General features: G+C 36.0%; 3 protein-coding genes across 3 annotated transcripts; 1 reads left to right on the top strand and 2 right to left on the bottom strand.

Moving 5' to 3' along the window:
• Positions 1 to 54: 54 nt before the first annotated feature.
• Positions 55 to 9,280, top strand: LOTGIDRAFT_160263 (hypothetical protein; the record flags this gene model as incomplete). The annotated part of the gene is made up of 2 exons (XM_009055316.1): positions 55 to 1,218; positions 9,248 to 9,280. 2 exons carry the CDS (start codon positions 55 to 57, stop codon positions 9,278 to 9,280), a joined length of 1,197 nt encoding a protein of 398 aa, XP_009053564.1.
• Positions 9,281 to 16,679: 7,399 nt separating this feature from the next.
• Positions 16,680 to 16,949, bottom strand: LOTGIDRAFT_116718 (hypothetical protein; the record flags this gene model as incomplete). The annotated part of the gene is made up of 1 exon (XM_009055317.1): positions 16,680 to 16,949. A coding segment is annotated over one exon (270 nt), but the record flags the coding sequence as incomplete, so codon positions are not given.
• Positions 16,950 to 27,160: 10,211 nt separating this feature from the next.
• On the bottom strand, positions 27,161 to 34,124 carry LOTGIDRAFT_160264 (hypothetical protein; the record flags this gene model as incomplete). Its single annotated transcript, XM_009055318.1, has 3 exons — positions 27,161 to 28,369; positions 33,007 to 33,239; positions 34,100 to 34,124. The coding sequence occupies 3 exons, from the start codon at positions 34,122 to 34,124 to the stop codon at positions 27,161 to 27,163; spliced, it is 1,467 nt and encodes a 488-aa protein (XP_009053566.1).
• Positions 34,125 to 72,089: the final 37,965 nt, after the last annotated feature.

Genomic DNA, 72,089 nt, shown 5'->3' on the forward strand with positions numbered 1-72,089 from the left:
ATAACTTATGTAAATATTCTATTTTTATGCTTTCAGGTATGATATATCCCAGCAATGGCCACAGTTAATGATACCGTACCGGAAGACGGACCGATAGACGCAGCACAGTTGCATGCCGTAATCGGAATCCTATCCATTTTCGCCGTTTTCGGAACCATAGGAAATGCTCTTGCTTTTTACGTCTTTTACAATCTGAAGCAGAAGCTTACGTCAACTATCTTTATACTGACTCTCGCTGGAACGGACTTCATTACCTGTCTTGTGACCATACCGTTTACGATTACCTTAGAATCCGTTGAGTTTGTCGTGGACGATGCCGTTTGTAAAATATATCATTTCCTCATTACGACAACGATTCCGTTTTCGGCATTTGTCATGGTTGCTATAGCATTCGATCGATATTTATGCATTTGTCATCCGTTTTTACACGTGATGACCATCCGACGGGCGAAAATTATCGTAGCTTCTCTGAGTGTTCTGTCTCTATCTTTGGGCATCATTGCTTGTATACATTATACCACATGGGTCTTGCAGGATTTGGAAGTTGACGATCTCCTAACCACTTCGAAACCGTTTCTGGATCCAGACGTAACCGTAGAGGATTTTAGTGATAGTAGTAGTGTGGTACATTACTCGTCGTATCCGACTGGTTACACGCATCGCCAGAATTCATCAGCTGCTGCTAGTACGTTAACGTTGTCCGTGAACGTATCAACGACGCCTACGCCAGTGAAAACCATTAAAGCATTCATAGATAAGGGACAATGTCGAACCAACGAGCATGTTATTAACTCCGTGTTCTTTATGGTATATCAGAAGATTTATTCGGCTCTATTTTTAGTCTGTTGTCTCATTGTTTTAGCGCTGTACAGTCTAATTTATCGCTTCGTTATCTCACAACGGGAAAAACGATTACAAATCAAATCCAATAACTGCTGTTGGCCTGTGACAAACACAGAGAACTCTAGTATCGAGTGTGAGCAATCTGAGGCCACGGTGGCTTTGGAACTCAGTCAAACTAACGGTGATAAATTGAAAAATAAATGTGAGAGCACACACGTGGAAAACAACACAGCTAATGGAATCAATTCCAATATGTCCAGAACGCGCTTGGAGAAAATGCGTATGGCGAATATTAAAACGGCTTTTATGTTGTTTATAGTGACTCTTGTTTTTATTATTGCCTTTTTACCCGCCTGGTTAATGGCTCACAAACTGGTAACCTTGAACTTGGTGGTGTTTTATATGTATTTTATATACAACGTGGCAAATCCCTTTATATATGCTTTTTTAAACAACAATTTTAGAGTGGAACTTAAGACCATATTCAAATCCTGTTAAAAATTATTGAGTGACATTTTTTGATACGGCACACGAAGTTTATGGAAGGTAAAGCTACTTTCAGTGTTCGTGTTGGACGGAAAATTTGAGTTACTCACTGATACAGTTCACCAAGTAAATTCGAGTAACTCTCTGATACAGGTCATCATGAGAACAGAAAATTCGAGTAACTCACTGATACAGGTCATCATGTGAACAGAAAATTCGAGTAACTCACTGATACAGGTCATCAAGTGAACAGAAAATTCGAGTTACTCACTGATACAGCTCATCAATTGGACAGAAAATTTGAGTTACTCACTGATACAGCTCAACAAGTTAACAGAAAATTCGAGTTACTCACTGATACAGGTCATCAAGTGAACATAAAATTCGAGTTACTCACTAATACGACACATTCGAGATTTGGACGATAACGCAGTGTTTTCACTGATACAGCTCACCATGTTTATGAATTTGAAAGCAATTTTCCGAAAATTCAAGTTACCCACTAATTCAGTTCACCGTGTTTAAAGAAGTTACAAGACAGTATCACAAGTAGAAAAGATATGCATCTCGGTGTTCGACAAAGAGAGTTAGTTCCAACGCAAGACGTTGAACCGAGCAGAGATCGTCCTTATTAGTGCACTACAACTCAAGCAGTAGAAAAAAACTTACAAAAACACTTATTGCAACCTGAACGCAAGGCAAAATCCATGCGCTCAGGTAGCAAAAGTTCAGCTGGCAAAAATATGATTTGTAGTTTGAACAAGATTTATCAAGGTGTGTCAAATGGACCTCGAAGCAGGGCAGTACAGTAGAGAGCGTGACAAAATCATCAAAACGTTCGTAATGTGTGCAAACTAGAATATTTAACGCCAGAAACTATCCCCTGTTAACAAAATTAGCTTTTTAACATACAAACCTAAAGTTTTGAATAGTGAATTTTTTTTGTATCCTTGCACATCAAAAAACGTTTTCTATTTAGAGTGAACCTAACTATTATCTGCTGGTGTACAAGATACATATAATATTGTGTATTTCATATATATAACAGCTGGCATGTGAATAGATTGTGTTTTTTTTAACTTTCCCCCCAAAAGGGACATAGACATTAATAGAGACATAAACCACCATAGAGACAAAGACCACAAAAGAGACATAGCCAACAATAGAGACATAAACCACAATAGAGACATAGACCACAAAAGAGACATAGCCAACAATAGAGACATAAACGACAATAGAGACAAAGACCACAAAAGAGACATAGCCAACAATAGAGACATAAACGACAATAGAGACATAGACCACAAAAGAGACATAGCCAACAATAGAGACATAAACCACAATAGAGACATAAACCACAATAGAGACAAAGACCACAAAAGAGACATAGCCAACAATAGAGACATAAACCACAATAGAGACATAGACCACAAAAGAGACATAGCCAACAATAGAGACATAAACGACAATAGAGACATAGATCACAAAAGAGACCAATAGAGACATAAACGACAATAGAGACATAGACCACAATAGAAACATACACCATAATAGAGACATAGACCACAATTGAGATATAGACCACAATGGAGAAATAAACCACAATAGAGACACAGACCACAATAGAGACATAGACCACAAGAGAGGCGACAAAGGAGACATACACCACAATTCAGACATACACCACGATAGAAACATACACCACAATAGAAACATACACCACAATGGAGACATGCACCACAATAGAAACATGCACCACAATAGAAACATGCACCACAATAGAAACATGCACCACAATAGAACATGCACCACAATAGAGACATAGCCAACAATAGAGACATAAACCACAATAGAGTCATAGACCACAATAGAAACATGCACCACAATAGAGACATGCACCACAATAGAAACATGCACCACAATAGAAACATAGCCAACAATAGAAACATAAACGCTAATAGAGACATAGACCACAATTGAGACATAAACCACAATGGAGACATGCACCACAATAGAGACATGGACCACAATAGAGACATAGACCACAATAGAGACATACACCACAATAGAGACATAGCCAACAATAGAGACATAAACCACAATAGAGACACAGACCACAATAGAGACACAGACCACAATAGAGACACAGACCACAATAGAGACACAGACCACAATAGAGACATAGACCACAAGAGAGGCGACAAAGGAGACATACACCACAATTCAGACATACACCACGACAGAAACATACACCACAATAGAAACATACACCACAATGGAGACATGCACCACAATAGAGACATGCACCACAATGGAGACATAGCCAACAATAGAAACATAAACGCTAATAGAGACATAGACCACAATTGAGACATAGACCACAATGGAGACATGCACCACAATAGAGACATAGACCACAATAGAGACATACACCATAATAGAGACATAGAACACAATTGAGACATAGACCACAATGGAGACATGCACCACAATAGAGACATAGACCACAATAGAGACATACACCACAATAGAGACATACACCATAATAGAGACATAGACCACAATGGAGACATAGACCACAATAGAAACATAGATATTGAGCCGATCTTTAACAGAATCGTCTAGGCCCATATCGGGATGGGACACTCAAAAATAAGGGAACATAAAGTGTCGAACTTACATGTCCAAGGAATAATATACTCTAAAAAAAGTACGACAACTAACTGCTTTGACATTAATAAATAAAGTCTCAATTCATCTATTATTTCTAATGGAATTATTAAAATTCATGAGACACTGACTGAAGACAGAGAATATTTATATAATAAATTCATTTCCCGTCATTTCCAAGACAACTTTGACGAAGCAGTCTCGACGTGATGGACACTTAACATGGGTGACCACATCTTCACAATGTCAAGGTATAATACGGAGTACGTAACACATTTGGATAATTGGCAAATACAGACAATAAGACGTTTTCGATGGAAATTATACTTTGGTTACCGCATCTTCACAATGTCCAGGTATCACGATCTCCCTCTTATACCGTGACATCATGAGACACTTTTCGTGTATCATTGAAGCTGGTGATTTGATTGGATTATAGATTGTACCTGGGTAAACACATCTTCACAATGTTAAGGTATTACGAACTCCGTCTTATACCTTGACATCATAAGGCATTTGTCTTTTGACCCTAGTTTGCAAACGCAGCGATTTGATTTGAATGTACGCTTCTGCGCGTGTAACTACCAGTTCTTGTCTACTTTGTGAACTCGTGTTTTAATTTACAAAAGAAACTTCATTTAGGTGCTAAATGATGGCAAGGTATAAGACGGAGTTCGTAATAGCTTGGTGTAATGAAGATGAGGTAACCAGTGCTTTATAATCTGTAAATAATGGCAAAGTTTTCAGTAATCATCTGAAAATAATCAAATTTTCTCCAACAGTGTGCTGTCTGACCTCATATGCTACTATTAATCTTTTAATGGCAGTTTTTACTTTATTATACATAGCATTATGTGACTCTTGGAATTATTAAGTAAAAAACTAGCTGATAAAGAACTTGAGTTAAGTAATTTCTACTTAACTTCGCTTGTGTCACTTGGGGACTGGCACAGAAAGTAGGTAACTGCATTTGACACTGAAATTGAAGGAATTGTAAAGAGGTTTTGTGAAATTTAATGTGAATCGAAGGCATTGATAGCATCAAGATTTACCATTCTATTTCTTGTAATTCCACGATAACTAAGCAATTAAAGACGGTACTATCGCAAAATGCTGCTTATAATGGTTTCTGAGGGCAATTGCAATAGTGATATTATCAAATGTTTATAAAAGTACCCAAGCCTTCATTCAATATTTTGAAGACTTTGGCATAGAATTTACAATTGTTAACTTTCGCCGCTACATTGCAAACACACCACGGCTACCGTGTTGGGAATGTACGGTTCGATCGATCCGACTAATCAACTCCAATCAGTGTCAGAACGAATTAAAGTCATTGGCTAAAGAGCAAAAACCAATAGGATAATGACTTTTTTTGAAAAATGGGACGACCTTTGAGTACCGACTTTGAGCAAATGAATGGAATTATCTGATTGGTGAATTTTTATATTTGAATGTGAACTGATTTTAAATTTGGACGAATAGGAAAGGAGGAGCATTACCAGCTTTAAATCCGGTTTAACTAGTAGGCTTAGCACGTTAAAGATCTCTCAACAGTTGAAAACCTAAAAAGAGTAGGCTTATGCCGCTTTCATGGCAATTTTAAAGAACCACAGACGTCCGACTGAAAAATGGGATAGCTGAAAACGATGCTATCAGTGTCCCTGATATACATAAAAACCATTTTACAATCCCTTTAAATGCATCCATCCATGCAGGCATTGCTCTGTGACAAACCAAGCTACAGAATGGCAAATATGCTAGGTCAACGTGACATGAACATTATATGTATAGGCCTACCTTTATTCAAATGTCCACGGGGAGAATCATTATATACTAAAATATATATTCAAGAGTAATTCTATATTGAAAGATAAGAAAATTATACGTAAATCTTCTCTTGGGAATTGATAGCCCCGGAAGATATATCAATCATAAGATAATATGATATATTACACAGTGGCTGACTGCCATAGGGACTGGTTGAACCAAGTCTACAAGCCCCGACCTCTTAGTGGGCCCAAACCCCAGTAAAAGCATTAGCCACAGACTGGAAATCTTGAAAACTTCCAGTAAGTTGAATAACAGGAGGATAGCGGCGTTAGTCTACTCGTTTTCGTTTTAGTACCGGCGAGGATCTTTAACGCGCTCATCCTCTAGGGCACGGAACCTCGGTTTATTGCTCCTTCCGAACGATTATTCCTTATTTCACGTCAGGCCCTTAGTTAGTAAGACGTTACATGACTGACAAGGTAACCCGGGATGAACATTCTTTTGCCATTTGTACACTACAATTAATAGTAAAATTGTCGATGGATCTTTATCGTGCACAGCTGTCCCATCTGAACGATTAGACGTTTTCTTCATCAAGCCAGTTTCTCCGAGCTGGATGACTGCCAAGGGACACACGGGATGATTAATCCATTGCTGAACCTCCAGGCTACCGGTGACTTATTGGTTAATAGTAAAAACAAAACATCTCAAACGTTTTCTTGATTTCAAATTAACATTGAAAAGATAACGAAAGCTTGTGAAAAATCGATACTTGAAGATTTCTAATAAAATAAATTCGGCCCATTTGTTAAAGGATATTAAACCAAATGTTCAAACACGTTTTTAATGTTGCTCAAATACAGCGGAGGAGCCAGGTTTACGTCCGAGGGGGGCGAACTATCTGGAGGTTGCCCGAATTTCTAACCAGGTAATGATATTTTTGCCGGAAAACATGCCTTTGAGGCTGCAAGAGTGGAATCTTGATAAAATGATGAATTGTGGGATATTGAATCCTAAAATAGAGCAATATGACAGTCTTTTTGGTTGCGCTATCCCACAATTCTTTATTGTATAACGATTCGGGTTTTACATGACACGCTTTGATTGGTTTAAAATACTACCATTGGGACATGGCTTTGGTAGAAAACTTGTTAGATTACAATGTAGAAGACAAAAACGATACGTAATTGTAATCTGAATTCAATTAGATTGCGTCTGTCCACACCCTCATTCGCCGTGCAGTGGCGTTTCTGCGGGGGAAAGAAAAGAGGTTACCCGACTTTGGCCCCGTTTTTCAAATTTTGTATTATATTACATAGTGAAAGAATGGCCTGTGCCCCAACCCCCCCACCACCTCCCTTCTCGGGCCCTTAGTTTCCTAGAAATTCCACTTTCTCAACTCCAAACAAAGCGACGACCATTCATTCACTTTACTTTTTTGATAACCTAATGCCCAAATGCGTTTCCCTACAAAAAGTCCACTATATAACGTTCCCCAGACTCGTTAATTATGTCTACAGCGGATATGATTTGCTATTATTCTTAAACTAAAATCTAATTTTCTTTGAAAAAAATCCTAATGTGTTACATTTGTTCATGTTTTTTTTATCTAAAAGTCTAAGAGTTAAAAAAAGCTATTCACAGTTGAAGTTTAACAGTCCATTAGATTAGAATCACAGATTTCTTTTCATCTATCCAAAGGTTTTGCTTTCAATTCAAATCTTCAAAACGTAACAGGCTTGTGTCGCCTGTAGAAAACATATTTACATCTCTTTTAAGAAGGCCGTCTTTCCAGATATCAAATCAGAATTTGTGAAAAGCCAAAGGGTAATAGCCAAGTGATAGAACTCCAATGAAACGGCTTCTATTGACTTGAGTTATTGAACGTACAATGTGAAAGATGATGGAACAATGTTGCATTAAACTTGCCACACTAGAAACGTTAATAGCATCAAGAGCATATATTCATCCGTTGTACTTACCAGGTGCCACTAAAGAATAGAATCTTTATATAAGACGATATAATCATTAAACTAAATGAATATTGAAACATTTTTCAAAAAATATAATAGCCTAAAAAAATGATTTTATTTATATAAGTAGAGTAAAGGCAAGAACGATCAGGGTTGAGGGCCCGGGGAACTAAGGAAGCCCAATGGTACGAGGACCTTGAGGTGTTCAGTCCGCTTCTGAAATGGGGTGCGATTTGTTCGGTTGAATTTATGAACGCGACTAGGTTTTCTATAGGATTTCATTCATTGATATGATTATTGACAAATACTTAATGAAATACGTGATTGATACAATAGCACGATATCAGTATGTCTTGGAGCCTTAGGATAATCTTTTATGCTGCGGGCACACGAACAGTCTTTGTCGCCTATTTTTGTCGCCGATGCGAATTATGAGTAAAATCTCACGTGTGCCCGATAAGAGTACCGCATTGCCTACAGGATATATAATATTAAACCAGTTTGATATTTGTCGCCGATTGTTGCATCGTCTGCAAGAGAGTATCATCATCCAATCAGATTGATTTTCCTTTCAATTGCATGATCCACACGTGATTATCGACAAAGTGGAAAACGGCCGACTGAAGATTTGTTGTCTCCTCGTGTGGTTTTAGCCAGTCGGTCGGTCGAACTCTTGACAAGACTTTAGTCTGTGACAAAATATCGTCCACAATATGACTGTTCGCTTGCCCGCAGATTTAGGACCATGATCTTCAAATAAAAATTTAAGGGTACTACTTTCACAGAATAAGGTTTAAGCTTTTGACGCAAGCCATTCTGAATTTATTTCAAAAATATGGTTTTCGTTTGTAAATGCTACAATGTCTCTGCTGTGGTTTTGAAATATCTTGGATAATTTTTTAAAAATCACTCTATTTCGAGTTATTAAAATATAATAAAAATATTATGTAAATAATCTTCAGAAGTACTAAAAATGTACGAAAACCATATAATTACCAAACGAGGAATTTCACTATTATTTATTTCGTTCACACGTTTATCCCATTCCTGAAAATTGGGGTATCCGAAAGTTGTACGTCACCATCCAGAAAATACGCGGCGCAATAATTTTATATTCAGTCCTTAACTGTTCTTCAAAAAGGAGAGTCTCTTAAAAACATTTGGATTTGAAGGCTGTGATCACTATTACTGATTAGCTTAGATAAAACGTCCCCGTTTCCGATACCAAAGTACTATTGGCAGCAGAAAGTGCCACATTTCGAATTTGCATAATATGGAACTTAGATTTCAATCAAGGGGAAATAACTTTAAATGAGTGTACATTTTCAGACAACATCCATTATACCAATCGCAGAAGCAACGTGAAGCACTTCTTCTATCTTCAAAACGACAGGATATAATACTTGTCTGAACGTTAGTGATTTACAAAAGCTAAACTTATCTTTCCTTGAAGTTCGGTTCCCTTATTTTCATTTACATCTATATATATTCCATTATTATAGGTGTACAAGTTTGTCTCAGAAGTCAATAATTAGCTCTTAAATAGCTAATTACGAGGGGAATCCAATGATCGAGCGGTCACTTAATAAAGATTATCAGGTCTCACAATTTCCATAAGGGAGGTAACTCTATGTGTGCCTTTTCAAAGCCGAATATTACCAAAACAGCCAAATACCAACCGAACATTTTAAAATTTCAATGGTTATGTTTCCAAAAAGACGATGTTTTTTTTATTTTTCTAAATACACAGTGTATTTAGATACATTATTTCAAACTTTGTTAAGTGTTTTAGAGAGTTATATTAGGTTCATTCTTAGCCTAAGATTATATTCTTGCAGTAGGTCAAGATAGCAAAAAAAATACATGGTCTTTTCTTCTTTCTAAATAGTTTTAATAAAGATGTGATGTAAGGGAGATAATTCTTATTGTTCTTATAGCGCTCGGTAACGTACAGGGTCATTTAATGAAAGTTCCTGTTTACCAGTACTATTTCCTGATTCTGATAGTTCAAACATCATACAGATTGTTACAATGCCGCGTGATTCTGATAGTTCAAACATCAATGGCTGGTCGTTTGGGACTACAAAAGTTTGTTAACAAAGCCGATTAAATCTTCGTACAGAATGGATTTTCCAATATTGTTTGTGGTCAAAGTTTTTAATGATCTGCCAGGAATTAGGATTGCTTCCCTTGAATCACCAATTCTGTATTGTTGATTTTGCGCAAAATGGGTTAATGCAGAGCAGTGTGCAACAAGGGAAATTTTGCTAAGTCATAATAAAGAACAAAGAAAAAAAGGACCTGAATTTTTTTGAGTACCACATACAATATAATACAAAAAATACTTCGATGAGTATGGACGTGTTTAAATAAAAATAGTTTGATAAAACTAGGAAATACGGTCTTGGTTCTTAGAAGACCCCAATTATTCTAAATATCGATATAGGTAGATTTTTAATGAAAGGCTGCAACACACTTCAAAAGACCATAGTCTAGTCAACGTAATAATAGAAATAGATAATTTCGTTGTATATCATCAAAATATGCAGTGCGAAGCAACGATGAACAAAATTAACAATGGAAATTTCTGAAAACAAGGGCGAAAAACCTGTGCAATTAGATATTTTAAGTGCGAAAAGGAACGATGCTTTTTGCTGACGAAGGGCATTGTAAAATCGGCATGTTGAATTAGTGCAAGCGTTTTATGCCTATATCACGTCGTTAAGGCACTTGACGGCAGGTTTTGAAAATTATAAAACGCTTAATGTTAGTGGAATTGCAAGAACAAAAGACGTTTGACTGAAAATTGAATGATTTATACCAATGCTATCAGTGATACAGATACACATAATTTTTTTTTAGAAAACATCTTCACAAGAGCTTCGCAAGTATCTTTCAGCCCAATAGCAACCGAGAGCACAATCCTAGACTGATATATCTGTGAACTAAAGGTCCTGTTATTTTGAAGCTTGTACACACATCCACTTTAAGAGCACCCCGACATATGAGCATGTACCAGATATATATAAAACATAACAAATATTATGCCATTCGACTACCAATCAACAAGAATTACCATGTTCAGAACGAGTTTGGAAGAATGAAGGAGATCGAGTAACTCACGCCACACCATCCAGGGCCGAGTTTAACCGCCATGTCATTCGACCTGACCAGATCTAAAGAATTATCAGCGACCAGACCAACAACACAGAATCATCCAATTTAAACCAATCCAACTACCAACTACTTCGGCTACCAAAAACTACCTGGTCTGCGATATCAGCATCCGCCAACCATGCATACCAGCCAAGAGCACTCTCCTAGACAGGTATACTTGGAATTAAAGGAGACATGATAATCTTCTTGTTATCTGAAGCTTGTACACACATCCACAGTTTAAAAGCACGTCGACAGAGGAGCACGTTTCAGCTTTATAAAGTATCTACAGAACATAATCAAATAACAACCAAGAGCACGAAAAAAAGTTCCATACATCAAAGATAAGATTATTTGATAACATTGAAAAGACAACGTTATAAGTAAGTTTTATTTACATTTCTCACAAAGTAATCAAATGAAACAGAAATATATCTGAGTTAATTTTTCTAATACCATTAGATCGTGACAATGGAAAGATCAAGAGTCACGCTGCAACAAGATGACGTTACCATTAATTCGAACCAAACTTGATTTGGTCTTTGTTAATTCAACAAATGATAGTAATCCTAACTCGGGCTTGTATTTTAGATATAACTACTATGGAGAGGTTATGGTAATACAGATATCACATATTTCTTCTTCCGTTTTAGATCTGGCAGTGGCGTTTCTGTTAATCATTGGCGGTTGAGGGAGAATATGGGGGAAGGGGTGGCGGAGAATGGGATTAATGCCCTAGGTTAAATGATAAGGAATTTGAATGTAGGGTGCAGTCAGACCAGCTGCAAATCCACCCTCTTCCGTTGGGGTTGCTCGGGGTTGACGTTGAAAAGCCTTTGGTTGGGGCAATGACCGAAACCCTGTGTGCTACAGATGTCCGAATTAAAGAACCGTTGGAAGTTGGATCCAGATCCGTAGCTACAGGAGGCCTTCAAGGGGGGGGGGGGGGGACCTTAGTCTTTGACTTTTCCAAACATAAAATATAAAGTCGACTTTCTCGAAACTCTGAAAAAAGAGACAAATTCCATCACTGCAACTTAACACCATACATCATTGCCCCCCAAGATATATAACTTGCCCCTCCAAAATCTGGCTACATGCATGTCCTGGAAAAAACAAACAGTAGTCATTCGTTCTTCAAGTGCAGAAATGTAAGTCATAAGAATCTATTTTATTTCATTTCGAATAAACCAGTAACACCATCAAGAGCTTAAGATGACAAAATATTGACAACATCATTAAATTTTGTCTTCATCACAATTAGATAATGTGCTGCTTGAACGGTGCATTAAAATTCCTCCAATTTGCCAATGAATAAAACCGAAACGAATTGCAATATTTGACACTAATAACAAGTGAAGCTCATTCAATGACAAGACATCAAATCGGGTTTGGCGACACACGCAATAGGATTGACAGGAGTTAAATTGGTGACAGAATGTTCCATTCCTTATTTTGGAAATTTTCCGGAACGCATTAAACTGTTTTTTTGTCCTCTGAATAAAAAATCAAAATCAGGATTAATTTGTGTTTATAAGTACACGAAACATGAACGTCAATGGTTAAAATAGAATCGAAGCATCTGACCTCATTTAAAAGTGTAATGTTTATAGTAAGTGCAGTTAGACGAATGCGAATGCTTTACTAACTGCGATGGAATGTAACGCCATACTTTTGGCAACTAATGATCTTGTGTAAATGTAGTGCACAATTGCGAATTGCAATCTGATTGAGTGTACCACTTCTATGGTTCCTGTAATTCCAGATTATTCCACTATTTCTGATAATGCTGGGTATCGCCAATCATGCAACGATACACTACGTATCGCGATACAAGGGTCACGATACAATACATATCGCGATATGGGGTAATGGAATAGAAATTAACATTTTATCTTCAATTTCTATATATATTAATTTATAACTTTATAACTGTAATTCCAACAACGCAGGATTACAGATTACTATCAGGGACCATCGACATCGGGTGTCATAATGCAAAAAGGTATGTCTTCACGATACAAGAAAAGCTCATGGAAATTCATTCCAGAAATACTTTACCAGATGACAACTTCCAAGTCTATTTTAGTCAAATGGCTTTTACGATGTGGGCGATCACAGAAATACGTGCACGACAGGCATCGGATGTAAAACCATCAGCAAAGAACCTTTTGGCATTGATCTTTCCCGAATTATCCGTAACCGACATGACTTAATTAAGGTTACAAGAATTTCACACGTCGACCAAGATTAGAACTCACGACTACCATTTGATCGACGTAACTTAAGCAAATGACATCATGTAAAGTTTCAATGCTCTAACCGACTGTGCCATAAGACCCCTCCGAAAGCTGTAAGAGCCCCTGGTGAACACGCGACATCCAGATTAGCTCGTGAGAATTCTTTCAGATTTTCCGAGCGAATATTGACGACATTCTGTAAAAATTTTAATGTGGAGAGATCAAAGGAAGAAGAAATAAGTTAGAGAAGATGATTGAAATTAAATGAGAATTTTACTGGTAGTTTATTTCCTATGAAAATGAAGTATCGTGTACTATTTGTTTAACATAAAGAATCCAATACGGTGAATGACTTCTAATACGGAATTGAAGCAATGATATTGATTAAAAGAGACGAAACAAGACGCATTAAGTCAGAATTTTATTGGCAAAAATATCAAATTATCATTGAAGGTGATTCGATAGCAGTGAACAAAGTTGGTCAAACGGTGCACACGATTTAAGCAATATCCTACAACCTTTATTCACGACATGTTTCGGCTTACACTTTCTTTAGATTGGGGTTACAAATCTATAATCTTTTTGTTCTTCTCCGGAATTTCATCAATACGTTCTGTTTTCTCCCAGTCGCCGATAATCTAATGAACAATACTCTTAACTTTAAAGATAAATACAATTGATCGGACAAATCAGGAGGTAAAAGTCAAATGTCCGCCCACAATCATCTATTTTTAACCTGGTTTCCTCTTGTCAGTGATGCAAGTTTCGGGTGGGGGTTGGTGACAGGGGAGTAGTGAACAGTAGTTTGAATTTGACAATAAACTGAGGTCACGTGTGCTACAGGCTGTGCACGTACAAGATCTTATAACAGTTGGGAAATCAAAGAAGAGTTGGCTTACGTCAGTGGCGTTTTACAGGGGTATGTTCTTACGGGGGTCACTCCCCTCCCCAATAAAAAGGGCTGGTCCGGGGTTGCCCCCCCCCCCGCCCCCTTGTTTTACCGTTTTGAGCTTCCCTTGATAAATCTGTGACTCCTACTGGACACCCTCATCTAAAAATTTCAGATTCAATACTTATCGTAGGGTTCATAGTGTTAATGAACACACGTTCCGTGCAGGATGCAATATGAATTTCTTAATGGTATTGACGATATCATGCCTACGAACAATTTAAGGGATTGAACAGAGGTGTATCGGGGACATTGACATCAATTTACAACATTCCAATTTTCAATCAGACGTCTGTTGTTCCTGCAATTCCAATAGAATTCAGTGTTTGATGACTTCGCTAATCGCAAAATCGAACATTTAGTTTTTTAGAATTGCAAGAACCTCAGATGTCTGACATAAAATTGGAATGGTTCAAATTGATGCTATAAGTGTTCCAGAAAAGTATATAAAAGATTTAGAAAATCCCTTACATTCCCTCTAACTTAGAGGAGGTGAAATGGAGTTTTACACCAAATTATATGCTCTGTTTGTGATCTAGATGGACTTGAAAAAGCAGAATACGCCATAGATTTATTTCCTGGCCACCGACATTGGCCTACTCGATTTCGATTTTCAACTGTCAAGTGATCTTTAGAAATAAAATGAATGGAGTTTTACGTCCTATCTTCTGCACTTTATTAGGCTAATGAAGGCGGGCAACGCCATGTCGTGTGCAATGAAGGAATGTGTTCAAGGACATCAGTAATTTAAGAATGCACGCAGATGAGATCTTGGTTTGCTGCCTTATTTTAGCGACTAAGATCATGTGATTCAGATTTTGAAATTCTACTAGTATGATGTAACTATTAGAAAGGTAACACCAGGAAGTTAAAATAAGTCTGACACAATATACCGATTACATGAAAAAAAAAATTTTTCTTATCAAAATTTGGATATAAATAGAATTTCCGTAATGGAGTCTAAGACAAATCTAAAAAAAAAAAAATATTGAACAAAAGGGCGTAATTCAGCCAGAACTACATTAAAAGTTAGACTGCAATAGCTTTCCAATTTTCTTTAATATGATTTCTTTTGATAAACCCTGAACATTTTAAATAATTTGTCGAACCCATGAGATATTTTGTGACCATTTTATGATAAATGCCTTGATCTTATCTTTAAAAATTATGTTACATTTAATAATGCACTATAATAAATGTGGTTTTTAGATTCTACTAAGGTTTTCACAACGACGAGTGAATGAATGAATATTTTTAAAGTATGCTTTTCCTTTTAATGAGATTGTGAGGGATTTTCTAAATGTTTTATGTGTATCAGGGACATTAATAGCATCAATTTGCGCCATTCCAATTTTAAATCATACGTCTGTGGTTCCTTAAATTCCATTTAAACTAAGTGTTTGATAAAACACTTAGGGCCGTATGCTGCGGTCGAACTTTAGCCGTACTTTAGTCAAAGTCGAGCTTAAGTCAGACTTTAGGTATGCTGCGCTCGATCTTTGATGTAAGTCATGCTTTACCCGAGCGTTTTTTGGACAAAACTAAAGTAAAGTCTAAGATAGGGTGGTAGCAGACTTTAGACGTACTTTATATACGTTTGCGATTGAAATTGAGACAATGGAAGATTATTTCAACAAATTACACCAAATTATAGATATTTACCATGAGGAGAGGAGATTTAAAGACCGCTCAAATCCAATGGAAGATCTAGACGAGTGTGAATTTACGAAACGCTTCAGATTTTCAAAGGATGGCGTTCTGAATATTTTTGAAATGATTTCAATCATCGATGTGACCAAACTGTACATATCCCACCATTACTACAGTTATTGGTATGTCTTCGTTGGTATGCTAGTGGCTTTTTCCAAATAAACGTGAGGGACATAATGGGCGTTCATCAATCCAGTGTCTCCCGAATAGTGAAATTGGTATCAAGGGCTATAGCTATTCATAGACCTGAGGTAATTACGTTTCCAGATGAAAATGAAATAAAAAAAAATACGAGGTTTTTACATTACGCAGTTTTCAGGGATAATTGGAACAGTTGGCTATACACATGGAACACGTGATGATTTCTGTGTTGGAACTGTATTTGTATCTGGACACGATGTTCCACTGGTAACAGTGGCTAAAGCTGATGTGGATCGCGTAAATACGGGAGAACCTGTGTTGAATATAGAAATGAAAATTAAATTAGCTACGTAAAATATAATCATATATTTATGAAAAATTCAGTACCAATGCAAAAGGGGTTGTTTAAAGTAAGGTGCTACGTAACAGTTCGAATCATTCATATGCAACTCATTTCGAAACGTGGAATCAGTCTCGTAATTTATCTTCTTTCGAAATTTCCATAGCACTTGTCAAAATCGAAGTGACATATTAATATCTACTTTTTATTGAAAATGGATTTGCGGATTTAAGAAGTTCAAATTATGTATAATCAGAGGACTGTATCCCTTTAACTAACCTGACGTCGGTTGAGCCAAAGTGAAGCTAACTTGATGGAAATCCATATCGTTATCAAAGTCATTCTGCAGAGGGTGCATTTGTGCCGGTATCATAGCACACATCTTCTGATTTGAGTTACTAGAATCCATTGTCTCCAGTATACCACCACCAGTTTTCTTTCTCTCTTTTTTTCATCGCTTCAGACTTTTTTGCCTTCATTTTTAAATTATTCCAGCATTTCTTTAACTGCTTGTGATCTCGTTTAAAGAAAGTGGGCATGGAACAAAAATTCGCCTCTATTTCTTTCCACGCCTTTTCCTTCCTTTGTATGGGCCGAATATCATTTTGTTTCGACTCCAATACACCCTTAAACTCATCCACTACATCGATAAGGAATTTCTGTTCAATTACAGTAAGTTGAGATGTATTCCTCTTGGTTTTTCTGAGGCAACGACAAATTATCTGAAATCTTGAATAATCAATCAAATTATAATTTGTAATGACCCTGATGCGTATTTATGGCAAACCCCGCGGAAAAGCACATGAGAAACTTGCCAAATTCTTGCTGTCCGTAAGTGTCCGATCAAAATTTTAGTTAAAATATGTATCAATCACTTCTTCTATTAACAAATATATTAGAAATTAGATTATAATTCTTTGAGTTATCGTTGGTTTTCCGTACATACACAGAAGAAGTTAAACTTAGCAAAGATAAGTTTTAGTTGAAGCCGTGCATACCGAAATGAAATAGTTACAAAGTCGAGCTCAGGCGAAACTTTTCAAAGTCTGACTTAGCGTTAAGTTCGAGCGCAGCATACGGCCCTAAGTTTTAGTAGAATTGCAGGAACCACAGACGTCGGACTGAAAGATTTGCAAGGCAATCAGAAGTAGGTTGTAAATACCCAAATTTGCAGATTTTATCTGTTGTCTGACAAAAATCTCGTCATTGCCCACTGCGTGGCGTTGGAATTCTTCATTGAGAGTAAAAGTGAACCATGTCAATCTATTTTACCTATTTAATGACAAGGCGATAAGAATTAAGGTAAACGACAAGAAAGTCATTCTTTTCACACAAGAGCCTACACTATAAATAAATATAAATATTTAACCCCATTGCATACTTCATGTCTTCACATTTCAATCTCACCCAAATAATGACAGGGTGATAAGAATTAGGGTAAACGAATAAGGAAGTCCATTCTTTTCAAACAAGATCTTTAAGTGTCGTTTTAAAAAGAAAATCAATTCGTTTCCAATCCACTTCAATGTAAGAGTATTTTTAAGTGGATCGAAGATCAATTCTAAATCAAGTAAAACCAGGAATATATCTCTTAATTTACTTGGAACTACGTTGATCTACAAAAACTTTTATAATCAAATGCAATGTATTTAGTAGTGACGCAACCATATATAGAAAGGTTTGCACCCTCAATTGTACCCCCACTATTATTTTCATATGTTTTTTCGCCAGAATGCACCAGATCAATTCAATTTTTCGAAAATTTAATGAGAAAACCATTTCAGACTCGCTATGAGAGGTTTGCGACAAGACGTATCCGCAGAGTTGCTACGTTTTGAATTCAGCCTCAGCATTGTGTCAGTCTGCCTTCTGTCTGTATACCCAGTCTATAAGGGATTGCGCCGCCACTGTTATGTTTCGAAAGGTCCAACACAAAACCAAAAAACAAAAACATTGAAATGAAATGAAACGTTATATTTCGAAGGGTCCAACACAAAACAAAACAAAAACATTATATGAAATGAGTCGTTATTTTTCGAAAGGTCCAACACAAAACCAAAATAAAAACATTGAAATGAAATTAGACGTTATGTTTCGAAAGACCCAACACAAAACAAAACAAAAACATTGAAATGAAATGAGAGGTTATTTTTCCAAAGGTCTAACACAAAACCAAAATAAAAACATTGAAATGAAATTAGACGTTATGTTTCGAAAGACCCAACACAAAACAAAACAAAAACATTGAAATGAAATGAGAGGTTATTTTTCCAAAGGTCTAACACAAAACCAAAAAAACAAAAACATTAAATGAAATTAGACGTTATGTTTCGAAAGGTCAAAGACAAAACCAAAAAACAAACACATTTTAATGAATTGAAAATGTATAGTCTTATAGACGTCTTATATACAATTTATACATTACGAACGGACCAAAAACAAAACTTTAAATAAAGAGGAATTATACGTCGCGATAGATATTTTACTGAAATTATATAAATTACGAACGGGTCCAAGATTGATTTTTAAGTATTAAAAAGATCTAGTTTATGTCTCGTAGCAAAGTGATTTTTCGAGTTCTTTACAGTCTAGAAGTCTGCTGGAACGGTTATCAAATTAGTTTACGACCATTGGCGATCATAATTTTCCCATTTCGCTATTGATTTTGAAAGGAATTCTACTTAATTTCACAGCGTACAGTATATTAATTGCTTGACTTTCAATAAATCCGTAAGCAAATCATACTTATGTCATGCTACATTACAAATTTTAGAAAAAGTCACTGATTTCATTAAGTTTTGAGTTCACCTACGTGCGTTTTGATCTCCTTTTCGGAGAGTCTTCCAGTCCCGCGTTCGTTTTGTTTTTTCATTAAAAGGATTGTAAAGATGTGTTCCAATTTTTTTATGTGTATTGATATCACTGATAGCATCAATTTACACTATTCTAAGTTTTAATCAGATGTCTGTGGTTCCTGCAATGTTGGCCAATGGGCTGAACATGGCTCTGTATAGTCACTCACCAGTAACTGAATGCCCTCATTCTGTAGGCGTACATCACTATGGCTAATCTTATGACATCTTCATTATGATAATATTTCATGTTTGTTGTCTAAGCAAATATCATGGTAATTCGCAAGTAGCGAGTCATTTTTTTAAACACTGAGAACTGAACAAATATTCTGTTATTAACGTGTGTTGTTTTAAGACACCTACTCATATAGTGAATGATCGTAAGAATTATTCCACTTAATGTCTGTTAGCAAATATGCCAGATTCGGGTTGTAATGTATAAAATGGTTTCCCTGTTTAAAAACTGCAAAAAGACGACGTACAGATACGATGCGTGATAATCGATGCTATGACGAGGTTGGCGAATTTTTGTGCGGACAAATAGAACTTCCATTCTGTTTACAGATTGTGCCGAATACAGATGGCTTATTTATTATTTTTTTTTTTTGCATACGACTGTTTTCGATACGGTGCGTGATAATCGATGCAATGACGAGGTTGGCCAAATTTTGTGCGGACAAATTGAACTTCCATTCTGTTTACAGATTGTGCCGAATACAGATGGTTTATTTATTTTTTTTTTGCATACGACTGTTTTCGATACAGTGTGTGATTCTCGATGCAAAGACGAGGTTGACCGATTTTTGTGCGGACAAATTGAACTTCCATTCTGTTTACGGATTGCGTCGATTACAGATGGTTTATGTTTTTTTACATACGACTGTTTTCGGTTCTTTCCTTGGCCAATGTTCATTATTGTATCGATTATTATACATACAGAATTGTACGAAGAAGGACTAAATTGTGAAACTGGGTAGAATATCATTGTCGTAATGTCTGATTGAACTCATTATTGGCAAAGCTTTGTACAAAAGGTTATGCCAATTTCAACTTTGGTCACGATTGTTCATTATTGTAGGTACTCCTGTTACTTCATTACCCTGAGCCATGGGTCATCAATATAATCGCCTCTTTTCGGATTTATATTAAGGCATGGCGGTTCATTAATGAACCTATGCATGTTTGCATTTTTGGCCAAAGAGGTATTCCATTAGGCCTAAATTGCGTACACCTGTGCCTAATCCAGAGCGACCCACTTTTGCACCTACGTCTATTTGCCGACCCCAGCCCCTCATTGTACGTACGTTAGTGGGCCAATTATACCAAATTGAATGGTATTTCGACAGCTATATGTCTGATTTCCCCAACTGATTATGAATTAAGGAGATTAGACGATGAATAATGGTATTATTTACCAGCGATTTCAAGCCTTTTTTTCTGTTATTATTACGTAATGATATGTTTTGTTCCTCGATTCATTCATTGTATAATGCCCCGTAGAAAATATATCAATCAAACGCTGATAATGCCTTCTCATTTAGATTATAACTTTGTTTTTTGATCAAGATTTATTGCCCCATTTACCGCCTTATTGATTTTTTTCCCGCGTACAGATATACCATTAAAGGAAGGAGCCTAGACGATTTAATATTACTGAAGTGCATCAGATATTCAAATTATAAAATGAAATTGAAAGATCATTGAAAGCCGAAGATTGCTTGCGATTTCGGAAAGCCAAGGTTCGACGTCTCCTAAATGTTGACGTGGACGGCAGCACATCCTTTAAAAAGAGCGGGAATAAAAAAGCGGGAAATTGCAGGAAAGGCAATGATTGAAATGACACGACAGCTGGATCAGACCTCTTTATCAATTTGTACCCAGAGAACCCAACATAGCATCTACCCTAAATTGTAAACGATTGTAAGCTCCGTACAGTGTGCAATGTGGAAAATAATGGTCAACAGCATTAGACTACATGTACTATCTTAAATAAAGTGTACAGCCTGTAGCATATGGGCTCTCGGGTTTATTGTCCAATCTGAATTTCTTGACGCTTTTTTTTATGTCAGCCTCCCCGACCTGCATCACTGTAGCGTTAGACCCCATGCAGTGTGGAATGCGGAAATGAATTGCAAGGAGGAACAGCCTGAGGAACTTAACAACCATAAATTTAGCAGAAACATACCTTGAAACCGAGAGGAAATACCTGTCATCTTAGTCCAATATCATTTATACATTTATAGTGGAATAAAAGACACCCGGGGCTTTCTCGGGTCGTTAATCGCGTCTGAGAAGCTGAAAAACAATTTGTTATTCTGAAGAGAAGATTTTTCAAATAATGTGATTCTGAAAGATAATAAGTCATTTCAAATTTATTAACGCAACCTGAATGAGTTTTTAAATGAAAATGAAAATGAAATGAATGGAGCCTTACGTCCTACTTTTCTGCACCATGCGGGCTAATGAAGACTAGCAACGCCATTCAGGGTACAATGAGGGAAATTTTGCCAGGACAGCGGCATTAGCTTGCTCATTTTCAACTGACGAGAGATCTGAGCTACTCCAGCGCCCAATTGCCTTTACATAAGCAGTGTTACTATTACCCTGAACACCCCTACATCAGTTGAAAATACCGAAATCGAGCTCATGACAACAAGGCTACAGATTCTTACTCGCTGAGCTACCAAAGCACCCAATCGCCTTTACATAAGCAGTGTTACCCTAACCTTGAACACACCGTGTCTTCAACCTATATCAGTGGAAAATGCTGAAATCCAACCCATAACCACTAGTCTTACTCGCTGAGCTGTACCCAAGCACCCAATCGCCTACTCATAAGAGTAAGGCCAAGGGCATTGCAATTTTTGTTCCCTGAACAAACGCCTCCTTCTTCCACCTACAGCAAAAGATCATCTATTTTGAGATCAAATCCATGTATCAAAACTAAGCCGCCGNCCAATCGAGATCAAATCCATCATCCAAAGGGCATCGTGACATTTCTGTTATTCATTTCTTTACCAAATGAAACTAGAGCGGTTTTTTTAATCGGATTAATCTATAATTTGATAAAAATACAGGAAGAGAAACGACTTCAAAAATCCAATAACAAGCGCAAATGTCGTGTTTGATATAGATTACAATACGAAAAAAAACCTCCTTTAGTCAAAGTAAACGGTATTAATGTTCCATCAGAGCGGCGTGATCATCCTCACCCAGGTGCACCATTGTTTTCGACCTAACATGCCTTAGTCTCAGAAACGGAATTTTTTTAAAGCTAAACCAATGAGTAATAGTGTTCGAAATTTGAGCCTTCAAATCAATGTGTGTCCACAATTACCAGCGTTTGAAAGTTTAAAAGAAGATATATAAAAAAGACATCTATAGAAATATAGGTATTCAAGACTAAAATCATACCTCCCCCCTCGCCCAATGGTGCATCTGTCATTTTAAACTATATTTATCTCGAGAAAACATTATGAAAGTTCAATCAGAGCGATGTTCTCGCTGAGGGCGAGGGCCTAAGTTTAAAGATTCAAATTTGAGAAGGCGAAATCATTCTAATCTTACTAAATGAAACTGAGATATAGTTGGCTTTTTTTATTTGGATCAAAGCCTAAACAAACACAAGTTTCATTGTTGTTCACGTCGACAGATAAAACTGGCAAGCGAAACCAGGTTTTCTAAACTTTTTATGTGTATCGGGAATTTATAGCATCAATTTGTAACATTTCAATTTTCAATCAGACATCAGTGATTCTTGCAATTCTACTAAAACTATCAGTGTTCCCATTATACATGAAGGGTTTAGACAATCTTTTTACAACCCTTTTATTTGAAAGTTTGGCAGCGACAGATGATAGTCTGCTGTAGTACAAATTGGGCGAGCCAACCAGATTCGACCTCAATCAATTAATAGATCACTTTACAATGTGGAAGAAATTGCTGGTGTGTGTCGAGCTTAAGGAAGTGGGGCAACATACCATTAAGGGTTCAATGGACGAGATCAGCCACCCACCTGTATTCCATTTTAACCAGTAGGATGTTTTTTCCAGTCTGTTTCTTGATTTTAATCACCCACACGGGTGACGATCCCAAGTTTGAAATTCTTACCAATTCCATTACATGTATTTGTAACCATGCGCAACTGGTTATAGCTAAGGTATGAACCCGAAGCTAATGCCGCTCTCCTTATTGCGCATCGTATGCCAGTGCCCAATCTCCTTAGTCCAATCAGGTGCTTTGGGAAGAGGACGTAAAACTCCACTTCATTTCAAGGATGGTTCGATAGTTGATAAACAGAATGATGTACAACAAGTATTGTCAACATGAAGTGCTTCTTTACGATCGACGACCTCTGAAAATTAGTTGTTTATCACCGTTGAACTCACATATGTTAAATTTTCGGAAAAAAACCCTCAGGGAAATCAATTCTGAAATTTATTTTAGAAGTCATGAATTGAAGCATATTCAAAATCTACCTACGTTAATAAATGAATAGCTTGAAAAAAATGTTTTTGTCTAACAACAAATGAAGCAGGTTTCTTCACAGAAAGCAATCCACCATTTTAGAGATGTCAAAAACGACAAAAAACTTCCGTTGTATACATTCAGTGAAGCACTCGTGTCGCATTGGAAAATATCGTTTCACTTTGGTAGTAAACTATGGTAGTCTGTACATCTTGTGGTTATGTACTTGATGACAGCAACAAACATCTGCATCTCTGTGCACATTTACCTGCGTATATATAAGTAATGTGTGTATATAATTTAACAATTTGCACATCGAAATATTGTGTTATTATTCCAACTCAAACACATATACGAGTGTATATAAATTTACACATCGATCGAAATGTTATGTTATCTGTTCATTTTAACAACTTGCACATTGACATATTGTGTTATTTGTTCATCCCAAACACATGTTCTTTGTGTATATAATTTAACAATGTGCTTATCGAAATATTGTGTTATTATTCCAACTCAAACACATGTACGATTGTATATAAATTTACATATCGAAATGCTATGTTGTCTGTTCATTTCCTACACATGTAGTTTGTATTATATAATTTGACAACTTGCACAATTGTGTTATTATTCGAGTGTATATAAATTTACACATCGAAATGTTGTGTTATCTCTCTCAAACACATGCACATTGTGTATATAATTTAACAATTTACACATCGAAATATTGTGTTATTATTCCATCTCAAAAACATATACGTGAGTATATATATGATTTTACACATTGAAATGTTGTAATTTATTAAAAGTGTGTCATTATTATTATCATTATTATTATCATTATTATTATCATTATCATTATTATTATCATTACCTTGCATGAGAAAGCAATATTGATTAAGTCCCTTGAGGACAGAGTGAGACAGAATACTAGACTTGTCAAATATGCATAGAATGTTTTAAGAATGAGTGATTTATTCCCAAAGGAGTACATGATAGTTTGTTAACATTTAAGTGGCTATTAACGCTTTGATCTTCGAGTCAAATTGTTAACCGACTTATATCTAAATAAAAGATCATCTTTCCTATTCTAGTGTCCTGAATTAAGATTTTCTATTAAGGTTGCGGGCACACGAACAGTCTTGGCAGCACACGGGACCTGGGTTATTTTTATTTCCGAACCACCAGACACATTTTCCAAGTCACTTCCTTCCTACCTGCCAAGAAGTGGAAACGGTTTAGAAAATTGCCTTCATTGCACATTGCACGACCAGTCGGCATTAGCCAAATCAGGTGCAGTAGACTCAACTCGTTGCATCATTATCCGGTTGATCATATTATAACAGTGACTATTGTTACAATCAGCTAGTTCTAAACAATACATGCGCATGTGCAACAGGCACATTCCCTACTTTCTTCTCGGGATAAACCACGTCGATTTAACATGGCAGTTTTAGGCCAGCAATGGAAACATATTTAATAAAGGATTTGCTAAATTGACAAATGTCCATTTATCAACGATGTCAAAATCAAGTTTGCTCAGTTGACGATGTATACTACGAGTTTGACGATTGTAACTATAGTAAACCCTTTGTATGGGATCCTTTACCATAAACTGCCATAGTAAATGGGCGATGTTTATCCTGAGACAGTATTAGCATGTTGCGCATGCCCACATATCGTCCGAACTGGCTTATTTAATCGACTTGACTGCACTGGACTACTTTTCCTGTCATTTGAACTGTAATCAGCTTAGAAAATGAGGTCACATTTCAATAGTGTCCCAAAAGACTCACCCGTTTACGTATGAATCTTGAGTAGAATTAAAAGAGTTCAGTGGGTTACCCATCCACACCATGTCAAGTTATTACGAACTGCGTCTTATACCTTGACATCATTTAGGAACTATAACGGCAGTTTGTTATTTGATTGCATTCGTTTCTAACGAACAAAGCAGTTCATAGAATACTGAACAAATGAAACTATCCTCTCAAATACATTTACTGCTGTTGGATTAATTACAGTGGCGGTGCCAGCCTTCTGAAACTGGGGGTACAATTAGGGGGCAGACTGATTCAATGGGGAGACAACTGCAGAGGCTGAATTCAAAATGTAGCAACTCTGTGTACGCGTCAAAGTCTCTCATAGAACTCGTTAGAGAGGGTTCTATTGTCGAATTGTCGAAAAAATGAAGTTATCAATTGAATTCTAAGCACAGACGTATAAAAATCTATCTTCAAAATGGTCAAAAATACAGTGGGGGTACAACTGGAGGTGAAATTCACCCAACCCCCCTCCCCAAACGTTGACGCCACTTATTTATTAACATGACCTTCAAAATTGTCTTCGTTACTTATCTTTGTAAATAACCTTCACGATCACTAATTAAAAAAAATATTAACTTTCCACCTACGATGCATTAATTCGCTTTAGTTTTGTTTGGCCTGATTTAAATTCCAATCAATAGTTTTAAAGAGGCAGTATGCACAATTTTTATTATCAAAACCGTTGTATTATATATCTTTGTATCCACGTGATCAAACTGAATTTGTTTTATTTGTTACGTAAGCAGTTTGGTTTTGTTTTGATGAAATCTTCAGAATAATGAAATCTTCAGAATAAGTAAGAGACGTATTTCTCTACAATTAGGTGATTAGTTTTCTTAAATCTGTACAGTAGTTTTCTTACAGCTTCCAAAAAACAAAGCAACGTTAAAATATTTACGTAAACCTTTTAACAAATTTATGAGTTCAGACTGCGCCTTTAAACATATTAAAAAATATTAAAGATATTATATTTAATTTCGAAATTGTTATGTCCAATTCCTTTTAGACCCATGATTATTATTTATTTTTTTAAATTTATATATTTTTGTAGCTGATAGACTTTTATTATCATTACGTTTAAAAAACATTAAAAGTATTTTTTGAACATATTTTGTGTTTTTAGTTTAAATGATTCTATAAGAGGTTGACACCATCTTTTGTAATAAATGCTATCTAAACGGATTGTTAAAAGGTTTTCTAAATTTTTTATGTGTATCGGGGAAACTGATAGCATCAATTTGCACCATTCCAAATCTCAATCAGTCCTCTTTGGTTCCTGCAATTCCACTAAAATTAAGTGTTTTATGACGTATCATATAAGACCTTTGCAGGGGTAACGTCATAAAACACTTAGTTTTAGTAGAATTACAGGAACCACAGACGTCTGATTTAAAATTTGAATGGTGCAAATTGATGCTATCATTGTCTAGAATTGTGTAACTGAAGATGGACAACGCCATACAGTGTTTAATGAGGGAAACTGTACGTAGACAATTACCATTGCGAATTTTGTTATGAATCAAATACGGTTGACGTCCTACGTGAAACTTTACAAAGCAATTACCATTACAACTTTGTTAGTTTAATAACATCACAGTGCAATGTATAACGATTTGTTTTTATACTATGACGATTGGTAATTCATAGACACAATTACGATTACGAATTTGATTTTTTTAATAACATTAAATTCATAATACATAATTCTATTAAATAACACAAGTTACATAGTTATTTACACACTTTAGTAATATTTTTCAAGTCTTCTCTAAAAGTTTGATTCATGAACGCGTAAATAATCGGATTGGCCACGTTGTAAGAAAAATACATATAGAACACAATCATGTTGAAAGGAATCAAGTCCAATGTCATTAAAAACGCGGGGAGAAAAGCTATAACGAACACAATAGTAACAACGAACAACATAAGCGCTGTTTTGATGTTGGCGTACAGGGTTGTGTCCTTAACCGTACTGGGTCTCTTACTCTTTTGTTTGGGCTGTAACGGTTTCGTAGCAGAATTTCCATTTAACGTAGTTGTGGTAGTTGTGACCGTAGCTGGAGTGCCACAGTCAGTGACTGCAACACTAGTATAGTTGTTTTTCTTCTTGCGTTTGGCTTTTTTGGCGCGACGCATCAGAATAGAGCGATATATCATACAGTAGAGGACTACTACGATGACAAAAGCGACGATAAACGATGCCGTATAAATTCGCTGATAATACAAATTAAAAGCATCGCCTCCAATAATCAAGGAGCTCCGGAAACAGATTTGTGAAAATTCAAGCACAGTTGTGACGTTAGCGACTTCTGGTGCCGGATCTATCGCCGTCGCGTTGTCCGTCATGTTCCTGCTGAGGAGAACAGCGTCTACGATTGTTCCATTCGAATCCACTATTACGTCTGTAGGATAATACATCCCATACTGCAGAGAAGTTAACACTCCAAATGTACAAGCTAAACACGCAAGGCACCACACAATAATTTTGGCTCGTCGCACGGTGAATGCGTGAAAAAACGGGTGACAAATGCAAAAGTAGCGGTCGAACGCAATGGCCGTCATGATATACGCCGAGAACGGAATATTCGACGTGATTAAGAACAAATAGAGTTTGCACAGAACGTCGTACACTAAATTATATCCCAATAATTCAAAAGTGATCGTATATGGTATTATAACCAAGCAGGTAAGGAAGTCCGTTCCGGCCAAGGCAAGAATAAAAATCACCGACGTCGACTTATCGCGACGCTTAAAATAAATATAAAAAGAGGTTGCGTTCCCGATCGTACCCACAACACAAAATAAGGATAAGACGGGCACCACAACGTAGAGCGGGACTTTCGTTTCCTCCATTTCAACCAAGGTATCATTGCAAGGATATGATCCAAAACTGTTATTACAAAGAATTGTACTCAGATTCAGCTCGGATTCCATAATTTCCTGAAATGAAAAAGAATATAGAAATGAAATGGAGTTTTACGTCCTACTTCTCTGCTACTTGGTAAGTTAATACGAAGTAACTCAGTGTTTGATGACGTTACTTATAACAAGGGGCCTTAAGTGATATACAGACTTACTTTGCGATCAGTGAGGTCATCAAACACTTATTTTTTGTGTGAAATTGCACGAACCACAGACGTCTGACTGAAAATTGTCCCCAACACACATGAACGTTTTACAAAACCTCTTTCAGCAATAGAGAATGTATCATTAGGAAACAACAGGATTAGTATGTATCACGTTTCGAATTTAATTATGTAACTGATATCGATTTTCAATTTAAATTCGAATTCAGACAATATAATATTCACATTATTACTTTAAAGATGGGTTTCCTTATCCGTTAGTGTCAAATTAAGCAAACTATTTGATTAATTGATGTTTCTAATGAATTATCATGTATTCTTAATCATATCATTATGTTCTTATTGCATATAATTAAGAGTTTTTACCAATCTTATGTCTATGTATGTACAGTCTGGATAAACAAAAAAATACTTTTTGACCTTTCTTGATCGGTCACTCATTGGAATTCTTCTGGTAAATCTCTTCTAATTAAACTAATTATGAATTAATTATGGACAAACTGGTATTATTCCAAGTCATTAGAACACCTCTACTTTCTATTCATATAAGATTAGAAATTTCATAAAAATAAGGGAACCCATCTTTAAATAATATATTAAAATTGAAAATATTCAGATATCTGAAATCATCATTATACTTAATTACAATAGAAAGGCACATCAAAATATACATTATGCATGCAAAGAAAGAATTTTCCATATCACCTTTCAGTGACGCCCAATACAATAGTCACAGAGCGCAGTGATATATTCAGAAGTATAGTCCCTTTGGAATTTAAGATATGAGCCGAGCAGGCCCGTAGCCAGACTTGATTCTTCAGAGCGGCAAGAAATATAACCAGAGAGGCAAGTAATATAACCAGAGAGGCAAGTAATATAACCAGAGAGGCAAGTAATATAACCAGAGCGGCAAGTAATATAACCAGAGCGGCAAGTAATATAACCAGAGAGGCAAGTAATATAACCAGAGAGGCAAGTAATATAACCAGAGAGGCAAGTAATATAACCAGAGAGGCAAGTAATATAACCAGAGAGGCAAGTAATATAACCAGAGAGGCAAGTAATATAACCAGAGCGGTAAGAAATATAACCAGAGCGGCAAGTAATATAACCAGAGAGGCAAGTAATATAACCAGAGAGGCAAGTAATATAACCAGAGAGGCAAGTAATATAACCAGAGAGGCAAGTAATATAACCAGAGCGGCAAGTAATATAACCAGAGAGGCAAGAAATATAACCAGAGAGGCAAGTAATATAACCAGAGAGGCAAGTAATATAACCAGAGAGGCAAGAAATATAACCAGAGAGGCAATGGTGTATGGTGGTTAGTTGCAGTAATGAATTGGTCGGTTGTCAGGATTTTTCAAGGGAGCAATCCATCCACTCCCCACCGGCTCCCCCTGTGGCTACGGGCGTGATGCCGAGATGATTTTCTTTCAAATTTCATAAATTGTTACAAAAATATCTGCTCTTTGTCAAATCGTAAATTTAAAAACCAACAATTACAAATTCACTCGAAATAGTTAAAGTGTCAAAAAGCTTTTAAGAAAAATTAGCCAAGCTTAAAATTGCAAAGAGAAATTAGTATCTATCAAAGAGCGATTATATTCTTCTAAAACTATTTGTTATTATAGATACAAGAAGGAAATATCGTAAAATCCAATTAACCATACTTCATGCAATTATCTTCAGTCAAGGGTCAAAGTTCATCCATTTAAAGGGGCATTCTGTTTTTTTTTTTCGTTGGCCAAAAAAAAAAAAAAAAAGAAAACAAAAACAAACTTTTGCTAATATTTGTGAAAAACATAAACCACAGTCTAGAGAAACGCATCTGAAAGTTTTGACACAATATGATTACGTAAGCTTTTAAGTTCGTTACGCTTTCAGGTAGGTGTAACAATATTACTGTACGATTCACGTAGTATAAACGAGCCTACCACTAAAACGCGTTTAAGCTGTCTTCTTATTATTGGGTTGATGTAACCAATTCAGAAACCAAAGGAAATATTAGGACGTTTTTGAAAATGAAAATTGCTTAAAGGAATTCTTCCTCTTAGAATTCAAATTTGAAGTCGAGGTAGTAATTCAATATGGCTGTAAGAACCATACCGAGATTTGTTTGAAGCCCGCGGAAGTGCTTAGTGCTTAAATCGCATTACAACACTCAACATAAAAGTGAAAAAGACGTGACTTGTATGACTACATCACGATAAAAAAAATGACTTCAAATCCATTTTTATGGTGAAGCCTTCATCCTGCATTCATTAATGTTCCCCCTAATAGAAAGATATGTACGTCCTACTTTTATGGTCTGTCAATAAAAATGACAAAACGACTGTTCTTCGTCTGACAGAAAGACATTCATCAACTATATTTGACATGAAATAAAAAAAAAATGACTTTTTGAAACGGTACTTGTTCTCTTCAACGTAACTAAGTTCGATCCTATCTACCGCCTTAAAGTGATACTACGTCTTGGAACGTCATAAAATTTAAAAATTTTAAACTTGGCGAGTAAGAGTTAGTAGATATACTAGGTGTCATAAATAACATAACAGGATCCTTATATAATCCGATAAATCCAAAAAACTTAGTAAGTATCCATAGATATGCAATTTACTATTGAAAAACGCTTAATATCAAGATTAACACCAGGTAAGTTCAGTGATGAATATATACTCATATTGACCATTTTGAGAACTTAAATTGTATGTTCATTCTAAGATGTAGTATCACTTTAATAAAAAATATACTAAATTCCATCATGTTTGCCGCCCTCATAAATCGAACATAAAAAATAAACTGACACGTACCAGTGGCTCCATTACCATAGAGACTGGTTGAACCGGATTTTAAGAAATACGGTGATCTGATTGGATTATATAACAAAATTTAAAATCAATTTTAGTGATCGACTTATCAGATGTCTGCAACACAACAATCACCTTAAGTTAAGTTTTCCAGAATAGGGCATCAGATAAAGAAAAAAATGACTTTCAGTGTCTGTTAATATAACCTTATTTTGACCCTCACCTATATATTTCCCTATTTATTAAAGGGACAGGTGCGATTTTTGTGACCAATCATACTTTAGTTTAAAAAAAACGGATTTTTTTTAGCTAAGCCAATCAGTAATAGTGTTCACAGCCCACCGTCGAAATTTGAGTCTTCAAATCCATGTGTGTATTATCCGTTTTTGAAAGTTAAAAAGAAGACTCGTCAGAATTGGCAAAATGTCATATTAAGTTCCCGCTTAATGGTTAAAAATTCGTAGTCACGGAAGTCATGTTTGTCATATTTGAACATTGGACATATATATCATTTTATGTCCAAAAAACGCCGGAAGTTTCAGAAATTCCATTCAAAATGAAGAAAATTATGTTATACCAAAAGGCTATTCTGATAAATACGCAAATGCAAAAAACATATGTAATATTTTTAACAGAACACAATTGCCTTAGTTTTTTCGCTGAAATTGCTTTCAAAGTAAGACATATATCAAGTTTTGATTTTAAATACAATTGCACACTTTTCCTCCAATATTTCATAATGTAAATTAATCAAGAATTTAAGAATTATATGTTGTTTTTTGTCATAACAATTGTTCAAATTGTGTCAAGTTTCTCTACAAAAAATTAGAATCCAAGGAAATTATATTTTATCAAGTAGCTTTGTAATACATCAACAATTGGCATTTCGGAATTAGCCCGAAGTCACAAATACACGAGTGCATTGAAGTGATTGTAAAGAGGTTTTCGAACTTTTTATCTGCCGGGGACTATGACACTGATAGCGTCACTATCACAAGAGATGCTAATAACCTTTGCGATAGTAACGACAAAACACGCTCAGTTTAATTGCATGAAACACAGACGTCACCGTAAAAATTAAAATGGCGCGAAAAAACGATACAATTTTTCATTTGATGACACTTGTGAAATGTGTTGAAACGTTATATTCTTTGTTATTCAAGAAGTGCCGAGTGCTTTGGATGGGACCATAGACCCAGGTACCGAGTGCTACAGGTTGTGCACGTTAAAGATCCATCGACAGCTGGAAATCGAAAAAGAGTAGGCTTATTCCGGTAGTAAAATTTCCCTCATTTCACAGTGTAAGGCGTTTCCCGTCTTCATTAGCTCAATTAGATGCAGAAAAGTAGGACGTAAAACTCCATCCATAGAGCCTTAAAAACTCCCTTTTAACAATTCATTTCATTCAAGTAAAAAATTTAGAAAACCTCTTTACAATCCTTTTAATGGAGAATAATACACAAGAATTGCCTTAATTGAATAGATCAATACGAACCTGATTCCATATAAAGCCAATTAGTCCATAACTGTTAACAATCACAGAATCAAATGAACAAAATGTTCTGTTAACATAGTATTTAAGCCAAGTTGAGCCATTTAGAATCAACAAGCCAACCGTCGATAATTAATGTCGTTCTGATTTGAAAGCCGGGCATTACGATAGCAATAACGGCACACTTACACTTAGACTAAATTTATCGCTGCCTTTTCTTATTGGACATATTCTTCGTAGTGAACTATTAATGGTTCTGGAGGCGAAACCAATTGACAAACATATTTGTTTATAGAACGTAAATTCATTAGCTGAATCAACCTGAAGAGGTTTATATGACCCCAAAGTTCGGCAATCAATTACTCTTCCTGACGGATATTGACCCAAGTTCGGTAAATTATAGCAATAGCTTTCGATGAAATCTGAAAAGATGGAAATGTAAAGGAATCCAAATATAGTTTGGCGTAAGGGAAATTGAATCGGTAACATCTTTGACAAATCCTCTGGAATGTAACAAAATACTCGGGCAATACATTGTGTCGATCAGACGACTTTCGTCAGACATCGAATGCCACTTAAGTGTCTTTCTCACAAGTTTAATTTCCTTGTATATAAAAAGAAACCAAACGGCTTCGTTGATTTCATCACTCAAAATGATGAAATGAGAAGTATTTATCTTCATTTATTTCTATCAGTTACCACACGGTTTTAAAACCAGTAGATAATATCTGGAGAATCATTTTTAATTATGAACCAAATAGATATGATTTGCAAAGAAATTGCCCAAATGATATTACGATGTATGTCTGATCTCATCACAGTGCAGTGAAGAGGTACATACATTCAGACTTATGAAAAGTGTTATAGGTCATAAATAAGTACTAACTGTCTAAGTCAATATAAACGAGCATATCTCTTTAAACTGGTACCTAATGACACTACGATATATGTCTGAAAATGTCCAATTAAGTGGATTTCAGGGTAATACATTACATTACGACTTCTGAGAAGAGTTACGGGGAGCTTTTTAAAGAATGCATCTTAATAAAATGGTATCTAATGACACTACGATATATGTCTGATCATGTCCAATTAAGTGGATTTCGGGGTAATACATACATTCCGACTTCTGAGAAGAGTTACGGGGAGCTTTTTAAAGAATGCATCTTAATAAAATGGTATCTAATGACACTACGATATATGTCTGATCATGTCCAATTAAGTGAAGTTGGACATTCAAGATATGTTGAAATATGCACCGTGCTTTTCCAATGTCACTTACAGTTACCATCTGTCTTGAAAGACATCTTTACAGGATGGAGTGTTTCCTGACATATTGATCATAGTGACATTGTGTGGGCGTCATCATGAAGGTTTCTCTATAAGTTCATCTATCGATACATGTAAAGAAAGAAACAAAAAACAGCAATTTTTACAATGACAGCGAGAATCCTTTTTTACTGGTTGGTAAATCTCTTGATTGATCTTTCCTGGATTATCCGTACCCATTTACTGCTGGGTCGACTGTAAAGAGGAATAATGGCGTATTCAATGTCACTAGACTGTAAGATGTGGGTCGAAAACAAAACCCACGACCACCATTTGTTCCAAGATGTCAAGCAAATAAAGCTATGTACAGTTTCCAACGCATCGAAAAGTAACAGATCCCTATAGTTTTCTTACGATAATGAAATTTTAGCCAGGAACATCTTGCCTTTGATGCTTCTACTCGATCTATATTTGGCCTATGATATGGAGGGAGACCCAAGTTCTGATAGTAATTTTGGACGAAGGTCGGACTTAAAATTGCTGACGGTATATTTGGCGTCTCAAAGCAAAGTTTGGCGGGGGTCGACCAAAGGAATGACGAAAAGAATGAGATTGTCTTAGTGCCCTGGGTTGCCCGTCCGAAAACACGTGACCCAGCATCAAATGATCAAAAGCAGACATCAACCAAATCTCAAAGCGGTCTGCCTTGTACACGATGTCGTGAAATGTCTCACAACAATATTTCTATTTGCATATATTGAGCCGTCCAAAACCGCTGCACTCTATACACGCCATGTTGTACAGAAAAGACATCGCCATGGACAAAAGAAGCTGAGCTGATACCCAATTCGTGTAAAATAATCGTCAAATTTGGATTAACTGACAAAACTGCGACGAAAGTAAGAGGAAAGTATGACGATGACGTAGTGTGAAAAATGGTATATCACGGTAATGATTGGCCAGCATTATTCAAATTTACCATAATGTCCAGATAGTCTCGTGATGACTTGACCGATAGTCACAATATACCATTGATTGCATAACTAAGTGCCAGGTTTATGCCCCGAAAGTTTTAAAGCTATGGACTATATTCAGATCGCAATATAACTAATATCCAATGAATAACCATTGAAAATTGCAGAACAAAAAAGATTTTCGCCAAATAAAGCTGTGGGCACACGAACAGTCGTGGTCGCCGATTTCTATCGTCGTCTCCAATCTTGAATAAAACCTCGCGTTTGCCCGAGCTTCCACGACAAGATTATGGCGTTGCCGACAGAATTTATAATATCAAATATATCAAGCTTGATCGTGTGCTCACACCATTAACACACAACGAAATCTTCCTTTCATGACCGATATAGATGGTTTTACGGAAACAGCCGATAATTGCCGAATGGTATTGTGATTAAGATGTGCTACATAATATATAGTAATTAGTTGTCAGGCTGAAATACTTTATGTCAAAACATGTTGCTCTGGGAGACATTTTAAACAAAAACGACAGCAAGTAAACTAATTTCAGTCTTAAAAATCGATAGAAAAAACTCGGCAAAATTCACGAAACTAAATAATGGTAACTTGCATGAAAGGCACTCATCTGTGAATGTAATTTTGGAATGTGGTTTATTTTTTTATGTTGATGAAGCTTTCGGTGCCAATCAACAATTCATGATGTGTTTTAGTTGAATGAAAAATTCGAGCTTAATGCGTCTCTGGTGCCAACAAGATGCTACTAGTATCTGCAACAGCCCTGATGACGTCTGAATTTTTTTGTTATTTCAGTTAAATATTCCTCTTAAATCCGTCATGTGCATTAAAGGGACAGGTGAGCCATTTAGGGGTTGATTTTAGTCTTGAATATATTAAATAGTCTTCAGAAGTACATGTAATAGAATCACATAATTCCTTCGAAAGTATCTGAAACTCGGAATTTTCTTCACTATTTCTCTATATGTCTTTCCTATATATCACAGAGTATCTTAAATTGACGAGTCGTCATTTTAACATTTAAACGCAGATAATTCTGGACACACATGGATTTAAAGGCACAAATTTCGACGGTGAGCGGTGAACACTATTACTGATTAGCTCAGCTAAAAAATTCCAGTTTCTGAGACTAAAATATGATTAGTCAAAAATTGCCTGCTTTAATTGGCTTTAAATTATTTGTACAGCCATATTCCGATCAAAAATTATTTATGTAGAAAAAAACGTATCAATTGTGCATCAAGGGAAAACCTGTTGCTACAGTGGCATACACCTTCACTTCTTTCTTCAATTTGAAAATGGCTTTTGACGGACATAGCCTGTAGCATGGGCAAACGCCGTTCTTTTTTTCCTGTTCATTCGAAGCTGTTTCGAAATGCATCACTGACATGGACATACCCCCCCTCCCGCTCCCCCCCCCCCTCCTTCCTCCCTTTAACTAAAATAGCAGTAGAATAAATGATGTAATTTGATGTTCGAGGTCGATCGTAAAATTCCATGCATAATTGATAAGAACCTGTCAAAATGATTTGCGACACTTTCATGAACTTGGATTGACTTGGAATGAACTGGTTAAGATCTGCCTGCCAACATGGTGGAAATACTATGATTTAAGTGGATTTGAGCTTCTGTAGGGATATAAATTTCAGTCTTTCAACTTGCCTTATCCGATACATAAAACAAGAGATTATCTGTTTGTTTATGTGGATTTAAATTGAGCCGATGGAGTTCAATATTCTTATTCTCATATGAAAGAAATCGTATGAAAGCCTTTATATCTCAGTTTCAACCTGAACGATATTGATATATCTACGACTAATTACTTGCCGTCAGTTGCTCGTGTTCTACGTTCAAAACGGAATGACACCTTACATCTGCGACCATCTTGTTGATCGAAGTGCTCCCTTAAACCATTTCTACAGCTCTTTCTGGCCCTATCCTTTCCTCAGCCTGCAATGTCTTGATGTCTTGATAGAAAGTCTGCTATGGATCAGGTCTCAGGGATAACAATTATAAAAGACATACAAAGTCAAGTGTTGTTGACGCATTGTTGATTGCCGCGTTTTCCGCCAAGGCCGATTTTGTGATTGATAAGACCCATAATTGGATATCCTTATTATTGAGATGAGCTCCTAATTTATTGAATGATTAATGGACATTGCATGGAGGTCAGAGGTTAAGCAGGCTTTATTACAAGATAAACACTGACCACACAGTAGGCTGTAGCCCAGACAGTAAGATCTTAGGATCAATGGCATCATTTGATCGGCAAAGTCAAAAATTGGTCTTAATCCTCGGACCGAGCGAAATTAGTAGTACACGGTAATTGGCTGAAGCTCCCCTATGCTAGAGATGGAAGGAAAGGGAGTAGGCTGATGCCACTGCAGTGGCTCAACTAACATAGGGGCTGGTTAAACCATGCCCACGAGCCCCAGTCCGTAAAGGGGCCGGAGGGGGGGGGGGGCCTCTCGCATTAAATTGACTTATAGAGGCGTCCCAGAATGCAGATTCTGTGGGGAAAGAGCTTCAACCTACTAAAGTCCACAGGCCACTTCTCATCTAGTTGAGCCACTGTGAAACTGTCCATAAGAATACCCCTTATGCACATAGACGTCGATGGTCACTAGAAAGCTGGTCAGACATGTAAAACTGTTAAATAAAAAATATTAGATTCCATTTTAACTTAATTCCTTCTAATTCTTCATATGTAACCATTAGAAACAGATCATTGCAGCACAATTGCAGGGAAAAAATATTAAGGTACTTAAATATGTCTTAAGAAGCCGAATTAAATTTAATTCAAAAATCGATCGCTGCATGGGTTTAAAATGATAATATAAGAGTGACGAACAAAGGAAAGTTTCAAGTAGGTAAAACGGCTGAAGCGGCTTCTTCAGTTGACGTAAATAGAATACAATTGAAAAGCCCTGCATACTTGAAGTTAATTCGTTTATTGATATTATATTATAAGCTCTTTTCCTCCGTAATTGCGACCATAACAATTAGATCGGCCTTGATTGCCAGTTGTTATTGTCTGTGGACTAGTTGGTTCTGGCGAAGACTTAAGTAGAACAATTCAGGCATGTTTGGCTTAACGTCAATATAAATAAATTAGATGATATGCGCGATGCTTATGACCGTGTCAAAATGAAATGGTACTTTTCTGCACCATGTGGGCTAATGAAGACGGAATATGGCCGTTTCCAGATTGTTTTTAGTCCTGATCTGATCAAGCGGCATAATATCAGAAAATTCGTGCCTGGTGTGCTTCCTGTGCATGTGAATTTAACGCCAATATAAATAAATTAGATGATATACGTCATGCTTATGACCGTTTCAAGAGTGGGCTTGTGAAGTTATAACGGGCTTTACGGGTTTTCTTCATATAACCCTTAATCAAATCCCAAAAAGCCACTATTTTTTGCCTCAAGGTTGAGATGTTTTTACATCATTAACCCTACATTTTGTGATTCGTAAATGTGTGATATGTGCGTTATATAATGTTTTTCGTCCCCAGGATAATCTTACAAGATTTCTACCACAGTCGCGTTCTAATGACGATATTTTTACCAATCAAAGAATGTAATTTTGAATGTTGTTTCTCGTAATAATGACAGATTATTGAATAGGCAACCTCAAAGTAGAGAAAAATAACTCAACACTGTGGTTGCTTAAAGTAAAATCATTAGAACGCGACTGGAGTGGAAAACTTGTTAGATTACAAAAGGGACGAAAAAACACATGAAAAAATTTAATCCTATTGAAATTTAACTGCTGTATCTGGGGCTGACATGGGTAATCTAGCCTGGAACCCGAACGTAAGGATTGTCAAGAAATACAGCATTAACGGTTTCCTTTCTCGCACGAGACGACAATTATCATATACGATTAATGCAATATGTACCTTTTCAGTCATTATTGTTGCAAAGTTGGCATGTTAACTAATTTATTACGTGAAATAAATGCGAAATCGATCACAAGCCACCTTTGTAATGTATTCTGTTCTATATGAATGGGCTAAAGGAGAATTAACAAAGCTTGTTTACTGAATATGAATTTCAAAGAAATTGATCCAGTGACGCAGTCGGGTTGGTTATTTATGTGTCTGTTCTTTGGGTTTGTGAAACATGATAAATTATGTGCGACAATTAAATTGACAACACTCACGAAATATTGACCATATGTTCGACAATTTTCAGAATCTTACTTTGAAATAAAAGAAATACTTTGATTAAATATCAGTTTTTCAAAACCATTTCAACGGCATAACACAAAGGCAGTGGCGAAGTCAGGTTTACGTCCGAAGGGGGAGGGGTGGGGGGCTCGAAATACCTTAGGTTGCCCGAATTTTTAACCTAGTTATAAGATTTTTGCCCAAAAAACGTGCCTTCAGGGCAACGAGGGGGTGGAGTGGTTTTCCCTCTGCCCTCCCCCCCCTTTGGCTCCGCCACTGCACAAAAAGGACGATTCGTCACGTTAAAAAGTATATAAAGAAAGTACATAGGAAAGGAATGCCCCGAATACCAGCCTTCCATTCAGAGAGTCAACATAACTGATAATATACATTTGGTATGATGTATTTAAATCTTTGTCAAGGGAATAACTTGGGCGAAGAGCGTTTGGAACATCTCGCCTCACTGTACGACTGGACATTTACCAGCCTCCCTCTCTACCTGATGCCACTTTACGACATGATAATCAAATTAGCCCCTCTCTTCATATAGCCCTTCAGAGAGACCACATACCTTATGTAAAGATAAGTAGCCTGACATAGAACGTCTGAAACCCTCGACAACACTCTGCGACTTGATTTATCAAATCGGTAACCATTTGGGAGAGTCCACATGGCTAAATAATATTTATGTGATAGTAGATCTATGTTATGAAAAGTACTTTGACAAGGAATGTCAGGAACACCTGATGCCATCTTACGACTGAAACTGTCAAATCAGCAGCTCCCTCTCTCCACTCCAGGAAGTCCACACACCTAAATAATATTTATATTTTTCAGATGACTTCACAAGTAAGTAACAAACATAACTGATCAATATTCATATTCAAGTGTAAATAGAAATCTCTTCAAATATAATCGATAGTTTGGGGAGAACAAATGCCAAGAAAGTTTAATTGACACATTCAGGCTGCAAATCATTTGGAGGTCGTAACAGCAGATCAATGAAAGAGTATTATCAATAGCGTCTACGTCTTGCTGAAAGGATCGTGAAAGACAGATCAATGCTAGCAATTAAATTCAAAGTAAGATTATGTGTTGAGTATCAGAATAAGAGTAATTGAAGAATAGAGACCACGCAACTCAAATGAGAATGAATCAGCGAATCCATTTTGACTTGATTGATTCCAGAGTCCACGAGAACAAAAATCAAGCTTGATTGCAGATCAAAAAATTTTAGAAACAGTATGTAATGATAAAGATTTATCCAGGAATTGTACCACCTGACGAAGGCGGAGACTAGGGTTTCTCTGACCGGCTACACTGGCAGTGGGTAACAGGAAGTTACTACTCTTTGTATGTTATTTTATTATTGAGGGATCTTGTCGATACAGAGCCTGTCGCACACGATATTATACCATCCGAGCGACTAGAAGCTCTATCCGGAAGTCTCTCCGGTCGGCTTCATTGATCGGTTGAACAGAGCACCTGACCGTACTATATTTCCTCTTGCAACGCAGGTTCTCGGGCTGCCCGACTGACCAGAAATGTACCGCTACCGCCTCATCTACACAACCGCCAGAAGGAAATGGTTAAAAAAACCCTAAAATTCTACGCAGGTACTACTCGTATCTGATTTAATCGTAATCCCATTGCTTCAAGATATTGAGTAAAGACCAGTTGTTGAATCTGCCCTAGACAAACTTGCGACCGAATTAACTCCCACATTAACGGCTAATTTGCAATAAATTGGACCTTGAAGCGTTTTATAATACCTAATTAGTATTAATTTCAATATATACTTAATGAAATGCCTTTTCCAAGCTGTACAAATAATTTGTAAATACATACTAGTGCTACATAGTATTCTGTCCAGTAGGGGAAAGGGGGGTGTAGGGGCCACACTATTTTAAAGGGGTGGGGGGTTGGCTCACCAGATATTTGAGAACTCAATGATAAGGAGACCATATTCAGGTCAGTCCCAGTTCTGGAGGACTATACACCTCCACCGTTACAGATTCTGCTCCCAGACAATCAATTTCACGAAAAACAAATTTAAACATGTTCTGACCCTGGACGTTCTAAACCCAACATGTTGTCATGTGATTTCTGTATTGGTCTATGGTCAGAAGACTGAAGAAATACAAAGGATGGAATTAATTGGCAATCGGTGTTAAATTATGACCAAGGAAGAAGGTTTCACGTGTGATTAATTCCAAATTCGCTCTCCTTCTGTTTATTATTCTTACAATTATCGTGACGGCGAAACCGGTATGTTTCTTGACGCACTGGACTCTTGGGTATAGCATTAACCATCTAATGCGACGAATAACAAATTTATCATATGATTTCGGACAGCTCTGTCCAGATCAAAGCTGATATTGACCGGCCAAGGATGTTAAATACTTGTCTTGGGAGAATATAAAGTGATAAATATACGCTGCCATTAAGTACGGCGTATTGTAGCGTTAACATCTTCCAACCATGTGTTAGACATATTAATGTCTTATTTAACTGTCGGACTTGACACCGGAGCGGTAACCTTTACACTACCATGGGGAGAATGATGTCGTTGGTGGCTCGTTAAATTATGATTGTTCTATCGGTCATATTTGTTTTAATCAATCATGTTTCTAGTCAGCTGGGTAATATAAACTGCATTTATACGACAGTATACGACAATTACTGTCTGATCTGACTGTACATGTATATATGAGGGATTTGGAGAAGGTTGAGTCCAATGTATAATGTAGGTGGAACTGGAAGTAGGGGTGGGTCGGAGAGGTGGGTGGGGGTGGTCTTCATTTTAACCTTACGATTGACTAAATTATATCGTCTTGGACGAGGTTTAGGCCATGCAATTACTGTCTGATCTGATTTGAGCGGATAGGAACATGTAAGATAGCAGCACAGTGGAAGAGGGAATAAGACCAGTGGCAGCTTACATGCAAAAATGTTTGCACCTATTGTACCCACACTTTATTTATAACATTTTTGCCCATGAATATGAGTCAAAATATATCAAATCAATTACATTTTTCGAATAATTTGTTGCGAAAATCCTCCCCGACGCTTAATGAGGGGCTTGCGACTATGTCCTCCCCACAGCCCCAATTAGTCAGTCTGTCCCCTATTTGTACCCCTTAGTTATGTATACGACAAATTGGAAACGCTCATATCGAGAAACCGTGCACAATCAGTTGCGTTCAGGCGACTAAATTCTACCATTGATCAGGTTCACCAAGATGCGTTCAATTGCAAGTAGACGCCCAGAATCCAGTTGCGCTCACATTATGTGCCTTCTGAAAACCCCTTGCATATATAAGTCATAACAAGTTCTATACCTTTCCGGTATAATATTATGTAAACCATATAAGGTATTAGTAATTGATTCTGTTTGTTTCAGACCATAAGAGAATTCTTGGATTACATCGTCTAATGTACCACAGTGTCAGTTGTACGTCTATGTTTGCACTTTAAGGTGATAATCGGATTGTATTTCGGTGTTATTTAAAAAAAAGTGAGATCACCAGTCTACACGCACACAACCCGAAGCGTGAATTTAGCACCTTTCTGGATTATTGTTAAGGTTGAATTGAAAACTGTCAATATTAACATGATTGTACGCTAATATACAACGTATTCAAAAGTGAAGAGTAGCGTACAGCTCTTTCCCCCTACTCTCATCATTTCATTTGATCGCACCATCGCTGGTAAGTTGAGACGATAGGATTGTCGTCTGATAGGGTATTAGGTGCGCCGCTGTTTCGAATCATTCTCAAAGTATAAAGGATGCTGATGCCGCAACTAGTGCTACAGAATGTCGGTCCTGTTTTTGCTTTCAACCACTTTCACCATCAGAAGTTCAAGTTAATACTTGATAAGTTGCAGCCAGTTGCTGTTTGGTTGAATTGTGACATAATAACTTTTATATCTTCCAATAAAAGAAAATATATCGAAGTTACGTACATAAGGACCCAGCGGATTACTGAAGGATTTAAGAGAATCATCATGGGAACTAATTGAGCTTGACAATAACATATCATTCCTGGATGTTACTAAAACCAAATGTGTTCAATTCCAGGGATTAAATAGCCTTCTTCCATATCCTTCTACAACCTGTTTATTTCCAACCCGTTTATTTCATCATGTTTATTTTCAACCTGTTTATTTCATCATGTTTATTTTCAACCTGTTTATTTCCAACCCGTTTATTTCATCATGTTTATTTTCAACCTGTTTATTTTTAATCTGTTTATTTCAACCTGTTTAATTTCAACCTGTTTATTTCAACCAGTTTATTTCAACCTGTTTATTTCAACCTGTTTATTTCAACCAGTTTATTTTTAATCTGTTTATTTTTAACCTGTTTATTTTCAACCTGTTTATTTCAACCAGTTTATTTCAACCTGTTTATCTTCAAAATGGTTTATTTCAACCTGTGTCCCTGAATCGTATCAGCATGATTCCCTACTAGATATCGATAGTAAAACTAGGATTGGATATCAGGCACTCTCGCACGTAGTATGGTGTACAAAATGCTGCAAATAATTCGCCGAATACTCAAAGATAATGTTATCAAATGTCTCCATCGTTGAATAAGATCTGATTTATGCTAGAAAAAAGGCGAGCCTAATCAACTGGCATCTTCCAGATATAGATCAGATCCCCCCACCCCCCAAGAAAAAAAAAACAGTCGAAAATCTAGTCTGTTGCATACAGTCCCAATGTCTACACCAGTCTGTTTTAAAGTACATCGACTCATAGATAAAAGAAGGTAAAAGAATATTGAGCTTACAGCAGGTACCTAAAGAGCACTTCCATGAACATTTAGATGGATTATGGTCTGTAATCAAAAGTTATAAGATTAAGAACTATAAACCGAGTGTTGTCATTATATGGAATAAAAACTCTCAGAAGATGGTTTTCCTTTTGTTTAAAACTTATATTTACACTTTTCAATTAAATAGCGTACTGTAATGTATATTCTTCAACCCATTAGTTTTTAGTGTATGAGAACTCTAAGAATTCTATCAATTTGAGCTTATCCCAGCTAACTGAGTTGAAGAACCAGGTCATCGATTTATTAGTGTGCAATTAATAAACTAGAAACAAATAAGTGATATGGTCCAGCTGGTTGAAGGGTGACCTCTTAGACAAGCTTGTCCACCAGCAGAACCATCGGTCGTGTACTAAATACACCACAACCGGATTAATTTTATGAACTCTCGAAGAAAGTCGCTGAGGAGTAAAAACCTCTTCACTGTTCATTCGGATGAAACCTCGAGCCAAAGTTTAATCTGCTATTTAAATACCATGACCGTTTCAAAATAGTCCCTATTGCATCGTAATCTAATCCTTCAAGAAAAGCTTTAATTAGCCTTGAAGATGTTGTGAAGTAGTAAAAGGTTATGGAATTTAAAGCGGTCATGATTGTCAGTTACTCATTTTATTTGTTATGGTCGTCAAGATAGGTTTGAAATAATTTGTTCATATTGTGAGCGGTTACATTGTCAACAAGTTTCATATAAAATGAGGTTCTGCGTCCTACTCTTTTCCCGATTAAGCAACACCATGCGTACACAATGGTCAATAAATACTAACTAGTGCAACGGCATTTGTCCAACTGAAGGCACTTCAGCTTTGCATTTATAACAATCTTCTGATATTTGGTAGTAAAGAGCAGGTTAATACCCATTATTGGCAAAATGTTCCCCATTGCACCATTACCACGTACTGTAGCCCGAGCCATTTACATCCCTCCTGAATCCCCCGCCCTTGATCCCTGATTGGAAGAATGTGTGTCAATTATTACTATAACAACTATCAACAAATTGACTAAGAACCTCTTCCTGTAAAAATGTTCCCCACGTATTTTTTTTCCAAGCCACCAACATCCCTCCTGAATCCCAGTTTAGCTTAAAGAATGTGTGTCTATATACTACTACAAAAACTATCAGAAAATTGATTGTAATATTGATAATAGATATGATAGCGAACAACTCCCACCTTTTCTCAAAATCGATTGACGTGTCGTTCAGTCAATCGTTAAACATGTACAACTTCATATAAAATGCCTCTTTGAACATTAAAAATCTCGCCCTAAGAACCTTTAATCAGCATCGGCTCAGGAACAGCTGTACGCAAGTTAGAAAAACATTTTTCAACGAAAAAGTCTTCTTCATTAGCCAAATCAGGTGCAAAAAGTAGGATGTAAAATTTCATTTCAAAAGAGTTGTCGATCATTCAGGAGTTTAAGACGTTATTTGCCTGACTTCGGCTTCTTCCCCTGGACCAAAGTCTTCACAGGTTTTCATAATTGAGATATACTGACAGATGAAGTGCTGGGAACACCTTTTTCTGTTGGTCCGTCTTTGCTTACTTGTAGACGTAAGGGATACGATTGGGACAAAAAGGTTATTATCAGTCTTAAAATGTCGAATATTTAACCGAAATATGACAATTATGAAAACAATCCAAAAGAAATCATTTACAATTAAGAAATTCAATAAAACTTCAATGCTCCTGAAATCGGCTTAAAGAATTTAAAAATTCGCAGTCTAGACGAAAATAATCCAAACTGATTCAAAAGCTTATGTTCAACTTTAGAACATAATGAGTCCCCGTGGATTACGACATATATAAAACGAAATTGAATTAGATATCGCGTTCAGTTAACTAATTTGGTACATAACTTACAACTACAATGTCTTCAATGCGACAGAATAATCACCTTTTTGACACATCATTATTCCACTGAGTCCACATGAAATATTAGTATTCATATTTCAAAGGCCAATAAATGTCTTTTTTGATGAAAATCTATTAAGAAACCCGAAGTGATTTAGAGATAATGTGAGAAAATAAATCGCTCAATTAAAAAAAAGCCAAATTGAAGTTAAGCGACTTCCTTTTTTGGATATCAATTTTGTTTTATTACGTGGGAAATGTATCCAGCGTTCATTAAAAACTCACTTCTGCATTCGGCAAGGTCCACCATCAATTATGGAATTAAAAGATAAAGTTAACAATAAGTAAGAATCAACAGTCGCCAATGTCAGAACTCTGAAAAAATCAGCGACCGGAAAAGGTCCGTAATCAGGTCAGCCATCGGGAAGGTCAATAGTAAGACAGATCATCGGTCGGAAAGGTCAGCTATCGGGAAGGTCAACAGTGAGACAGATCATCGGTCGGAAAGGTTAGCTATCGGGAAGGTCAATAGTGATACAGATCATCTGTTGGAAAAGTCAGCCATCGGGAACGTCAATAGTGATACAGATCATCTGTTGGAAAAGTCAGCCATCGAGAACGTCAATAGTGAGACAGATCATCTGTTGGAAAGGTCGGCCATCGAGAAGGTCAATAGTGAGACAAATCATCGGCCATCGGTCGGCCATCGGGAAGGTCAATAGTGATAGAAGGTCGGAAAAAGGTCAGCCATCGAACAGCCATGTCGACAACGGTAACAGTTAGCTTTCGTAATTATCAGCTTTTAACAATCGCCAACGCCAAACATCGGAAAGGTTCAGCAGTCGGGAAAAAGTCAGCAGTCGGAAAGGTCAACCATTGGAAAGGTCAGCAGGGAGACCGATCAGCAGTCGCCAAGGTCGGAATAGGTAAGTAATCTGAAACGCCAGCAAAGACAGGGTTGGAATTCAGGATCAGCAGCCTTCAGAATCATCTGCTGTAAACAATCAGGTCAGGGTTTGGAAAAGGTCAATAATCGGAAATATCAGCAGTTGGAAAGGTCAACCATTGGAAAGTTCACCTAACGATCAATAGTAATTATCATTTATTTTTTCTGATGGAAATGAAACAAGAGTTTTGTGATATGCTTGAAGGCTCATCAGTTCAATTCAGCGTTCCGCTGTTTTTACTCTGATCATAACAAATCCGTTTCCATTACAGTTTTAATATACTTTCATCTTAAATTTCCTGTTTCCACCAACCGTGTCTTTTTTACCAGAAGAACCAATTTGCAAGAGATTCGCTAATGATTTCCATAACACAAGTATGAATAAGTCATTTGATAATTATCGGTATACAGGGGCGGACTGAGTAGCAAATGACAAATGGGTTTTTAGGGGTCCCAACCGTAACTGAAATAACATTTCTCATTGGTAATTGTCTATTATATTCTTCAATGAATTCAAAGATTCGTTTAATATTTTTGTTATCGGAGTCGTAGGATCTCTGACTCCTCTTTGCCCTCGGACCACATCCGTTGGTCCGCCCACCCAGAACGGCCTGTCGGTATCAGCATTGACAAGTCGTGCTTCACATTCCTGCATTCAGTTGTTTGCTCTTCTATAACCTTCTTCAAACATCCCCACGTTGTTGGCACAACTCGTTAAAAAGACCTTGAAGCGAATTCAATATAAAGACAGGTCGGGTAAATGATTACCCAAATAACCACGAGCCAACCAAATCAATGATATAGACATTGAATGAGTCTAAAACCTACCCCAGAACATCCAAGGTGGGATTTATGATCAAGTCAAGTATTTGTAAACGCGTTATATACAGTGCATCATTAAAATAGTTGGCATATTCTATATACGTAATTTCTGTACCATCTACACATCTTCGCAGAAATTACACATTAGTGTGTTAGTTACTTTGCTCATACGTCGTTCCTCGGACGAGATATACGGATGGTATAACAACATGTTTCATGACTCAATTTCTAATAATAATAATGATTACTGATAAACCAAAACATATGTCGACAGCATGCGATTTGACATCGATGGCTTATCGACATGGGACTGATGCGAAACTGCAACAGTTCCCGATAAATTAGGTCGCCATTTGCAATCGCCATCCTTTTATACCAAATGTTACGAGATCCCTAATTTGATAAATTGAATGGTGACGTATGTGGGATTGTGAAAACAACGGTTAGGTGTGAATAATATCGAGCTCAGCCAATTAAACAGTAGACAGAGTCATGCGTTAAGATTGGTTGTTATTTTGTGAAGAACTGACAAGGATCAATGTTGATGACCAGATGTCGAGATAAAAATTAGAGTCTTCTAACGTCAAGCTTATACTTATCGTGTTTGCTTCCTTTCTACTAATCAAGACTTGTCGGAAAAACTAAATATAATTATAAGGCTGTACATCTCTTTAATGATTTTAATGAATAAGTTGTTTATTATACTTCAAATGACCTCTGTCAGAACAACAATCTTATAATCAATAACTTAACAGCTTTTCTTGGACTTTAATAATAAATACCGCTGCTCCGTGTTAAAGGAAGTTCATAAGCGGCTACCTGGGAATACCTTCACGTCATTCCAGAGCCATATTCGTCGCGTCTAATTCTTGCAATAACACTATTTTCCATCATCTTCGCATGTGAACAATTACTCTTGAGCTACAGCCGCTGAACGTTAAAGGGGTCCACCACCGTATGTTGGCCAAACCCTATGTTCATCGGAAAACTTGCAGCTTTTATGTGCACCATTCCGAATTTCTCATTCGCCGTCTGGTTCCTGAGATTCCCTTGTTATCCTTTTTGTTTTCGGATTGATTGTTATTTTTGCCACTATTTTCTGAAATTACCAGAATCCCACTTTCGGACGGGAAATCAAATACAAATCGTGCAACAAATATTTTGACTGGATATAACCGTCAGAAAATCTTTGTGAATCCATTAAAAGTATTAATTGTTAACTATTTGACAATTTCTCCTCTCCATTAGTGGTTTTTTTTATGAAGAACTTTTAGTGCTTTGGAAAAAAATTCGACTTCTTTGAAAGAACCTGACTCTATCTATATTTACAAAGTACATTTGCACAAACAGGATGAAGACATTGTCTTTTACAAGGAACCAAAACGGAACTTCAAGTACCTATAAATTGTTAACACAGTTTGTTCAGTGCATCAAGATTTGTCATCTCTTCTTTAATAATGCATGAACAGTGTATGCTCCTTCGTTCAAGAAAAATGATGGTTCTCCGTGATTAGGATCCATTATGAAGAAGGCCCCTCCCACATGTTAGTTAAATATCTATACATAGATGTACAATGTCGTTAAGGCATACTCTAAATTAATGGTTGAAAGTAACCCAGATGGTATCGCTGTCTGCATCATCGTTGTTACAAATACAATCACCACTGATAAATAACAATTAAGATAAACATAACGAAAAATTGAATCTTTTTAACCAAGGAAAACCTTCTCAATTTACCCTGCGTTTCGTAAGCTTTCCTTTCTGATCTAGTCGTGACGAAACCATACATTTAACCAACCACTGCCCAATATATATCACTTTACGTTTTTCCGTAATTTATCGCGAGTTCCGTTAGAAGCATGTCACGACATTTTTTTTTATCTGAATTGAATCTCGAACCCCTGTGGTACCCTTTACCACATTATCAAATGAAATCTTTGCTGATAGCTTCAGTCTTATCAGTAGTTAATGGCTACCACAATGAGGTACCATGACGACTGGCATTCCGGACAAGACCATCATCAAGGGAATTGGAAATCCGCTTAATATCTAGACGAAGAAGATTGCCTATGGTCAATTTAGTAACATCGGTCTTTGCGGTGTGGAACGTATCATCCAAATCATTTAGAAAATAAATTCGATTATCTGCCTGATTTATTGATAAAATGCCCTTCATTGTACACCGCATAGCGTCAATTTTCGAATACGGTGGTATTAAAAACGAAATGAGGTTTGGGATGCTGCTTACTTTTCTGTCCCTGATTGCGCTTACGAGCGACACCCTGCAGTGTGTAATACGGGAAATTTTAGCATGAAATCTGCATTTGCCAACTCTTTTCTATTTTCATCAGTCAAACGATATTTAAAATGAACAACATTCGAATTGAATTTCTTGAGAAATGTTTACAATTTAAGTTGATGTTCCCGAGCTTTATTTTTAAACTTGTTACAGTTCCGTGATCACGTTCAGCTACGCTTCATGAACGAAAAAACATTATATTGATCCTTGGTGTAACGTTAGTAACTCTAGTGTTGGACTGTATGTAACGTAGAAAATGCATTAAGAGTTCCAAAAGATACGTGAATAGAGCAGAGAATGTAAATCTAAAAGCCAGTTAGACTCGGTTCTTTCACGGCACTGATAAATGACTTTCTATTCAGAGTGTTTTTCTATCAAAGCTTTCTGGAAGTTAACATCTTCGTTTGATGATTCTAAAAACAATTTAGAATGTGTCAGAAAAAGGGCGGTTGCTATTCGTATTTTAATTACCATTCAAAGATGTGTCAAAAAACTGACTTTTAAACCTTCAACATAAACTTCCTCGTTTTTTCTCAATGATGTTTTAACAAATGAAAGATGTTTAAATACTTTTAGTTTATTGAATTTACGATTAATTCGAAAATGAAATGAATGGAGTTTAACGCCCTTTTCTGCACGTTAAATATTAAATAAGTGTCAGAAATGCTGCAAATTCAATGAAGATATCTACGAAAATATTTATGCAAACCTTGTGGGAAATTTGATTTTTTTTTAACATTAAAAACGAAGCATCAAAGTCATATTTAAATAATATCTTCTGTCAGTTTCTTGTTCATTTCATTTTTCATTCTGTGTCGTTTACAGGCCATCATTTTTAAGGGTCTGTAGTGCCGTGCCGTTTTTATGGGGTTGGGGGGAAGAAGGCTCAGAAAAGAGATTTTTTTGGTCCCTACTTCGCCACTATACCACCTTAAGTTTCCCAGAAATGCCACTAAGTGCTGGCGAAAGCAACAATGCGGTCTTAAGATATAGATATACAGTGGAGCCTCGTTTACCCGCACATTCCCGGTTCCGATAAAATCGTGCGGTTTAACAAAAATCCGGATAGTTGAAACATGCCATTCCATAACTAGAGTTATATCCCTTCTTAGATTAATTTGAATACATACATAACCTTTGCTTGGTTAATTGAAGAGTTTAAAGGATGTTCTTATCTTATATTCAATGCATTACTTATTAAAAGCACTTAACAATAAAAAAAATTGATTTGTTAAATCATTGGTGTTAAAGGGGAGTTTTTAAACGTTTTAAATGTTATTTTTTTAATATTTCTAGCGTTGTGCATGAAATGAAATGAATTGAAATAAATTGAAATGGAGTTTTACGTCCTAATCTTCTGCACCTAATTTGGAAGACGAGAAACGCATCTTCACATTGTTAAGCTATTACGAAATGCGTCTTATACCTTGACTGCAATAGCCACCTTAATACAGTCAACCATAGCCTCGGAGTACACGCGCAGTCAAACTGATCATATTTGTCTGTCGATGGCTAGGATTGGCTGTATTCGCTGGCGTACAATCCAATCAAATCCATTCCGTGATTCAAGAAAAGTGACTATTGCAAGTTTTAGACGCTGTCTGTAGTAGCTTAGGAGGGAGAGGGGCATATTCTCCAAAACTTAACTAAGATGTTGTTTGGATTTGGGGTTTTGTTTTGCGGTTCGGATCGTTTGTACTTGGTTTATTTATAAAAACCAGATTTTAAGAAATACAGTAATCTGATTGGATAATAAAACCAAATCAGGTGATCGACCAATCAAACCATCTTAGGTTAGGTTTTCCAGAATAAGGCCCAGGTTATAACATCAATGTCACAAAGACCATTTAATCTATAGTATATTGTGGCATGTAGGTTTGATTGTTGTTATCAATTTTAATGAAAATGATTGCTGATGACTGAAAGCGCTGTCATTTGAATTCCGAACGATCTTGACAATCTATCTACTAATTAAGCCGGATAATTAATTTTCTAATTTCCGGACTAATTTCTGGTTGACATGCGTTTTAACTGAAATACTCTGAAAACATCACCAGTGGCTGCACCAGTTGGGATACAGGAGAGGGGGAGGGTGGGTCTTAGAAAAATGGTTTGTATCCCCAAATGTACCACCGCTTTATTTCTAACAAATTTGAAAAAGAATGATCCGTGTACATGCATACAGATCAGTTGTTTCCATATGTGGTGTTGACACGGTACGTTACCCTGTTTGTTGGTGAACGATCCAGCGCTTAGCGAAGTTTTCTTTGAAATGATAGGGAGTCGCCAAAAAGCGTTCATTTCAATAAGCTCAATAAGTGAACAAAATCTTAAATCCCTTTATTTATGCAAGGTCCTCAATCAAAATGTATCCGGCACTCGAGTTAATTCTTTTGCGATCTCGACTTAATTTTTTCAGCCCTTGGCTCATTATCTAGTACCCTTGACTTATATCTTGATAAGTATCTTGCTTGTGTTTAAAACATGTGTTTCGAAAGTTTGATTAAAATTCGACCAAACTTTCGTTCCGTTTTATATTGAATATTATTTTAAAGTTAGTCACTTCCTTTAGGGTCTAATGACAGCCTCCTTAAACATTCGTCACTTTGCTGAGATGAAACTGCCAGCCAATCAACGCTGGGATTTTGTGATGCATAAAAAATTCAGTGTTTAATGCCTTTCAGAACAGACTCTTTTTTTCGCGTCACAAAATCCTAGCGTTGGAGAGGGCTTTTGATTGGCTGGCAGTTTCATCACACAGTAAAAAACAATTTTACTAAGAAATACCGGGTCCTCAAATTTAGCCCCACCTCGTCTTATACCTTGACCTTTCTTGTATCATGGAAGTTTTATGAATACGGCGATTTGATTGGATTATATCTTAGAAGCAGATATATCAATACATTGCCCTTAATAGTTGCACACTTTAAAGAATTAATATCCTGTCAACATTTTAAATTAGTCGCACATGCGAGCTGTATAAACTCAAATGACAATATAATGTAGATACATACAGACGATAAAGTCATTAAATTTTTTTTCTAGTCTCCGGATAGATAACAAACTGGAAATAGGTAGAGAATTTGTTCTTAAAGGGGTTGAAAAGAGGTATTCTTAACTTTATATATAAACTGGGACACTCAAAGCATCCATTTGCACCATTGCAATTAAGTTAGAAGTGTGTGTTTCTTGCAATTTCATTAACAACTTTTGGCGTAATTGCAAGAACCACAGATACAAATCGATTCTATTAGCGTCCCTAATACACATAATAAATTTGGAAAACCTCTCATCAGCATTTTGTTTAATCGTAAATCATTACTTAGTGACCTGGGTCCTTGCTTTTTATGCTCTTATGTTCCCATCACTATTTAACGCGAAATAAAATGAAGTTTTACGTCCTAATTTTGCGCACGATTAAACAAGACACTAAACAAAATGAAGATCATCGATACATCATTCGTTCAATCGACAATCTGTTCAAAAACAAATATAGCCTTATCGCGTTCTGATTTCTTGGAGTGTTAACGAAATTGACCGATCGAGTGCGACCACTACGGTCTATGAAGTTATTTTTTATATTAAAAATCAAATTCAATTTGATAAATGAGAAAAACTAAGTGTTGGAAATTTTTATTAAAGTTTTGTTAATGTGTTTGTCGACGAGCCGTCTGAAACTTAAATTTTAACACGGATTTAAAATTCTTCGTGGAATTAGTTAACGAAATTGATGACGCGATGAATCCGTCGGAATACAGATTTGGTCTATCGTTTTCAGAAACCAAGAGTAATTGATTAGGTACTCCATACTTACTAGGCCGTTACCTCCTTCAGTCTGGGCTTGAAACCAACATAACTCTAACAGATATTTCTAAACTTCCGTGTTTCAATGTCACCCCCTTTCATTTGTACATTGGACCGTAGCTCAAAATGGGGGGGGGGGGGGGGTCATTAATGGATTACCCATCTGGAAAAATGCCAGACTGACTAATTCCATTACTGGAATTAAACACTATACACACCGAATATATTACTTGCCCCTGCGAACAATCAAGTCTGGCGACAGAACTAGATGTACATTTTCACATTTACAAACCGACGTTTGGTAAAGAATATGTTAGAAAACGTTTGGTAGCTCTTTGTTGTTTCATAAACGCGGGTAGATAAACGAAACACTGCAAACTAAGCACTAATGATCCGAACCGCAAAACGAAACCCGAAATCCGAAACATCATTTTGGCGAAACATTGGTAGCAGCTAATGATCTTTCACACGAGGAAGTATAATAAAAATCTGTGCATTGTATCAGAAAAAAAATGCTAAGGAATTGGACAAATACTTTCGAGATTTTTCGGCTTCAGCAATTATTTACAGTGATATTTTGTCAGAACAGTGATTTTTCCACAACACTTTATTTCTAGTGATTTTTTTTGTCAGAACAGTGATTTGTTTTTGTCAGAACAGTGATTTGTTTTGTCAGAACATTGATTTGTTTTTGTCAGAACAGTGATTTGTTTTTGTCAGAACATTGATTTGTTTTTGTCAGAACAGTGATTTGTTTTTGTCAAAACATTGATTTGTTTTTGTCAGAACAGTGATTTGTTTTTGTCAGAACATTGATTTGTTTTTGTCAGAACAGTGATTTGTTTTTGTCAGAACAGTGATTTGTTTTTGTCAGAACAATGATTTAATTTGTCAAAACAGAAATTTAATTTACTTTAGAACAGCATTGTGATTTACCTACGATCATTATAAATTAAAAACATTATTGTCAGAAACGAGTTAAAGTCCACAAAAGCTGAAAAGCTAAAAAAAAAGACAGCTTAAATAATTAACAAAGTAAAAGTACGTACCTCTAAGTGCTAGGCTGCGTTCGATTTCATTTGCCAAGATCAGAGATATTATCACTACCACCTACGACAGTTTCTACACATTGGTCTCCTGCAATTAGAAATGACATCCGACTCACTGATACAATACGTTAATATCTCCAACTAGATATGAATTAATGATATCGGTCAAGTGCTTTCGTATGTTTTCAAAACAACTATCCGGCAAGAGTTCCAAATTCAACCAATAAACAATACGATTGATTTCTGCACTACTTGAGTTGTATAAAAGACGACGGTTGCTTGACTTCCGCACAGATTGAAATCAAGAGGTTTATTCGTCTATTTAATAACGACAACCGACTTCCAATCTAATAATTTATGTATCGCTTCCGCTTGAACGCTTGGCTGGTCAAATTACCATTCTTAAGTCTGATACTCGTCGTTTATATTATATTATAGAAGTCAAAGTAAAAATATAATCTACTAGCTATGGAAACGGGTTATTTTCAAATGCTTCAAGACACTACTTGATACACACACATCTTTTCAATCCGACTGAAACTCTCGTATTGTGTTATTCTGTATAGAAGTCTGTCCATTCACTGAACGCTGAGGCACATGTAAGAAGTGGCAGATAAATAGGCGTATTCTATAAGACACAATTTACACATCTTTACATCGATTCTGTATCGAGTTTATAACTTAATGAGTTAGAACTCAGCTACCGTTCTTTATAACTTGCTTTTCAACTCAACAATAAAGCAATAGACATAGAATTAAAGGGGCGGTGTGTGTACAAGTTTTTATTATTAAAGGGGCATTATGCAAAATTATCAAAAACGACCCGTATTTTTAGTTGAAATTTAGAAGCACTAAGTTTATTGTGCTTAAATCCGCAGATTAGTTTTCTAATATCAACCAAAAATTAATAGCTTTATATGTTTACGTAAACTTTTTGAGTTTCAAAAAAAAATTATTTTCAAGGCAATTCTAGTTAAAACTTTCCAAAAGGACACATTTCACTTGATTTTGATCGCAGTCTAATTAAAATAAGATAAAACTTTTGTTCCGTTTTTTTTTTTATTCGATTATATTTTTGTTATTGTAGCTACTTCAGTTAGGGTTTAACGACAGCCCTCTTAAAAAGTGCCACAAAGTGCCAGCTCTGGAGAGGGTAAAAATTTGATTGGTTAAAGCAATCGTCATCGAGCGCCTGTTTATCAGGTCAAAAGGATAATTTGACGAACGTCAAGGGGGCTGTCAATAAACCCTAACTGATGTGGCTATATCAAATCTAAAAGCTAATAAAAAGGCGGGGCGAAAGTTTTGTCTAGTTTTAAAAAGATCGGTAGCTTTGATTGAATTGGGCACTCACTGATAAGCAGACTGTCTCTTTAAGTTCGTTTCTATGAAAAACTAGCACGATATTTTAGATTGCTTCATACGCCATTGTTTTATAATCGGGTGCAAATGAAAGAACCTTATGTAAATTAATTTTTAATTTTGTTAGCTCTAGGTGTTGATAGTTGCGTTTGTTTTGAGCGTTAGTTCATGACGTCATTGACATACTTACATCCACCAAATATCTGTGGGTTCAATTCTCGATCGGCGAGTGATAGTTCGATGACATTGACGGCATCTTCACTCATAATGACAGTCGTCCAAGCTGTAAATGGTTAAGGATAATCCGGGAAAGATCAAAGCAATGAAGTATGACCAAGGACCTGTTGGTTGATCCTTGAAGGGACAAAATGCGGTGTTTTACTCACTATTTTTATATATAGTGGATAATTCTGGACACATGTGGATTTGAAGGCTCAAATTTCGACATTAAGCTGTGAACACAATTATTGATTGACTTGAAATGGCGCATCTGTCCCTTTTAAATGTGAACGCAATTTGTAAAATATAGATGTTTCTTTCTTTCTTTTTTTTTCTGTTTACTAAATGAAATGAAAATCAAATGAGTGGAGTTTTACGTCCTACTTTTCTGCACCATGTGGGCTAATGAAGACGGACAACGCCACGCAGGGTGGAATGAGGGAAATTTTGCCAGGACAGCGGCATAAGCCTGCTCTTTTTCGATTTTCAACTTTCGAGGGATCTGCAACGTGCACGGCCTGTAGCACACGGGGCCTCGGTTTATTGTCCCATTTATTTTTCCATGCCAGTCCCTCTTACCTGACAGGGGGAAACCGGGTTGAAAAATCCGAAGGTATTATCTCGACCTATGCCGGGATTGAACTGTAGACCTTCATGTTGGCGTGCAGACGTCTAACTCACTGAGCCACCGCGGCTCCCTACTGTATCACACGGGGCCTCGGTTTATTGTCCCATTTATTTTTCCATGTCAGTCCCTCTTACCTGCATCACTGACAGGGGGAAACCGGGTTGAAAAATCCGAAGGTATTATCTCGACCTATGACGGGATTGGTACGTATTACATAAATCATCCCACACAAACATTTTTAAGTCCTATTTTTTGTTTTTAGTCGAATTTGTAAATTTGAACCTATATATCATTTTAATAATGATCTTACATTTGATACACTAAATCTAAAAATAAATCTAAAAATAATTTTGATGTATGGCATTGTCGTTTGAGAATATATCATATTGAAATAAAATGTTTAAACTCGTATAAAAGAGTCAAAAGGCACATCTGACGTTAAGGAATAATTATTCTATTTAAAAGATCATGTTTGTTCAAAGCAACTGCTAAATGTCATATTATATAACTTACAGATCAAGTCTATTGTGAGGTGTCTTAAACGCCACCTGAGGGTCAAAAAATTCAAAACCAGTTTAGACCGATTTGTTGTTGTGTCATCAAATGCTGTTAGAGATGCGTAGTATGTAACCTATATTTTTCAATTTTGCCTGGATATGTGTGTCTTAAAGGGACAAACGCGCCATTTTCGGAGTTTGGTTTGGGTCTTGAAATGTACATGAAATGTGCCAAAATCGCATAATTCCTTTAAAAATACTTCAAACTAGGAATTTAACTCACTAGTTCATCACATGTCTTTTTTGTATCAAAGAGTATCTTAAAATGACGAGTCGTATTTTTAACTTTTAAACGCAGATAACTCTGGACACACGTGGATTTGAAGGTTTAAAGTTTGACAGTGAGTTGAGAACACGATTACTGATTTGAAAAGCTAACAAATTACATGTTTCTGTGACTAAGGTACGATCGGTCAAAAATGGCGTATCCATCCCTTTAAAGGGGTTGTCAAGAAGATTTCTAAACTTTCTATGTGTATTGGGAGAGTTTGATTCTCCCAAATATACAGGTCTAGGGTGGAGCAGACACTTTATTTAGAAATTAGGATTAGTTCTTGCTTTCTCAATAAAATTAAGCGTTTCGTGATGTAGCTATCACAGATGACCCTCAGATATTATTAGCATCTTCTGTAATAGTGGCGACATAAAACGTCTGATTTTAGTGTAATTGGAAGAAACACAGACGTCTTACTGAAAAATTGAAAGGTGCAAATAGAAGCTATGTCTGTCTACGATACATAAACGAATCCTGTTAGTGGTTTGGAGGATAGATCACACAGAATCTCGTTGATTTCTTTAAGCACATTGCATGCAGCATACAGCTAAAACGTTGTTGGTAATCACAAACCAAATATTGAGAACTTTCCTGAGACGTAAAATTCCTTTGTGTTTCATGTTTTGTATAACAAAAAGGGACGTGGACGGCGTCGCTTGCAGATCGACGCAAGTGACGTCATGTAAAAAACCAACGCTCTAACCGGTTGAACCACAGAGCCCCACATCTTAAGTGTTGATTTGATGTCCACCGTAAAATTCAATGTATAAAAGTACAGTTGTCGAAATTAACTAACAACGCGAAAGAATATAAATTGGTAGACAAATGAAGTGTCGTCTATATGCGTCTATATTGTCTTCATTTTATTCTTAGTTAATTGGTCAGCAAATGTCAATGTTTTCAAGTCATTTACTTTGTTTTTCATAAAATTCTATAGTGTTTCGAGACGCCTGGAAGACGCTTTCGGAGATGTACTTTCTGATTTCCCAGTCCTTTTTTTCTATGTCGAATTTGGAATTTTCTGAGACCGTACCTCACGTATTGCCAACTTTATTCCCCTTGATAGACAAATAAGATGTTAGCCCGCATATCACAATTTCAAATAAATAGGACCTTACACAACGTCCATTCACTGACAGCCTTAAAAGAAATATCGGTGGCTGAATAGGTTGATCTCTCGGTAAGGAAACTTAAGAACTTCGAAGATTTCTTACCGCTAATTAACCTCGATGGACTCGAAACAAAAATGAAATTGGTCATTTGGGAAGATATTAGTACCTTGTTATGAGAAGAAATCTACACCATGCCCAAAGGATACCTTAGACACTTTCTTTGAGTCTTTTAATGACCACTATATCACCTTTCTGGAAAGGGGGCGTTTTTCGTTTTCATTTAATTAAGCTATCAGTAATACGATTATTTTAGGCCAATGTAAATGGGACTGTAGCTATGAAATCGATATAACTTTTGGTTTAAAGGGACAGTCTGTAGTTTGTAAGTAGGCTGAGGAAACTGTTAAATGAAAACACGAGAAATGTGTCTCTTTAAGACTTAAGGGAACAGAATTAATTATTTTTAAATAGGCTCGAAATGTCGAATGATTCACAGTGTATCCCTTTCCTTATTTGAAATTTTTTAACTTAAAGGAGCAGTGTGTATTTTGTTAGTAGGCTGGGAAAGTTGATGCTTGGATTAATGAAAACTATGGACAAAAATATAGTGGAATGTTTCCCTAACCGTTTCTGAAAGTTTTAACTTAACGTATGTTAATTTAGGAACACCAAAACTATTTAAAACGTTTACGTAAATCCTTTAAAACCAACTTATCAAAGTCAGTGTGTTTAGTTTATGTTGGAAAACTTATATAAGCTTATAAGAAAAATTAGCGACGAATTCTAGAAAAATATGCCTGCTACTAATTCTGAAAGTTGTTGTTGACGAACATCATAACTAGTTTACACTCCTTTTTTAACCATTAGTACACTTTAATTAACCCCTTTTACATAAACCCTTTTATTAAACGTTTTCAATTAACCGTTTTTAATTAACCCTTTTAAAGTAACCCTTTTTAATTAACCCTTTTTAATTAACCGTTTTAAATTAACCGTTTTTTATTAACACTTTTAAATTAACCCTTTTACATTAACCCTGTTAAATTAACCGTTTTAAATTAACCCTTTTTAATTAACCTTTTTAAATTAACTGTTTTAAATTAACTGTTTTAAATTAACCCTTTTAAATTAACCCTTTTAAATTAACCCTTTTAAATTAACTTTTTTTAATTAACCTTTAAATTATCCGTTTTAAATTAACCATTTTAAATTAACCGTTTCAAATTAACCCTTTTAAATTAACCGTTTTAAATTAACCGTTTTAAATTAATCGTTTCAAATTAACCCTTTTAAATGAACCCTTTTAAATTAACCGTTTTAAATTAACCCTTTTTAATTAACCCTTTTTAAATTAACCCTTTTAAATTAACCCTTTTAAATTAATCGTTTTAAATTAACCCTTTTTAATTAACCCTTTTTAAATTAACCGTTTCAAATTAACCCTTTTAAATTAACCGTTTAAGATTAACCCTTTTTAACGAACCTTTTTAAATTAACCCTTTTTAATTAACCGTTTTAAATTAACCGTTTTTTATTAACCCTTTTAAATTAACTCTTTTAAATTAACCCTTTTAAATTAACCGTTTTAAATTAACCTTTTTAAATTAACCATTTTAAATTAACCCTTTTAATTAACCCTTTTAAATTAACCTTTTTGAATTAACCCTTTTAAATTAACCCTTTTAAATTAACCCTTTTAAATACTGCCCCTTTAACAATAAACAATGTAAACTGACGGAATTGTAGCTTTTGAAATCGATACACCTTTTGGTTTAAATTGAACATATCAATCAGTAAAGTCTAAATCACCCTATCAACCGGAAGTAAGATTTCTCGCCTTCCGGTGTAAGAATTGGAATCAAATTAAAATCTGGCCTGATTCAGACACTGTAATCAATAATCAAAGCCCCCCCCCCCCCCCCCCCAAATCGCTTTATCCCCTAAGAACTTACAAAAGTCTACAATCAAGTTTCGTATCTTGGGTGGTTTGCACCGGTGCGCCCGGGAAATAACTCGTCCATTACTTAGCACCACACCAACAAAAGACCCCTCCTTTTCTTCATAAGCCAAGAATTTTTCTCAACAACTAATGTCGTATTTTCGTATTTTTCGTATTTAGTTTTACTGTGCCATTGGAATAACTATTCGCTTACTCAGCGTAGATAAGTCGTTTAACACGTATTGCGTATGATCAATTCAGGCCAAGCCATAGAATGAACCATGTGATTGATGGATAATACACAGTTTCACTTAATTTTATATGAACGTTATGAGTTTTTATATTGCATTCTGTAATAGTGCCTGTCAGTATTTCTCGCCGGCAGTTAATCTCCATTGCCATTAATAGGCATGTAATAGACTTCGCGTGGACAATATGAATTGGAATTAAATGGAGCTTAGCACCCTCTTTTATTTCATCAGACAGTGACGGTTCTATGATTCATTTGAGAGGATGGGGTAGGGGCAATAGGGTAGACTTGTCAAAAAGTCTTTATTAATGTGAATTGGTAAGAAACAGAAAAAGTGGGAGAGATGTAAGCAAGCTTTAATTCTGGGAAGAGAGTGTGGATCTTTGGACACTCCGTTGAGCATTCATTGGCTACGCCGTGTAGTACGCAATGAATGAATTCCAAGACTGTGTAGATTCAAATGGTCGGGAGTTCCTTAACATGCACGGCATTTAGTACGGGACCTCGTTTTATTATCCCATCTGAACCACAAACGCTTTCCTTATCAACCTCTCCAACCAGCAACATTAACAGAGGTTGCTGAATTGAGAATCCCGACCTATATGTTACACTGCGGACTTAACGAGAGAGTATGCCTCTTTGCATAGTTGTCGCTGGCTGGAACCATGGAACTTGCAATGACAGAACTGGGTTTTCATAACCAGGGATGTGTTATTTTCTTGGTTCGATTAATTCAACTTTTGTCACAAAACGTGAAATATGTCTAGTGCACAACCTCGTGAACACCTCGATGCGTAATACCTAACAAAAGTATCTTGAGCGAAGTTCGGTTGTTCCGATATTTGTAATCATTCGAGTAAAAAAATAAATGAAAATGTAATGATTTATGTAAAAAGAACTATATTTTTAATAGGATAAATTGTCATATTAAAGCTGTAAATCCTGTCATATTCAAAAGGTCCCTACCTCGGTCGGCAGCTGAAAAATTGTTGACCTTGAATACATCATCTTTCCTCATTATGCCAGTCGTCTGAAAATGGTCTAAAAGGCCAGTGATCAGCTGGTAGACACAATCCTTTACGAACCTTAGTTGTTATCCTTTTAAAAATGTTTGTTTCTTCTTTCATGTGTATTTCAATTTTTCAAAACGATTGATCACAACACCTATATCCGTTTCCTTTTCCGGAAACTTAAAGGGCGTCTTTTAATCATATCATCTTACCCGGAACTTAAAGCCAGACGGAATTGGAATTTAAGTGATGATCTATCATTGTTTGGATAATGTATATCTCGTGCTCTTGGAAACTAAAGAGCTGCATCTCTTTTAAGATTATAATGACATCTTTAAATACAACAATTTGAATTCATTCGTTTCCCGAGCCAAAAGAAATGGAATTCATTAATTCCCGCTACATCTCCAAATCCATAAATACGTAAGTGTGGATGAGTGGAATAGCCATTCGGCAATCTTCGGCAATTTCCGTTAAGCTGAATCTGTCTCTGTAATAAATGGTGAATTTCGTTGTGTCTTCTTCGACAAGTCTCTTTACTTCCGGTATTTCATAATTATTTGCGAAGTACTCGTAGTCCTGCACGACCAGCCTCTGATATTTAAATTACCAGAATCACGTGAAGAAGTGACAATCTGGACATAGTTATCGTTTTATGTTGCCAGCAGAACTTTCGCTAAAAATGGACATTACTTAAATTATGTAATACTAAATTTCATAAAGACGGAACGAAACTATTGAATTTACTTCCGGTTCAACTTCAAAAGTTCAGGACGAAGTTACTCAATTGTGTGAAGAACGAACGATGAGTAGTTATTTCAATTTTACTAATGATATTTTCTGATGTTTACTCTTTCTTGAAGTATTTTTTCCCATTGTCCAAACTGCGTGACCTCTGACACAGATTGATTTTATTCTAAAAAGTTCATAGTTTATTACATAAACTAGGAGAGATCATATTTTTTGCCTAGACATCATTATTTTTAAATTGTTTTTTAATCGGATTGAAAATATTTCAGACACACGCTCAGACCCAAATCAGCAGAAAGTGGAAAAGGGCGAAGCAACTTTAAGAGACCTGTATATTTATTACATGTATTGGAATTATGATTTGATCAAAAACGGAGAGTTACTGGGCAAAAGCGCTCGAATACGATTGTATTTACGATGGGAATCGAAATCAGAGCTAAGTATGCCAATCTTAGTAATCAATCTCGCTCTAACACCATAGCGATCCTCAACTGCGTATGATTAGTAATAAGAATACCGGTGACAGTTGTACAAGAGTTGCGTTTACTTATGGCCATTTTCATTAGTAGCAACCAAATACAACTGGTAATCGGTATGGTGTGAAAGTACCCTAAGGGTGTGAAAGAATTAGCGACGCAGCGGAAATTCTAATTATAGCTTGGCTGCCGTACAATAACATAAGTCTTCAAAAATAGAGACAACTGTTTTTCACAAGGATAAAAACTGTGATTGACGGGGATCCTGTCTACCAGCTGATCCTTGGCCAAACCTTGTGGCATTGACCTTTTCCAGATTATTAAGTAGCTTGGTTGTCAGGAATAACGAGAAACTACCACACACTGACACTTTCGAAAGACAGTCCAGCGTCTGGTTTTTTTATCACGTAAGTCAATATATCGATGGAGATAACCACATATCTTTGTAAAAATAAAATCTATCTCTGAAGTGATCGAGATTAAAACCAGCGGTCACCATTTCTTGGGACAATATATGCTCGAATTATGACATTACTAAAGCAAGCAGCGATGGAGATAAAGAAATGTCTCTGATGGAAAATTACATATTTTTCACAAGCTGACCGAGATTTAAACCAGTGGCCACCATTTCTTGGGACAATATAATATGATATAACCTAAGCCAGTATAACGATGGGGATCATTGAATATCCCTGATGGAAAACGGAATCTGTTTCAGAAGCAAAGTTTATCATCGCCAACAATATCAATCATATATGAACGTTTATTACTGACGTAATGTGTATAATGGACAGATTAGAACTGGTTAACATGCAGACGATACGTCGATAGCGGTTATTAATCATATTTAAGTCATTGTACAGACTCGTATGATCCTTTCTGATAATGACAGGGAGAAACATTCCGTCTGTTTTTGTGTTGCAAACTTATTAAAATTATCATCTTGAAAAGGCTGCTTTTACATTGTCGAGATAGCTTTTCTTTGCATAAGTATCGAGGACACTTATAGATATTGCTTCTTGCACCATTCCAATTTTCAAGCCACACGTGTCCTTCCATTGATATCAAAAACAAATACCAGGATTGATATCTGCTAAAATTAGATTAACATTACATTAAGATTGATTAAGGATCATATGAAAAACAGGATCCTCTAGTTTTTTTTCTTTTTCCATCTATGCTGACACCGTCAATAATAAATGGATGCACATAGGCATTCTAGTAAGACCTTGGCAAAATCAAAACTGATCAAGGGCCATCTGGTAGACAGGGTCCTCTAAAACAATATGTGTCCATTTTTTCTTTCCCATTGATCTAGATGATCCAGCTGTAGAAAGACAAAAACGGATTTGAACTAGGATCAACTGGTAGACAGGATCGCAAAGATCTGGTTGGCGAATCCTACTTAAATCCAGCAAAAAAACTGTGACAAAAAGCCAAGGTCTATTTGCTTGCAAAGATCAAAGAAAACCTAAGTTGTTATTCGTTTTGCAATACCGAGTCCTTTTTAAGTCGATATTGGCAAAAGGCAGCAATCAATTCTTTGCAATTGACAAGCAAAGATCTGGACGTGGACGTATCTACGAGAACCTAAGTTAGTACTCTTGTAAAAAATAACTGTTTCTTTCGCTCTTATCTTAAGTCGATTAAGACCAAATTTTGTTCATTCTTTACATAACAACTTAGATAATATAAAATACTCAACATCTTCAGTGCGAATAGTTTTTACCAGAAAAAACATCCGATAACCAATTAAAAATGGTATTACATTTCCCAATGTTTTCATAACATAATCACAATTTTTACTTAAAACTTCTTTGAACCATCTAAAATATTCATAGGTTTGTAGTGATTTGAGATGATGTTCATTGTTAGTAGTTCTTAGATAAATTACAATTATTGTTAAAGGGATAGATTTATCTGGATACTTTCGTAACTAGCACTATTTCGACTACATAACTATCACCCTTATTTTCATTTATGAAAATAAAAATGCTAATACTTATATGAATAGGAAGTAGAGGTGTTCTCATGACTTGGAAAAATACCAGTTTGTCTCATATGTCCATCATTAATTCATAATTAGCTAAATTAGAAGAGAATTACCAAAAGAATTCCAATGAGTGACCGATCGAGAAAGATCAAAAAGTTTTTTTTTGTTTATCCAGTATGTAAATACATGGACATTTATGATTGGTTAAAACTCTTAGTTATTGCAATTATAACATAAAGACTTGATAAAGAAATTAGTTGAAGAATACATGATAATTCATTAGAAACATCATTTAATCAAAGAGTTTGCTTAATTTGACACTAAAAAAATAAGAACCCCATCTTTAAACGCGTCTGAATAGTTGCTTTACCAACTGACATCGCAATCATTTTGGGCTATCTTTATTATTTTTCAAAATTAAATTCGAGGCACTATTCGTCTACAATTCAATACCAGTGGGATATTTAGCATGTCGGGTCGAAAAATGACTAATGACGACAGAATGGTGCGTGAGAAGGTAGAATTTAATTTCTCTTTTGAAAAAAAGCAAAATTATAGTTAACTGCAATTTCAAAATCAACAACATAATTTTGTTCGTCTAATGATAATTACACAACGAAGTGGATTTTTTGTTTGAACAATTCTAAAAAGTAAATTTAACGCTGTATAGGAAGTCTAAATCAAAATTTGAGGTTGCTAGGTGCAATGAAATCGTCATCGTTTACACAATCGTGTGTACACCTTGTTTTGGTAATTGCTAACAAGTAAACATACAGCAGTATACAGAGCGCATGGCAAATTGCCAAGTCAAACTTGTGCATTGAAATCATGGTGTGTTGTTTTGTTTTGGTAATAACTCAAAGGAAACGTTGAAACTAGCTTACTTGAATCGTTTTCAAAATTAAATTTTGTTTTGAATTTTACATTTTAATTCAATTTACACAAATCGTCTAAATGATTTTAGTTTTCAAATCCAAATCAAACTTTTAGGTAAGCGTGCAATGAAATCGTCTTCGTTTACACAATCGTGCGTAAAGTTTGTTTTGATAAATGCTTATCGACAAGTGTGTACTCAAATCGTCATCGTTGACAAATTTTAGGTTAAATTCTACTTTTAAATTCAATTTCAAAAACTACCTTTAATAATGCAGCTAGTTTTCAAATTCAATCCAAAATCAAAATTTAAGTGAGCGTTTACATAATCGTGTGTAAAGTTTGTTTTGATAATTGGTCATCGACAAAGTTGTACTCAAATCGTCATCGTTTACAAATTAAATTTTGCGTTGAATTTTACTTTTTAATTTGATTTAAACAACGTTAAAAATGAAGTTATTTTTCAAATTCGATTTGAACAAACAGTGGGATCTAGAACGCAATGAAAAAAAGAATTAAGGAGATCAGAAGCCGAAAGAAAGTAAAGAAGAAAAATAACAAAGTTACATAGAGATTAAAGGATAAGAATGGCGTTAGGAGATCATGTTCCTTTCCACAGATCTCAGACTAACATCAATCTAGATGTCGAAAGAAATTTATGGTTAAGACTCGATTTCTATTCAGCGAAATCTAGTTAGTTAAGAGTTGATCATTTTCGTCGAAGCTCAAAAAACAATCGTTTCTTCTCATACCAGCGATGTTATTACATACTGAAGAAGTTCTTGAAGTTCTGTAAAAACACTTATTACAATTATTTGACGATTATAAGAAACGTACAAGTCGTTAAGACGTTCGGTAACGACTTTAACAAACATTAAGTTGTAAGAAAAGAATGATTTTAGATAGAAACAATATTTCATAGTGAAAAGTATAATTAGTAATTAACGTGAAAATAGAGGTTTGTTTAGTTAACACGAATCATACCAGTTTCAATAAATACTATAGAAAATGTACCAAGTTACACGAAATTTGCATTTTTAAGTCTAAATTGCCGTGTTATTGTTTAAAAAGAAATTAAAAAAGAATACTCAATGTCTGCCAAATTACACGAAATTTACATTTTGAGTTCAAGTTGCTGTATCACTGTTGTAAATAAATGAAAAAAGATTACATAATGTCTGCCAAGGTACACGAAATTTGCAAATATATTACCAAAATACATGTACATGTAATGTCTGATTTGTCAGACTGGATATTTTTTATTGTACATTTGTTTAGTTAACATGAAAGTTACCAGAATCCGGTTATTCTAGACTATACACAAAATTTGCACTTTGTAGTCGAAATTGCAATCTGACTGTTCGTGAAGTGATAGAGCTGTCCTATTAAGCCGACCTGCCCTTTGTTTATACCATCGGTCACGAGAGGATAACGTCAACACTGGTTAAAATACCGACATGTAAAAGAATAACAGATTTCTCCGCGATCGGAGAACAACTAGAGCCATCAATAGTCCTATCGCTTTTAGACTTATTACTTACTGCCACAGATGTATTGTTGAACTGCAGCTTTCGCGATATGAAGGACCCAAGGGACATCAATACTTAACAAAATCTAAGCTAAGAAGAAATTACGAGGAAATAAATTGGACCAAGACGTTAAATATTTATCACTGAGGTTTTATTGAAGATATATATCGGTTTGGCCAAATCAGAAAAAGAAATTTCTGTAGCAGTCAACGAAGGAGAGGAAGAAGTCCGTTTTGAAGACACTTTGCGTACGTATGATCCTGACATCGAGTTGATTATTGGCCAAACCAAGTCCACGGGCCCCATCTAAATAGAAAATGCGGATCAAAATACTATGTTTTAAAAATGTTCAGAGCATTAGCCTCTGCATGAAATGGCCGTCATAATTATTCCAGGTTCCACGAAGATCAGGAATTACGATTCCATGACGATTGATTTCTTTAAATTTAAAGTTCATTTAATTACTAAGTTAATGAAAAGCCAGTTTGTAAGCAGCAGACGTTGTAAGCCAAGTTCATTGCATTTGACAAACACAAATACTGGTCGTCAAAATCATTGAATGCTTTAAGTGGTGATAACAGGCAATTTCCAAATGGGTGCTTGAGATCCCGCCAACGAGATCATCCTTGGCCATACAGTGGGTGATTTAAAGGCTATGGTTAGCCATTTTTTAGGGTCCTTCTCTTATTTCAAGAGACTCAAATTTACCTCAAAGAGAAATTTCACTTTCAGTTTCTATATATGTCTTTTCCATATATGAGTCTCAAGAAAAGGTGAGTCGTTATTTTGACTTTCAAACGCGAATAATTCTGGACACACGTAGATTTGAATACTTTAACGGATTAGCTTAGCTATGAAATTCTTGTTTCGGAGACTAAAATACCCATGAACCTATCCCTTTAAGTTCAAAGGCTCCTGAAGGGGAGTTAAAAGAACTTCATTCTATTTGACAAGCACAAATACTGGTCGACAAAGTTGTAAAAGCCATTTGAGTGCTTCAAGGCAATTTTCGACGACAACGAACAATTTTCAATGAAAACAAGCACGGTTGCAGACAGTTAACTATCAAAGAATCAAGAATATATAACCGTTAATTCAGACCCAATATTGATCAAGGGCCAAACTGGTTTTATTTCAGCCGTATTTATTCCGACGAGTTAGCCATAGAACCGGAAAACAACGTTAATTTGTGTCAAAAAATCAGACGTTTTCGACACGGAATAGCATTGCATCCATCAATCGGAATGTCTCTCTCTCTCTCTCTCTGACTTGGTAGGTTTGAGTTTTCACTCGAATGCGTAATGAACTCCGTCAGTCTAGTCAAGTTGATGGGCTTGTTGATCAGGTTGAAATTAAGGTTAATTAAAAATTTAATTAAAAAGCGAATTAAATTATCAATTTTGTCTCGGCGTTTCGGAAAAGACTGAATCGAGTCATGTTTAGTTTCATTATTTCTGAACGTTTCAAAACGTATTTCATTAACACTCCGTGTGACTTTCGTGTAATAATATATAGTTTCAATTTGGACTATTTTCATTACAATTAAATGTTCATTAAAAAAGTTTATTTTGAGCGACTTTTTAATAGATCAAATAGTTTATATATCTTAGAACTCGTTCGAGTAAAAGTACTTGGTTCGTTGGCCCGCTCAGGTCCATGGCCACGGGAGGACAAAGGATTGCCCCCCTGAAAATACTATATACCATACACCATTGCCCCTCCAGATTTATAACTTGCCCTTCCCACCAATCAAGTCTGGCTACGGGCCTGGGTTCGCTTTTATAAAACAATTTTGCCTGCATCTCTTAGTCGTGCTACGTTGAAACATTTCGTTGTTTTTTACTGAAAGTGTCATTCCAGGACAGTTTCGTAGCTGATTGGTTGATGGCAACGGGTATTGTCTAGTAAAAGCACACTTTAGGATCATTACATAGACTGCCAACGACAACAAAAAGTACCGATAGGGTGTTACAAGGGTAACAGAAATGTTGCAACTTACTGCCAGGAACGTGCAAATCCATGTCCATCTCGGAGATAAAAAAAATGCTTAATGGTACTCGGATGAGCTTAGAATAGCACACAAATTTCTCAGATAGCGGTCTGTTTACAGGAAATCTTTTCACAAGAACTGAGCCTTTTCACCTTATAGCAATGAATGGTAGAAAGGCAATAGTCTAGACGTGTCGAATATCATGCAATAAGTGTCCTTTGGAATTGTTTTTAAGAACAAATGGAATTGTTTTTAAACAAATGGAATTGTTTTGATTTATACAATAAAAACAACTGATATTGTTTAGATAAAAATTATCTGTGTCTGAAATCTAATGACACCTTTTTTCTTCAAAGAAATGATGTGACCCTATAGAAAAAAAAAGTAAAAGACGATTAGTTCTTCCAGACTATATTTTTTTACTTCCGGTTTGACGTATCTTTGATATAAGACTTGAACATATATCACAAACACAAGACAATACTATGGAATAATCACACTTTTTTTTTAAATATAAGGCGTTCATCAGCTTTAGTGTCGAATCTACACATCCCTGGTTCCAAACCTGGGGTGTTTTCCACTCCTGTGGGTGTGGGACTTGGGTGTCAGTGGTGTGGCCAATTGGTGTAGGAGAAGAATTTATTTTGAGCACCTCATATCATCACATGCTGGAAATGTGGATGAAACAAATTTTTGGGGGTGTGAAAGGTCCAGGTGATTGCTCCAGGGGTGTGAAGGCTGAGAAAGATTGGGAACCATTACTAAAGAGGAAGTGTGCTTATTCCATAAAATTATGTTGTGTTTGTGATTTATGACGTCCCTTGGCAGTACGAAAACTTATTTGTGGTTGATGCAAACAAATGAAACAAAATAGAGTCTTGCATTCGTCTTCTGGAAAAGGTTTGGGATAACATAGACTTTATTAATATAACTTTGTCTTTTACGACAGTCGAGAGATGTGTACTTGACCAGCCTGTAGTTATATCCTACCAGAACAACTACGACTACCATACGGACTGGTTGATCCAAGTCCTCGAGCTCCCACACCCATAAAAAAAATACAAAATTGAAAAATAAATATGCCAAAGTAAGTATCTAAAAGGTAAACACAATTACAAAATGGTTCACAACTTATAATAGGACCCAACCGCGGGAACTATTATATCCTTATTTTAAAAAAATCCGGGAGGAGTAGCCCCAAGTCCACAAACCCCCTACTCATGTAGTTGAGCCACGACCACAAACAACGTACGTTCAACTCCTAACCCGATTTTCCAAAAACAAAAGTATTGCACAGAAAATAATATGCAGTTTAATTTTTTGCCGTCTGACCTACTTGTAATTTTAAAACGAACAAAATGATACGACGAATCAAAAAATTTTATTTAATTGAAGTTCTCGTTTTTCTTCCAGACAATTCCCTGAAACATGCTGCAGACATGCCGCGGGAATTTGTTTTAAAAATTCCGCATCCTGTTTCATGTAATAATGTAACTTTATCATAAATATTCTGAAAACATATTAAATAAACCCACTAGAAACGGTAATGCTAGACTTTGTTAATGAAAACGTTGAGGTTCTCTTAATTTTGACATTTCAAAAATGTTCATCTTCATGGTGCTGTAGATTTTAGACGATACTACCGTCTCTACTATTCATAGTTTCTCATAGTTAGCAACCATTCTAACCTTAGTCTAAAATTAGACCAAATTTCCACTAACCACATTAGTTAGGGTCTAAAGATGGCCCTCTGGCTTGAACATTCGTCTGTTTGATGACACCGCCAGCCAATCAAAATCCTACCCTCTCCAACGCTGGGATTGGCTTATTAACTGAATACAACTGTGTTGTAATTTTCATTGGACTGTGCTAACCAGTGGCGTTCAAGGAAACATCAGATGAGGGGGGCGAGCAGGGGCCAAAAAATTTTCCAGGTGGGTTCACAGGCCATTCTATGCACAATGTAAAATTGAAAGTGGAGGGCCCAAGTCCACCGATGCTAACCTTCGTATGTTGATGCTGTTTATTTCAGAATGAAATATTCAAGTGAATGCTATATAAATATCAACCTGTTAAAATAGGAGTATGAACCGCTTTACTTAATAGAGTATAAAATTCAATTAAAAATGTGAAAATAATGGTGAGATTTAAAAATCCGTCTGGTTATGAGAAAATCATAATCATATCGTAATTCCCTCTGTTGACATTTATGTAAAAACCAAAACTTATTAATAGAGCTTTTAAGAGAGATGAGAGACAGGACGCAGCC

Source organism: Lottia gigantea, assembly GCF_000327385.1.
Source record: "Lottia gigantea unplaced genomic scaffold LOTGIsca_24, whole genome shotgun sequence".
Classification (NCBI taxonomy): domain Eukaryota; kingdom Metazoa; phylum Mollusca; class Gastropoda; family Lottiidae; genus Lottia; species Lottia gigantea.